Source organism: Mesoplodon mirus (genome assembly GCF_964341445.2).
Source record: "Mesoplodon mirus genome assembly, chromosome: 7".
Taxonomy (NCBI): domain Eukaryota; kingdom Metazoa; phylum Chordata; class Mammalia; order Artiodactyla; family Ziphiidae; genus Mesoplodon; species Mesoplodon mirus.
The window spans coordinates 1,090,075-1,143,808 of record NC_138983.1 but is presented as its reverse complement, the minus strand read 5'-3'; the positions used below and the strand labels follow the sequence as shown (position 1 = coordinate 1,143,808).

General features: G+C 54.1%; 1 protein-coding gene and 1 long non-coding RNA gene across 8 annotated transcripts; both read left to right on the top strand.

The window, feature by feature from the left end:
- The first annotated feature begins 8,264 nt into the window (after positions 1-8,264).
- Positions 8,265-18,919, top strand: LOC309807497. 3 transcript variants are annotated; one of them, XR_014294587.1, is made up of 3 exons: positions 8,265-8,540; positions 17,316-17,572; positions 18,447-18,919. It is a non-coding gene; the product is annotated as an uncharacterized lncRNA (long non-coding RNA). The 3 variants fall into 3 exon arrangements; XR_014294588.1 differs by having other exon boundaries at positions 18,349-18,919; XR_014294589.1 differs by having other exon boundaries at positions 17,183-17,572; positions 18,349-18,919.
- Positions 18,920-30,171: 11,252 nt separating this feature from the next.
- On the top strand, positions 30,172-49,562 carry TOLLIP (toll interacting protein). 5 transcript variants are annotated; one of them, XM_082627193.1, is made up of 7 exons: positions 30,172-30,328; positions 33,814-33,916; positions 39,176-39,325; positions 42,888-43,070; positions 43,787-43,939; positions 44,596-44,686; positions 47,497-49,562. In XM_082627193.1, exons 4-7 carry the CDS (start codon positions 42,912-42,914, stop codon positions 47,706-47,708), a joined length of 615 nt encoding a protein of 204 aa, XP_082483319.1. In that variant the 5' UTR covers positions 30,172-30,328; positions 33,814-33,916; positions 39,176-39,325; positions 42,888-42,911; the 3' UTR covers positions 47,709-49,562. The 5 variants fall into 5 exon arrangements, with proteins under 5 accessions (XP_082483319.1, XP_082483318.1, XP_082483322.1 ...); XM_082627196.1 differs by lacking the exon at positions 33,814-33,916 and adding an exon at positions 36,012-36,222 and having other exon boundaries at positions 30,222-30,328; XM_082627192.1 differs by lacking the exon at positions 33,814-33,916.
- Positions 49,563-53,734: the final 4,172 nt, after the last annotated feature.

Here is a 53,734-nt window from a genome sequence, read left to right as displayed (position 1 = left end):
GCCCACAAGGCCCATTGCAGGGAAGTCCAGCCCAGCCTGGAGAGCAGGAGGACCGTGGCAGAGGGGGCCGGCTTTCTCTGGAGCTGAGTCTGGAAAATTCCATGCTCAGGGCGTTGCCAAAAACAACAACAAACTCTGTGGCAACTGACAGATAAGGCCAACACCCCAGCTAGCCTGAGGTCCCCGTAGTGGTCAGGGCAAGCGGCAGACCACCCAGACAGACAGACATTTCACGTGGACATCTGGGGGATGAGAAAGCCAGGGAGGGCCTTGAAAGATGCCGTGTGTCCCTGGTGGCCTGGCAGATGGCACCCATGCTCAGTAGAGAGCAGAGAAGCCCTAGCAACCACTCACGACCAGACGAACGTGAATCCCTTTTCCGACGGGCCACTCGGTTCTCCCAACGCCATCACTGAAGATTGTGTCTTTACCCCGTGACTTGTGACCCACCCTTGTCATCCACGAACTTTCCACCCAGCCCGGCCCTTTCCGTGGTCCGAGTCCACTCCGGCACCAGCACCACGTGGCTCTAAACAGGTCACAGAGACTTTCAGGTGTCATCACGTCTGCTGGGTCCTCACAGTTTCTCTTTTTCAGGGCGCTCCTAGCTTTTCCTATACGTTTGCTTTTCCATAAGAACTGTATCACCAACTCATTTCACTCCATAAACGTGTCTTGGTATCTTGATTGGGGTTGCATTGAATTTATAAATTAACTTAGGAAGAAGTGACACTTTACAATGTTGGGTCACTCTGTCCAAGGGGACGAGGATGTCTTTCCACTTCTTCAAGCCGACTTGTGCCCCTTTCCATAGTGTTTTAAAATTTTCCCCATGGGTTTCAGTGCAGTGTTTTTCAAAACAGTGGTCCACTGTGTCTCCCTTTGAAGCAGCTGATGCCAATTCTGCAAGTTCTGACAATGATATTAAAACAAACAAACAAAAACTTACTATGGGGGCTTCCCTGGTGGCGCAGTGGTTGAGAGTCCGCCTGCCGATGCAGGGGACACGGGTTCATGCCCCGGTCCGGGAAGATCCCACATGCCGCGGAACGGCTGGGCCCGTGAGCCATGGCCCCTGAGCCTGCGCATCCGGAGCCTGTGCTCCGCAACAGGAGAGGCCACAACAGTGAGAGGCCCACGTACTGCAAAACAAAAAACAAAAAACAAAAAAAACTTACTATGGGGCTTCCCTGGTGGTGCAGTGGTTAAGAATGCAAGGGACACGGGTTCAATCCCAGGTCCGGGAAGATCCCACATGCCGTGGAGCAACTAAGCCCGTGTGCCACAACTACTGAGCCCGTGTGCTGCAACTACTGAAGTCCATGCGCCTAAAGCCCATGCTCCACAACAAGAGAAGCAATCACAAGGAGAAGCCTACGCACCACAGTGAAGAGCAGCCCCCTCTCGCTGCAACTAGAGAAAACCCGCGTGCAGCAGTGAAGACCCAACACAGCCAAAAATAAAAATAAATAGATAAATAAATAAAAATTTAAAAGTTAAAAAACAAAACAAAACACTTACTAGAGTGTTAGGCAGGGTTTCAGACAAGAGTCAGGACTCATATCCTTTCTCCAGATGGTCCTTACATGGCCTTTTGGGTGACAGCTGTGGAGTGCCCGTGGTTGTCCAGCCAGACCCACAGGAGAAACCGCCAAGTTTTCCTGTGTGTGGGTGGTGACCAAATGTCCACATGTCACAGTTGCCACCAGGGTGGCAGTGATTATAAGACAATATCCACTGCCACTCACAGATCTAGAGAACAAACTAGTTGTTACCAGTGGAGAGGTGGAAGCGGGGAGGGGCAATGTAGGGTTGGACGTTAAGAGGTACAAACTATTAGGTATACAATAAGCTACAAGGATATATTGTACAACACAGGGAATATAGCCAATATTTTATAATAGTTATAAATGGAGCATAACCTTTAAAAATTGTGAATCATTATATTGTACAATTGTAATTTATTGATATACAATATTATACATCAAATATACTTCAATAATAATAGAAAAAGACAACATCCACGGCAACACTGCACCTGACTTCAGAGATGTTAAATGGTGAAAAAAACATGCCTAGGAATTTACAAAATATAGTGCCTCAGGAGAACATGCCCACTGGAAACCTCATTGCCGTGGCTCACAGATTAAAGGAGGATATCCTGGGACTTCCCTGGTGGTCCAGTGGCTAACACTCCACACTCCCAATGCAGGGGCCCTGGAGTTCGATCCCTGGTCAAGGAACCAGATCCCTCATGCTGCAACTAAAAGATCCCGCACGCCACAACAAAGATCCCACGTGCTGCAACGAAGACCCAGCACAGCCAAATAAATAAATACATATTTTAAAATAAATTTATTTATTTATTTTATTTATTTATTTTTGGCTGTGTTGGGTCTTTGCTGCTGCACGCGGGCTTTCTCTAGTTTCAGTGAGCAGGGGCTACTCTTCATTGCGGTGCGCGGGCTTCTCACTGTGGTGGCTTCTCTTGTTGCGGAGCACGGGCTCTAGGCGTGCAGTCCTCGGTAGTTGTGGCTTGTGGGCTCTCGAGCACAGGCTCAGTAGTTGTGGCGCACGGGCTTAGTTGCTCCGCGGCACGTGGGATCCTCCCGGACCAGGGATCGAACCGTGTCCCCTGCATTGACAGGCGGATTCTTAACCACTGCGCCACCAGGGAAGTCCCTAAATATTTTTTTAAAGTAAATTAAAAAAAGGAGGAAGTCCTGCGATCATCTCAACAGAGACTGAGGATGGTTTTGAACAAATCCAATCTTCCCTCATTTGATTTAAAAAATGACTAGTAAACGAGGTGAGTCACAGAAAGCTGTCCCTCTGAGGCTGGATGCCTATATTCAGTGCTGGGGTCCTGACCACTGCTGTAAGAAAGAGAAATTAAAAGGAAAAATTAAATTATGTCATCACACATGATATAGTTGGGTATACAGAAAAATCCACAAGAGCCAGTGCTACCGGTTGAACTGTGTCCCCAAAATTCACATGTTGGAGTCCTAACTCCCAGACTTCAGAATGTGGCTGTGTTTGGAGCTGGGACCTTTACAGAAGTGATTAAGTGAAAATGCGGCCACTAGGATGGGCCCTAATCCCGTAGGACTGGTGTCCTTATAAGAAGAGGAGATCAGGACGCAGACACACACAGAGGGATGACCCTGTGAGGACACAGGGAGAAGGCGGCCGTCTACATGCCGAGGAGAGAGGCCTCGGGAGGACCCAGCCCTGCCCACACCTGGGTCTCAGATTCCAGCCTCCAGGACTGGAGACAGTGAATGTGTGTTGTTTAAGCCGCCCCATATGTGGCATGCTGTTATGGCAGCCCTAGCAAACTAATACAGCCTCGATTGATACAAAATCAACATACAGGGTATATAGTTTCTCTTTGGGGTGACGAAGACGTTCTGGGGCTGGATGATGGCGGTGGTTGCAGAACAATGGGAATGTGCTTAATGCCACTGAACTGTTCCCTTAGAAATGGTTAAAATGGTAACTTTTATGTTGTATTATTTTACCACAGTAAAAAAAATCAATACACAGAAATCAATTATTTATGTGCCTGCAACACACTGTTGAAAATAGAATTTGGAAGCTGACACTTATAATAAGCATCAAAAATATCAAATAACTATGAATCTAATAGAAGAAGTATAAGACCACTCTGGTGAAAGTCATGACATTTTGAGGGAATTTAAAGATTATCACTAAAAATTGAGAAATACGCTATACTGATGGATCTTGAGACTCAGTACTGTTCGGATGTCAGTTCTTCTCAAAGCAGTTATCAGTGTTTGACACCGGATTTTAATGGAGTGCTTTTAATATCTAAGAAATAAACAGGGCAGTTGCTGTAGGTTTCCAGCTTCATGAATGAGGGATGTGCTTTTGTGCTCCTGATTCGCTGAGGGTTTTCACCTTTGAGCTCCTAACGTACGGAATCGCACTGATGGACGTGGTAGCGTGGACACACCCTCGCAGGCCGGGAGGAGGCTTCCTTCGGGTCGAGGACCAGTTACTCTTTGGATCCCTCACTTGGTTTTTGCCGGTGTTTTATTTAGGCAAGTTCAGAACAGTACATACCTCCACGTGGACGTGCCTGAGAGATTCCAAACAATAACCAGGCATTTAACTCTGGGAAGGGGAGGGCCTGGGGCTTTGAACCATTGTCTGCGTTGTGTGTGATGCCCGTCTGTGGCTTGTGCAGCTGAAACAAATGTGAAATGGAAACCTGCAGGGTGTTTGCATCCACAGTCTCCTGTGATGCTGCCTGTGGTTTTCCTTCACGTTCTTTTTTCCTTTGTGTGTGTCTGTGTGTGAGACTGCATGTGATTGTCTGTGTCTGTGAGTATCACCAGGTATGTCTGTGTGTTTGATTGTGCGTGCTCGTGTATTTGTGTCTGTGTGTATTACCGTGTGTGTGTGTGTGTGTGTGTGTGTGACTGTGAGTGTGTGAACGCCTGTCGGCTGCAGGGGGACGCTGGTGCGGGCAGGCTGGTCCCAGGGCCAGGACCGCTGTCCATCTTTCACTGTTGGCCGCTCCCACATAAGGGGGCACTGCCCGCTGCTCGGACCTGCTCTGTGGGTCTCCCTGGTGTTGATGGCTGGCAGACGGCCACCACGTCACATACTCCTGGTCATCGTCTAGTTTCCTTAGAGAGTCAGTGCCCCGAGGGCAGTGGTCCCTGTCGGTCTGTCTGTCCCTGGCTCACAGGAGACGCCCCCAAATATCTGGGGAGAAATGAACGAGTCCATTTCATCCCATAGTTCCTCAGTTTCATTTAGACCTTCAGAGTGCTGGGTAGAAACTTTAACTTTTGACATCCCTTTAGTTTCTGTCATTATTTTACTTTTTTGTCTTTTATCTTTAATAAAATTCATTTTCCCCCAAAGTCCAGCTTTGCGTTTTCCTGGGCAGGTCTACTTGTCAATTTCCTGTTTTCTCAGTTTCCTTCTGCCTCACTGAGCCCTTTCCTGGGGGCATCTGCCCTGTGCTTTCTGGCTTCAGCATCCCCCCCACCCCCGTTCTCCAGGAAACGCCCGCGGTGCTGCTGTGAGGCCATTTCCAGGCAGCTTTATCCAGGAAGTTGTTTACAAAGGTCTCTTTAAAGGGTCCCGGGAAACGGGGCCCTGCGTCACTGGGGCACGGAGGGAGCTCATGGGTGCTCCCGGCCCCCGTGTGGCACTGAGCGAGTTCGCCTTCCCGTCCCCAGCCTCCTCTGCTTACTGTGACCACACGTTCGGCCTGCCCTCCGACCAGGTAACTCCACCCCCAGGGACCTACTTACCTATTTACCTTCACCTTCATCAGCTTCTGTGAGCGTGTCTGGTGTCTCGCTCACCCGAACAGTCCTAAAGGGTCTTGCTTCCTACATCCTGAAGGTGAGCATTTAGCTGCACGATTCACTACTGTTCCGTCTTTTTGGAGGATTATACCTTTAGTCCATATAAAACCTTCCTTTTTCTAGATTAAGTCTTTCCATCTTCATTCTATTTTAATTAATACTTGTTCAGACATAGAGTGGCACAACCGTTTTCTCTTCGTGTGCGTGGCTGCTTTAATCTCTGTCTTCCCCTCTATGTTCAAAGGTTCCTTTTCATTTAGCTTCTAACTGCATCTCTTATAAACAGCATACAGAATTGTCCACTAATCCCTCTCCCACCCCCTCAAATCTGGAAGATTCTTAGTAGGGACCTAAGCCCTTGACGCTTTTCCGTGATCATTAGCAGCTTTGCATTTACCTGGCCGTCTGGTCTTGTATTTCTTATTTACCACGGTTTTTACTGTTACCCCTCCTCCCAAGCCTTTCATCGTATCGACTGAATTTTCTTTGCTCCATTTTTTGTGTCGATGATGGTTTGGAAGTTCTCCATCCAATTTCTGTTCTCCTGGTGGCTACCTTTAACACCTATTTTTAAGTTATTTTACTTTTAAATTTTATTTTGTATTAGAGTTGATTTACAACATTGTGTTAGTTTCAGGTGTACAGCAAAGTGATTCAGTGATACATATACTCATTCTTTTTCAGGTTCTTTTCCCATATAGTTTATTACTGAATATTGAGTAGAGTTCCCAGTGCTATACAGTAGGTCCTTGTTGATTAGCTATAAAATCTTAACATAGGTTGGAAGATATTTTTCTGTTGATACCTGGAATCAGTCTCCTGTCGGGGGTTACAGAGGAGCTGCCAGTCCGGGGAGACATTTTACCGACATTGTTTAGGAGGGTCAGAGTGCAGTGATGACAACGCACACACGTTTGGTCAGCTTATCATGGTTCTTGGATTCCCTTATGCACCCGGGGTGGGGTGCCCATCACCCTCTTTAGGTGCAGTCAGTCAGCATCTCTGCCCTCCTCGGAAGCAAGAGGAGAAGCCGCTCTTATGCTGGGTTTGGAATGCCCACATAAAACCCACAGGTACACACGTGTGTGCACATGCATACAGATACACCACACATTCATAGGTACAACTATACACCCACAGCACAAATGTACACACCCGTACACACACACACACTCACACACGTGCACACATCGGCCCCAAGGCTGCAGGGCTCGGCCCCTTCTCCTCTGTGTCCCCGATGCCAGGAGCAGGGGACGCCCGATGACACCCAGTGAAAGCTCAGTGACAGGCACCGAAACTGCACGCGCAGAAGCAGCGCAGAACCCACGGTGAGGTGGTGGTTCCGTCCTTCCAGGGATGTTGTGTGAGTTTCCACAGATGCTCTGAAAAGGAAACAATTTCCTGCTGGTGGCCGAGCAGCTGGCAACAGTCCAGCCTTCCAGATGGCCGTCCACTGCTGGCCCAGATGCCCCAGAGGGCCGCAGGGCCAGTGGTCACGGAGGGAGTCTCAGTGCTGGGGACAGCTCCAGCCACGTGGACAATCGCCAGCCTGGGACGCACTGTGAAGATGGGGCCCAGGGACTGAGGGGGGTGGGTCGCAGGGGGACCAGAGCAGACGGAGGACGAGGACCTGTGCAGGGGAAAGGCTGGAGCCTGAGGCCGTGGGTGAGTTCCGGGGAAGGGAGCCGCCGGCTCGGGACACAAGAGACGCAGGAAGACCAACCACAGCAAGTGAAAGGAGAAGGAAAAGGTTCTCTGAGGAAGGAGAATGCTGGGAGGAGAGAGACACAGAGACGGGGAGACACAGAGACAGCGAGAAGAGACAGGGAGACATACAGAGACGGAGAGATAAAGAGAAGAGAGAGGGAGGAAGGAGAAAGGGGGGTTGACGCGGGGTGGGGGGCGCAGAGGGAGGCTTCCAGACCCAGAGCAGCGGGAAGAGGCCCGCGTGGTGAGGGGATGGGAGGACGCGCGAGGACCTGGACGCCCAATAAGCTGAACCGGCGGCAGTGTGGCTCCTCCTCACCCAGCTCTTTTTCATCCTCGTAACCGGCCTCCCCGCCTCCCCGCACAGGGGCCGCGTGTCCCCAGGGCCGCTGGCTCCGGTGCTGCTTCCGAGGGAGCCGCCAGGGGGCGGCGGAGACCCGGGAACAGAGGACGCAGGAGCTCAGAATCTCTCCCCCAAATTCTTTCTAACGACATTTCTCAAATGAAGATGAAATGGAATAAAAACCATGCCTGGAAGGGAGGCGAGCCCACCAGTGGGGACACGGAAGAAAACCTGCCTGTGAAGGGAAGCGGGGGGAATGACAGCAGCGGAGGGCAGGGCCCTGGGGGCCCCCGGAACTGCGGGCTCTGCGGGCGTCTCGGCTCCGGCTCAGGGGAGACAGACAAGCGCCAACACTGGGGCAGGTGCAGAGTTAGAGACAGCGAGGCGCTTACACCAAACCACGGAGCAACGGAGCCGTCCTGCTCACACGATCAGCTCGGGGTCTGTGTCATCATCATCGTCGTCGTCATCAATAAGGAGACCACCAACCTCCCTGGGCCTGGGGGTCTGGGCCCGGCACACCGAGGCCCCTGCAAGGAGCTGGCTTGGTGAGCGTGAGATAGAAGGGCCTAGTGGACCACCTGACTTGGAGCCTGCACTGGGCACAGCTCCGTCCAGCAGGGATCGCCCCGAGGAGCAGGGTCACGGTGTCGCGAGGCGGAACCCTGTCCCCCCCGCTTCCCCCCGACAGCAGGCCTCCGCGGGGCCGTCCTTCGCTGGAGGAAGAAACTTTCCATCTGGGTTTGATCTGCATTATGAACTCTCTACCGCCTCCTGCAGGCGACACCATCAGCAGAACCGGAGTCCAGGCCTGAGGCGTGGCCTTGGCGGATTTTCTCGCCAAGTCCTCCCACGTGGGCTCCGAGCCGGAGTTGGCGGAGGTGCGCGGCAGCCTCTGCGGCCCACGCGGGTGCCCCCCACGCGGAGCAGCGAGGGGCCGGCAGATAATTAGGAAGCGGTGGTTCTGGCTTTACTGCAGGTTATTTGACTGTAAGCTAATACACATTAACGTTTAAGGACGGCCGTGCTTCCGAGCTCCTGGGCATCATTGGTCACTTCCCCGGCCCGTGGACTGGCTGCTGCGGAGGCCGCGGAGTCACGAGTAGGGCGTGTGTTTCTGAGCTCCGTTCAGAGTGAAAGTAAGGACTGGCGGTTCCTGAAGAGATGCGCCTCCAAGCGCTCCCTGGGCGGGGCCGAGCTGGGGGGCGGAGTGGGGGCGGGGCGGGGCTAGGGTGGGGCTGGAGCTGGGGTGAGCTGGGGTGGGGGTTTGGATGGCGGGGGATGGTGCAGTGGCCTTGACCCACCGCTGGCCCCGGCCGGGCACAGGGAGCGGGGAGAGGGGAGGGAGGCCGGCCCCCCCAAGACCAGCCCCTCGCTGGGCTGATCTGTTCGCTTACAACCAGGCAGGGACCACCTGGGGAAAACTCGCCAGCAGGTTCGCTCCATCTTGAAGATGTATTAGGACACGTATTAAAAACAAAGACCCGGCTTTGTTACAATGGAGTTTCGTTCCCAGAGATTGTGTTGTATGGAACTTCCACTCCAAACATCTCTGAATTAGTTAGCACTTGGAAAATTGACACCCAATGTCTTGCAAGAGCTGCTAGTTATAGGAATTCTGGATTTTAGCAGATTCTCTTGAAAGCCCACGAGGTTGCTCTCCAATGTAGCTGTTTTCTCCGTTGACATCGCTACACAGGGTATCTGATTTTTGTGTTTCTTAGGGCACACCTCTTAGATACTCTCAGGGGCTCAAAGAGAGAGTTTGGGGCTTCAATTTAGTCTCATCACGTAGAATCCACCTCTTTACAAACAATTCATCTGTTCATCTATCCATCCATTCACTACTTGTGTGGACTTGGGAAAGGTGCTTATGTCCCTGAGCCACAGTTTCTCCATTTGTATTATGGGGCTGTGTGGCTCTTGCAAAGAGTGGGGGGATTGCAGAGTCCCTGCCGTAGGCCCTGCTTGGTGAACGTTGGTGTAAATGTTGGCTGCGTGATTATCAGCAACACCTCCTGTGCACCTAAGGGTGTGACTCAGAGATGACCAGCTTCAGCGCAGGACTGGCTGTGAGCCCACATCCCAGGGAGCAGTTAAAGCTGCCCAGGGGTGTGGCGACAGCCTGAACACAGGAGGCAACATGGGGCAGGGGTTTTGGGGGCTTTTTTTAAACATCTTTATTGGAGTGTAATTGCTTTAAAATGTGTTAGTTTCTGCTGTATAACAAAGTGAATCAGTTATACGTATACATATATCCCCATATCCCCTCCCTCTTGCGTCTCCCTCCCACCCTCCCTATCCCGCCCCTCTAGGCGGTCACAAAGCACCGAGCTGATCTCCCTGTGCTATGCGGCTGCTTCCCACTAGCTATCTGTTTTACATTTGGTAGTGTATATATGTCAGTGATGGGGCAGGGTCTTAATGTACACATAGGAGTTTTCCAGGTAGCAGGTGGTGGAGAGGGACTTGCAGGCAGAGGAATCAGCTCTATTTACAATAGCCCGGAGATGGAAACAACCTAAGTGTCCATCATGTGATGAACGGATAAAGAAGATGTGGCACATACATACAATTGAATATTACTCAGCCATAAAAAGAAACGAAACTGAGCTATTTGTAGTGAGGTGGATAGACCTAGAGTCTGTCATATAGAGTGAAGTAAGTCAGAAAGAGAAAGACAAATACCATATGCTAACACATATATATGCAATTTAAGAAAAAAAAATGTCATGAAGAACCAAGGGGTAAAACAGGAATAAAGACACAGACTACTTGAGAATGGACTTGAGGATATGGGGAGGGGGAAGGGTAAGCTGTGACAAAGCGAGAGAGAGGCATGGACATATATACACTACCAAACGTAAGGTAGATAGCTAGTGGGAAGCAGCTGCATAGCACAGGGAGATCAGCTCAGTGCTTTGTGACCGCCTGGAGGGGTGGGATAGGGAGGGTGGGAGGGAGGGAGACAAGAGAGGGAAGGGATATGGGAACAGATGTATATGTATAACTGATTCACTTTGTTATAAAGCAGAAACTAACACACCATTGTGAAGCAATTATACTCCAATAAAGTTGTAAAAAAAAAAAAAAAGGAATCACTCCTAGGGGCAGGTCCCTCACACCCCACAGAAGAATGAGCTCAAAGTGGATCATCAGGACGAATCTCACAGGAGTGGCCAGTCATCCTGACATCAAACCACCATCACTTCTGTGGAGGGCATCATAGTACAGCAGAGAGACACAAAGCACAAACACTTTAAAAACAACAAAGAGAGAACAGAGTAGAACAACGATTAGTCTAATGAGTTGCAATCCGGCTCATGATAAGGCACTAAGTCCAGAGGGGAGCCCGCTGAAGGTTTCTCGATGTCAGGGTCAGAGCATCTTTTGCAGTGTGAAATGTTGCTGACCATGTCATCAAGGGTTTAGGTAAACTTTCTGAGTGGCTCATACAACAGCAGGCGTGAAGATTGTCTGTACATGAGCTGTTATGGTGATTTCTCTGAAATTTATATCAAGTTTTCTGATGTTAGCTTGCATGACTTTGGGAAAAGGGCATTCGTAGTTCTAAACATTTCCAAGTCAAAGGGATGGGAGGAAAACTGGAAATGTTAGTTTGGAGTCATAGCCAGATATTAGAGGAAACTAGGAGAATTCAGGATCTAGTCCAGATTACGGGTAAATACCAAAAGCTCAAAGGCAATTTAACAGCACCAGAACCTGATATCCACAAAAGTATTACTGAAACATAACTTTTCTCTCTAAAATTACCCTCATTTCTACCAAAGTTAGCCAAATTAATTTTTTTGCAAAGTAAGTCTGATTTCAATAAACTCAACCCAATTATTTACATAAGGGGAACAAGAATAGCAATTGTTCATATTTTTATGATCATTTAAATTGGCTTTGCTGGAACTTTTCATAAAGAATCTCAGATTTAACTTTTTAAAAAATTTTTATTTATCTGTTTATTTTTGTCTGTGTTGGGTCTTCGCTGCTGCACTTGGGCTTTCTCTAGTTGTGGCGAGCAGGGGCTACTCTTCGTTGCGGTGCGCAGGCTTCTCATTGCGGTGGCTTCTCTTGTTGTGAAGCACGGGCTCTATGCACGCGGGCTCTAGAGCGCACGCTCGGTAGTTGTGGCGCATGGGCTTAATTGCTCCACGGCATGTTGGATCTTCTCGGCCGAGGGATTGAACCCATGTCCCCTGTGTTGGCAGGCGGATTCTTAACCACTGCGCCACCAGGGAAGCCCCTCAGACTGAACTTTTATTTATTTATTTATTTTTATTTTTGGCTGTGTTGGGTCTTTGTTGCTGGGTGCGGGCTTTTCTCTAGTTGCAGTGAGCAGGAGCTACTCTTTGTTGCGGTGCACGGGCTTCTCATTGCGGTGGCTTCTCTTGTTGCAGAGCATGGGGCTCTAGGCATGCGGGCCTCAGTAGTTGTGGCACGTGGGTGCAGTAGTTGTGGCTCGCAGGCTCTAGAATGCAGGCTCAGTAGTTGTGGCGCATGGGCTTAGTTGCTCTGCGGCATGTGGGATCTTCCTGGAGCAGAGCTCGAACCCGTGTCCCCTGCACTGGCAGGAAGATCCTTAACCACTGCGCAACCAGGGAAGCCCCCAGACTCAACTTTTAAAGTCCCCTCGAGGCCAGCAAAGCCAAGCAAGAACTTGACATCAGATTTCGCCTGCAATACCTACAGATTTGGTTACATTCCTTTTTTCTCCAGGTCCCCAAAATATCTTGAGGTTTATGCACCTGCCAGGAAGTGACTTTCCTTACTCACATGTTTAGGCTGCTGGGAACCCTGTAAGCAAGGTCCCAGGCTGTTTTCCCAATGGGCTTTTGGCTCCATAAAGTCAGGCTTAGTTCCTTAAAGCTTTCTGGTCTGAGACTATGCATGTCCCTCTCAAATATGACATTCCAGTCAAACCCTTGGTAAAAGAACCAATGTTTCCAATTATGTCCTGTTATAAGGAGAACAGAGTCTCATTGAAATTATGCAAATAATTATATTGCCATGGAAACAAGAATACCCACTCAGAGTTTCCAAATTCTGAGGGATCAGGTAGGGAGAAAAGATAGATATTTCATCTTTGTCTACAAAGGTATACTTTATCAAATTGCTGCAAGCCCTAGATAGCTTGAGAGGAAAGGTTTTCTTAAATCTGGAAAAGCAAAACATAAAATGACCTGCAATGTTTAAAACAAAAAGTCATAAAAGTGATAATCCTCCTCACCAGTTCATTCAGTTCCATGGAATTAATTCTTGATCTTGACCTTTTGTTAGTAGTTTTATGAAGCCATCAGTTTCTTCAGTAGAGTTCTGTAAATTCTTACCCAGTTGAATGATATGATCTAAAAGTTTATCAGAAACCTGTAGTCTAGAGAAAGTGTCAGAGCCCTTTCCATGAATCTCTCTGAAGAGGAAACATTAATAAAGACCAGAGTAAACCAATGTGTATAAATGAAAAAAGACTTAAAATGGCTGGTTAAAGACCTGATCACAATGCAATTGACAAGGAAATTAAGTTATTTCACTGACATATAGCATTTTAAGATAATAACTAGAATTATGACTGATGACATTATACCAGGATATACCAGATTTCCAGAAATTTCACATAGTTTCAGAAGCATACTTAACATATACCTACATGGACACAACATAAAGGAGGCTTAGTATTACTTCTTATTTGACAATGCTTCCCGTGTAATTTAATATATCAAATAAGCCTAATTCGTTTAACATCTCCTTTTATAAGGAGAGAGAACAAATCTTTGAGTTATTTCAGGGGCCCTCTGAAACATCTCATACCTCAAAGTTAGTTCTAAGTCAAAAAGACTTCATTTAGGGGCTTCCCTGGTGGCGCAGTGGTTGGGGATCTGCTTGCAGATGCAGGGGGCGCGGGTTCGTGCCCCAGTCTGGGAGGGTCCCATGTGCTGCGGAGCGGCTGGGCCCATGAGCCATGGCCGCTGGGCCTGCACGTCCGGAGCCTGTGCTCTGCAGCGGGAGAGGCCGCAGCGGTGAGAGGCCCACGTACCGCAAAAAAAAAAAAAAAAAAAAGTCTTCATTTAAAATTTGTTTCGGGGAATTTTGCAATAAATACCAAAAGTTTTTAAAAAAACACTTGGTCAAATAGGATCATAGGTAACTGTGAAGTAGTGCTTAGTTATCCATTTAACCAAAATAACAATTAAAGACTTCACAGGCAAATATAAAAGGTTATGTATATTGTAAAAAGCCTGAGCTATACAATATAAAATCTTTGTTTTTCTAGACAGATTACATTAAAGATAAAGAAAACCTTTGTCTACAATTTCTCATTAAGATCAGACCAATAATCTAAGAAAACTTTTCCTTTCAACAGAGAAAACAAAGTTTAATTTTTCACCAGCTTGCTTTTGATATTAAAAATCATTTACTTAATTGAATTCATTCCAATGTTAGCCAGTTCTGACCATATAGAAAATTCCTTTCTAAACGTTCGCTTTTTTGTTTCATTTCGTTTACAAACCTTCTATAACTTCTTATATCCATATTGTTTGTCCCCTGTTTTCTTTCCCATTTAGAAATTACCAGCTTTAGAACAAAGTCACTTTTTTTCCCTTAACAAGATGCATTTCCATTCCTTAGACTTTTTAAAACAAATTGCCTTGCATGTGAAGATGTTTTTCATATTAATTTTGGTAGTTTTAATTACATATATTAATTAGAATTTTAGCCCTTAGAAAACTTAAGTTCTAGTAAAAATTAAGAAGTAGGCAATTATGGACTGTCTTTTACATTAGCATTCTGTAGATTGGCAAATTTATAAATACTTTTTACAATTTCTAGAAACATGTACTTTCTCACAGATAATTACTCCGGGTGGCACCAAATATATTTACTAATAGCCCCAAATATCTTTAGTTTCTCTGTAAAAGGAAGCCTATGTTCAGTAATTAATGTTTCAGCATCTTATTTTGGGGGGAATGATCTAGATATTTAATAAATTTCTGTCATTTAACCTAACAAAACTCTAAAGTTTCCAGTTACCAAAAAGAATGGAGAAAATATTTTTAAGTATCATAAAACATAAAGAATTCACCTAACAACCCTTATCTCATTTACATTTAATTCACTTATGAAGAGATCATCATACCAACTTTTTTTTTCTTTTGGCTGACAAATTTTATAACAAAGATAACATGAACTTTTTGACTTTTAGTAAACCTAGGTATTGATACAATAAAAGTATTATACTTAATGTTGATGCTGAAGAAATGTCTATATTAATTAAACCAACAAACTTAAACTAGTTTTAATAACAAATATTAATTTAATACTGAAAATTTCCCAGATCACATGAACCTGAAATTCATTTGGTTTAGTTTCTATTATATTTCTAAAAATTTATATAAGCACTTAATTTTCTTTAAGTCAATTACATAGAGCCCTTTGACAAGTTAATTTTGGCAATACCCTCCAGAGGTAGAAACATACCATATCCGTAAGTACATACATAGACATTCACACAGTCACCCAGACAGACACAGACAGAGATCTCATAGTTTCCATTTTAAAACTTTTGTCATGAATCACGTACAATACAAAACTCACTAGTTTATAAATAACAGTTGGAATAAATTAAGTCTACTCACTCAGATGGCTAAAGTCTTTTATTATCTGTGGAGAACACTTTTAAGATTTGTATTTGCCCTTGACAAAAGGCAGGTCACCAGGGGGAACAATGGTGTGATTAGAGGAGGGGGCTGGGGGTTCAGTTCAATCACCAGTGGCCAGTGATTTAATCAATCAGGTAATGAAGGCTCCAAAGCACTGAAGAGGACCGGGCTGTGAACACACGGAGGTCTGGGAGACTGCACTCCTGGAGATGGCATGGGAGCTCCTGACCCTTTCCCCACACATTGCCCCAGGCATCTCTTCCACCCGAGTTACATCCTTTTATAATAAACTGATGATCTATTGAGTAAAATGTTTCTCTGAGTTCTGTGAGCCACTCTAGCAAATCAAACCCCAAGTGGGGATCTTAGGAACCTCCAACCTATACCCAGCCGGTCAGAAGCACAGGTGACAACCTGGATTTGGGATTGGCATCTTAAGGTGGAGATGTGAGACTGAGCCCTTTACCTGTGGGGTCTGATGCTAACTCTAGGCAGGTAGTGTCAGAATTGAATTAAATTTGTGAGACACCCAGGTAGTGTCTCACAGGAGAATCACTTGGGGGTGTGGAAAAAACCACACATTGGAATACCCAAGAGAAACAAAAATATGTCCACACAAAACTTGTAATATTCACAGCAAAGTTATTCATAACAGCAACAAATGGAAACAGCCCAAATGCCCAGCATCTGATGGATCAATAAACAAAATGCTGTATCCACACAATGGAATGTTGTTTGGCCATAAAGAAGCATGAAGCAGAGATGAAAGCAGGCTCTCAAACAGGTACTTGCACACCTGTGTTCACAGCAGCATCATTCACAACAGCCAAGAGGCAGCAACAACCCAGGTGTCCACAGATAGATGGACGGATGAGCAAAATGCGGTCTGTGTGTACCGTGAAATATTATTCGTCCTTAAAAAGGAAGGAGATTCTGACACAGGCTGCCACGTGGATGACACTTGGGGACACTATGCTCAGTGGGAAAAAAAAAAAAAACAGAGACAAAATGTCGCAGACCGTAGGGTTCCATTTATGTGAAATGTCCAGAATAGGCAAATCTAGGAAGCATAAAGGAGATTCGTGGTTGCCAGGGGCTGGGGGCAGGGGAGGGAGTGGTCTATGACCGCTAAGGGTGCAGGACCTCTTAGGGGTGGGGGATGTGCTCTAAAGTGGATGGTGGTGATGGATGCACCACTCTGTGGATCTGCTAAAAGCCGTTGAACTGTAGGCTCTAAATGGGTGGGTTATATCTCAACAAAGCTGGTGGAAGGGGGGAGGGGGAGGGAAGGGAAGCAAACCCCGGCTGGAGGGCTTGGTGGGCGGAGCCCCGGAGGCTGGGATGACCCGGTGCAGGGTGATGTGGGCGGGAGCGGGGGACGTGGGAGGAGGGGAAGACTGGGGTCTGGTGAGACCAAGAGCCACGACGACAGATACTGAAGAAAGGCTGCTAACTGACCACCAGAATCTCTCCTTCCCTCTTCCTTTAATTAACTAGTTAGGAAAGACCTTCCCCAGGGACTCTGTTCTCTATATAAAGAGAGTGGCCATGTGCTGATGAAGGAGTGGGTTCTGACCAGCCCTGAAGGGAGAAGTGTTCTGGCCACTACTTTTTCCTGGCGGGACTGACCAGCGGTGGCCAGGCACACCCCCACCGCACTGCACTGGGAGGGCAACGCCCTGGGTTGGCAGGGCCGTAGAAAGACCCACCAGGGCTGTGAGAGACATACCCGTTCCTCTGGGTTTGGTGTCTGTCACAGCAGAAAATCTTTATTGTGCATGTTTTAAAGGTCATATTTGTAATTTCTTACCCCGCTGGCCTTCTCTTTGACCCCAGCCTGAATTCTGCTCTCCTGTGGCTAATACCTAGAAGCAAGAAGTGTGCCCTGGTGTGGTTTACGGGTAGGCATGTGAAAAATGGCTTCTTTTGTGAAACCTCACTTTCTGCAAGCTGTAAGCTGGGTGCCCCCTTGTGTCCTTACTCAGCTCTCGCCCACCTGGGCATCCATTAAGGACATGTGCCTCCTGGATGCCAGCCTGAGGACTCCCCTGAGCGCGGTCTGGGCTTCGACCTGTTCCTGGAATGATGTAGGTCATTTTTTTTTTTTTCCGTAGAGAAGATGCAGGTGCTGGCACACTGACCATGAAGGTGGTGAGGGACCCTCTCTGTACCTCTGGATCCCGGAGGGGTCCTGCATCCTGGGAGCAGGATAAGACCCCCTGAAGAGCGGTGTCACTCTCTCCACAGACCTTGCCCCCAGCAGCTTCAGCTGGGCTTCCAGAGTCGCCTGCCAGACGGAGTTTGTGTTGCACTGAACAATAAAACATCCTGAGTATAAAGCACCATAGTGCTGCTTCCTGGATGGAGAAGAGAAGCCGGTGTTCCACGCCAGAATGTGACTTCCTGGTGATACACACAGTCCAAGAAGCAGCGGCCAGACTCTTGGGGACCAGAGCCACAGCGGACCACGCTCTCCAGATTCCAGGTGGAAAGACGCGGCAGAGGTGGGTCATTTCACTGGGCCGTGTCAGTGCCCAAGCAACCAGGACACAAAAATAACCTGTGATCAGGAATAATGTGGAGTGTGAGTTTCCTGGAGCGGCCCTAACAAAGGCCCACAGATCAGGGGGCTTAAACAGCAGACACTCACTGTCCCCAGTCCTGGAGGCTAGAATCCAAGATCCAGTCATGGGCAGGGCTGGTCCTCCTGAGGCCTCTCTCCTCGGCGTGTAGACGGCCATCTCCTCCCTGTGTCCTCACGGGGTCGTCCCTCTGTGTGTGTCTGTGTCCTGATCTCCTCCTCTTCCCAGTCCTATGGGATTAAGGCCACCCCTAATGGCCTCATTTTACCTTCATCACTCCTTTAAAGACCCCATCTCCAAACAGAGTCACATTCTGAGTTCCTGGGGTTAGGACTCCAGCGTATGAACTTGCAGGGACACATTCAGGGGTTAGGGATAGGGTTAGAGCCTAACATCAGGCCATGACTTAAGACATTTTGTACAAAAGCAGTGAAGCCCCATGGAATCCCGAGCGCCAAAACGTGCAAGTCTGTGTTGGCCGGAGGGCCTCTGGGCCCTGTGCTGGCCCTGGCGGGGACACCTCACGGACACCCCGTGAGCAGTGGCCGTGCACTGAGATGCTGCAGCTTCAGGTGGCGCACTGCATCACCTGGGCTGGGTGTGTGGGGAGGCTGGACCTGCGCCTGAAAAGAGCGTCTTTGGCCAAAGCCCCCTTAGCAGACAGCAGATTGCCACTTCTCTCTTGGAATCACTTCCAGGGGGTGACGTCGGGTCCGTCCTGCCCCGGGTGTGGCATCTCCTGTCCTGGCCAGCCTTCTCCAGGTCGCTGGTCACCACCTCCTGTCCCCTCTCACAGCAGCTCTGTTCCTGACGATCAGAGAGGCAGGACACAAGACAAGAGCCATTCTTCCCTGGAATGCGTCACCGTCCTGTGGAAGGACCCACTGGAATCTTGATTTTATGCCCAGGAAACCTCTCCCGCGCTGACCCCCCACCAGCTGCGAGACCCTCCAGCACGAAGCACGGGTCACCTGGGTGCCCCTGAAACAGCGCCCGGGGGAATGTTAAAGTGCCTCCGTCCCTTCTGTGGAGCCAGAGAGCCGGCAGGTGATTGAATGCGATCAAAGAGTGGATCTTCACCCATGCCCGACTGGCACCCACGCATGGCAGCGGCGGGACCCTGGCCCCCTCCCTTGGGCTCTGAGGCTTCTTCGACGCAAAACCTACCCACAACACCAGGGCGCAGAGTGGGGCTGTGTCTGAGTGAGAGGTCCCCACTGCTGTGTTTCTTGCTTTCTCTTCTTCTTTTCCCCTCTGTAATAAAATACACGTAAGATTTAACATTTTTAAGGGTACATTGTCATTAAGAGCACTCACATTGTGTTACCATCACACCATCATCTCCAGAGCTTCCCATCTTCCCAAACGGACACTCTGCCCCCATAACACTCACTCCCCTCCCCTCCCCCAGCCCTGGGCACCCACCGTCTACCTCCTGTCTCTATGGATGTGATGACTCTGGAGACCTCATGGGAGTGGAATCACACAGGATTTGTCCTTTTGTGTCTGGCTAATTTCTCTGAGCATAACGTCCCCAGGGCTCATCCATGGTGTAGCCCGTGTCAGGATCTCCTTCCTTGTCAAGGCCAAGTAATGTACATTGTGTGGATGGACCACATCTTGTTTACCCCTGTTTTGCTCTTAAACAGCCTCTTACAAATCCCAAAGGTGAACCCAGGGCTGTGAGGTGTCAGTTAGGTGGAGTGGCAGCTGCTCCTTGGCTCAGGAATTTTGCCCCGGGATGACTCATGCGCTGAGTACCCGCCATACCTGATTTAGCAGAGATTTGTGTGAGCTCTTGGACTTGGAATCAGTGCTGCAATGGGGCAGGACCTTTGGGGGTGGCGGGACGGGGGGAGCATAGTTGCACCCCGGGATGTGAACGCCGAGGGGGGGGAATCCTCCTTGGAGCAGGTGTCCGTGTACTTGCTGGCTGCTGGGGCCGCTCCTGGGGTCGCCCTCCCCGTGGCCCAGGCTCTCCCAGGTCAACAGGGACACAGAGATGACCGTCTGCTCCCTGGGCTCTGCTCTGTGCTTCCTTCCTGGGAGCCCAGTGTCTTAAGTCCTGTGAAAGGTGTCCCTCAGTGTCAGCCTCTCAGGGCCCCGAGCTGACGTCTCCCCACCGCTGGGATTTGGCCTGAGCAGCATCTGTCTCCAGACCTTGTAGGCATGGGCACCCCTACCCTAGGCATCCCCCCCGACACGAACCCAGTGTCAACCCCACTCGGGACACCCTGCCCTCCTGCACCAGCCCTCCTGTGTCCCAGCCAAGGTCACAGGGCTCAGGGAGCACAGAACAGTGCGTGTGTGAGGTGAGGGAGCACCCATAGGTAAACCTGCAGGTCAACAGGGGCAGAGGTCAGGGCTCACGTGACCCAGGGGGGCTGAGGGGCTCCCTGTCCATCAAGACTGAACAGGAGTGTACTTAACACGGCAGTGTGACTTTTCCAAGGGAAAAATGTGTGTGTGTGTGTGTGTGTGCACGCACGTGTGTATGTGTGTTTGGGGTGGGAGGGAGTAGGTCAGACTTGGAAGGAGGACTCGAGGCAAACGTGCTGGCCTCGGTGTCAGAAGTCCTGACCCGAGGACTTGGGATGGGCAGGGCCAGGGTCTCCCACCCCTGGGAGGCGTTATTGGTGGCCCCAAACATAGTCCACATCTGAACCCCCAGAACCTGAGGTGACCTTTTTTGGGAAAAGGGTCTTTGCAGCTGTGATCAAGCTAAAGATCTCGAGATGAGGTCATCCTGGCTCACCAGGGTGGCCCTAAATCCAATGACAGGTGCCCTGATGAGAGACGAGACAGAGTGAGGAGGAGGCCCGTGAAGACCAGGCCGAGGTCGGGGTGACGCGGCCATAAGCCCAGAGATGCGTGGGGCGCCCAGCAGCGGGCAGAGGCGGAGCGTGACACTGGGACACCTCGATTCAGACTTGGGCCTGCAGGACGGGGAGAGGATGAACCCCTGGCCATATTCCAAGTCAAAAGACCCCAAACGCACCCCTAAGAGTGCCGACCGGCCAGAACAAAGATGATCTGACGGACACTGGATGGTCCACGTGTACGTCTGCTCACAGAGGGAGGGTGAGGCCCCGCATCCTGGGTCCTCTGGTCACGTGGTGGGGTGCTGGTTTTCCCCATCAGTTTCATGATAACACAGAGCTCACATTTCCTGACCCTGAGCCAGGGTCCCCAAGACGCTCTGCAAAAATGACCGCATTTGACCTTTGTGGAGAAAATCCCATGGGGTAGGTGTTCTCTCATTTTCACAGGTGAAAAATCAAGGTCTAAAGATTGGCACCGGGTCATGCAGCCCGTGGTACAGAGCCCAGGTCAGAGCCCACCTGTCTCCCCTTTTCAGTGACGTGGCAGAAAAACACAGAAGCTGGCATGACCAACTCCCGGTGACCGGGGCTGCCATCTCTGTAGATCTTTGTGTCTTTGTAAGAGATTAAACAGCCTGCCCAGCCCCAAGCTCCCTTCCCTGCTGGTGTGGGCACAGTGGTCCCCGCGGTGGGTCTGCTCTGTAGCACCTCCAGGCCGCAGGTGCAGCGTGGAGCCGCTCAGCCTTCTCTCGCCCGAGGCAGAGTGTGTGGCACACACACTTCCCTGTGCACATGTCTTTGTGAAACGTGTGTTTTTTTGCGCTTCTTTAGGCCACGTGTGGAGGTCCAGCTCACGTACAATGACGGCACGTATTTAAACTGTGCTGGTTGATAAGTTCTGGCTTTTGCAAATGACCCCAAAAGCATCACACAATCAAGATATTGACGTATCACCCACCCCCGGAAGCTTCCTGTGCCTTTGTCGTGCCCCTCCTGTCTGTCTGTCTGTCTGTCTCCACCCTCTCTCTGCCAGCTCCTCCCCACTCATCCGCTTGTGTCCTCACAGAGGAGTTTGCATTTTCCAGAATTTTACGTATTTATTTTTGGCCGCGATGCTGCAGGATCTTAGTTCCCAGACCAGGAGTGGAACTCCTGAGAGCGCCCAGCCCTAACCACTGGACTGCCAGGGAACTCCCCAGACTTCTACATATATGGACCCATACACACCGGCAAAATCATTTTGTGATTCATCTTTGCTGCCCTGTGTGCCAACAGCCCCTGCCCTCAGGTCACCCAGAAGTACCCCGCTGGGTGGACCTGCCAAGGTTTCTCTCTCCACACTTCGGTGCACATTTGGGTTTTCTCCAGTTTGGGACCATTACAATTAAAGCTGCTGGGAGAATTCTCCATGTGACACATGCTTTCGCTCTCTTAGGGAAAGAGCCTGGGGTGGAGTCACATCGTGGGCGTAAGTTTAACCTTGGCGGAAACTCAACAACAAGCAAAGAAACCTTTTAAGAAGCTGCCCGACTGTCCCCCCACCCCACCCCGTAGTTGCACTTAGTTCTTCCACGTTCTCTGGGCATAGGCAGTCTTTTTCGTTTTAGAATTTAGCCATTTAATAGTGTGTAGCGGCACCTCACTGTGATTTTAATTTGCATTTCCCTAATGCCTAATACGTTGAACACCTTTTCACATGCTTATCTGCCCCTATATACCTTCTTTCATAAATTATTCAGATCTTTTGCCAATTTTTAATGGTGTTGTTTATTTTCTTGTTACTAAGTTTAAAGTTCTTGACATGTTCTGCATACAAACCCTTTACTAGATGTATGATTTGCAAATATTTTCTCTTGGTCTATGGCTTGTCTTTTTATTTCTTTAACCATTATTTCTAATGGTCTTTAGAAGAGCAAAAGTTACTAAGTTTACTAAGTTTACTTAAGTTTACTAAGAAGCACAGTTTACCATTTTTTTCTCTTATGGATTGGGCTTTTGCTGTTGTATCCAAGAAATCTTTACCTAACTCAAGATTACAAAGATTTTTCTCCTATTTTCCCCAGGAAGATTTATATTCTTACATTTTACCCATGGACCTATGATTCATTCTTAGTTAATTTTCTATAAGATGTGAGATACCAATCAAAGTTAATTTTTTTGCATGCAGATATCCAATTGTATATGGATACCCAGCACTATCTGGGAAAAGACTACCCTCTCTTCTGACACGCTGGAAGCTTGGAAGTTGCCGTTCTGTGCTAACAAAAGTAAAAAGCGGAACAAACAAAAATCAAAAACTCTTCTTTGATCCATAGAGGAGCGAGGTCACAGGGCAAACTACTGTCCCCCAAATTGGAGAGACAGACAGGCGCACACAGGGAGTCGGGGTTTACCAGTGCAGCTGTCTGCATGGGAACCAGCACTGGGGTAGGAAGTCTGGACTGGAATTGATAAATGGTTGAAGGCTCGGTGTGGACAAACCTGAGGGATGAAAACTCCAGGGGCACTTGGTCAGAGGGTCCCCTGACCCTCTGAGGGAAGAGGGCACTCGGGCAGAGGTCAGAGGGCACTCAGAGGGTCCAGGAGATTCACCTCCAGGAGCACCACCAGGTCCTCACAGTAGACACTGGAGAAAAATTCCTGGTGCTTCCATCAGGGGGAGGGAAAAGGATCCATTCTGAAATGGATGGAGAAAGACACACTACGCTAACCTGAAGCAACGGAAAGCAGGGGTTGCTGTATTAATTTCAGGCAGAGCAGACTTCAGAGCTGGGAAATTTATCAGGGAAAATGATAAAGCATCAATTCTCCAAGAATACATAATACTCCTTAATGTGTATGCACCGAACAACAGAGCATCAAAATACACGAGGCAAAAACTGATGGACAGGCTTCCCTGGTGGCACAGTGGTTAAGAATCTGCCTGCCAATTCAGGGGACATGGGTTCGAGCCCTGGTCCGGGAAGCAACTAAGCCACGTTGCAACACACATGCTGCTCAGCAACTAAGCCTGTGAGCCACAACTACTGAGCCTGTGTGCCACAACTACTGAAGCCCGCGTGCCTAGAGCCCATGCTCCACAATAAGAGAAGCCACCGCAATGAGAAGCCTGCGCACCGCTACAAAGAGTAGCCCCCGCTCGCCACAACTAGAGAAAGCCCGCATGTAGCAACAAAGACCCAACTCAGCCAAAAATAAAATAACTAAAATAAAAATATATAAATATTTAAAAAAAACAAAAACTGATGGACCTGCAAGGCGAAACAGATGAACCCACTGTTACAGTTGGAGACTTCACACCCCTCTACCAGAAATGGACAGATCCAGCAGGCAGAAGACAACTGAGGACATAGCGGAACTCAACAACACCAGCAATCAACTGGATTTATCTCTGAGTATTTAATTTTGGGGATGCTTTTGTAAATGGTATTGTTTTTAATCTCAGTTTATGAATGTTCAGTTTGTACTGCTAGTATATAGGAACACAGTAGATTTTTGTTTACTTCCTTTAACGCTGCAAACTTGCTAAACGCACTAACGAGTTCTAGTAGCTGTTTTGTAGACTTTGTAGGATTTTTCAGGTACACGATCATTCTGTCTGTAAGTAAAGATGGTTTACCTTGTTATTTTTCAAGTGGGACGCCTTGGTTTTGTTTTTCTTGCCTGATTGCCCTGCTACTACCTCCATTCCATGCTGAATAGACGTGGTGAGCGCAGACATCCTTGTTTTGTTCCTGTCTCAGGAGAAGGATTCAGTCTTTCACCACTAAGTATGATATGTCAGCTGCATGTTTTTTTGTAGATTCCTTCTATCAGATGGAGGGAGTTCCCTTCCGTTCACATGTGCAGAAAGTTAACATATGGAGTGGAGTTTGGAGTTTGTCAAATGCTTTTTCTGCCTTTATTTGGACAACCATCTGCTTTTTGTTTTTTGCTTTTGTTTTCAGTTTATTAATGTGGTAGATTGCATCGCATAATGATTTTCAAAAGTTAAACCACCCTTGCACTCCTGAGTTAAATGCCACGTTGTCATGATAAATCATCCTTCCTATACGTTGATGAATTCAGTTTGCTAAAAATTTTGTTAAGAATTTTGCATCTAGGTTCAAGAGGGATATTGGTTTGCGCTTTTCTTTTTTGTAATGTCTTTGCTTGGTCTTGGTACTAGCATAATGCTGGACTCGAATGAGTTGGAAAGTATTTTCTCCTCTCTTCTTCTCTAGAAGAGAATTTGTATAGAATTGATGTTATTTTTTCTCAAATTTTGGTAGAACTCAGCAGCGAAGCCATTTGAGTCTGGAGTTTTCTTGGTGGAAAGGTTTTTAATTTAATAGAGAACTGTTCTTCATGAGGGAGCTTTGGTCATTTGTGTCTTTCAAGGACTTTGTCTATTTCTCTGTATTTCATTTAACCTAAGTGAAGTTGTTCATAACATTCCCTTACTATTCTTCTAATGTTTGTAGAATCTGTAGTGATGCCAACTTTATCATTCCTCGTATCGGTAATTCATATTTTTTAACTATTTTTTTCCTGATCAGTCTGTTTAGTGGTTTATTGATCTTCTTTAAAAAATGAGCTTTTGTTTTTACCAATTTTCTCTGTGGTCTTTCTGTTTTCTATGTCATTGATTTCTTCAATGACTTTTTTTTTTTTTTTTTGGCTGTGGCCCTTGGCATATGGGATCTTAGTTCTGTGACCAGGGATAGAACCCGCACCCCCTGCAGTGGAAGCACAGAGTCTTAACCACTGGACTGCCAGGGAAGTCCCTCTTCAATGACTTATTTCCTCCTTATTTTCTGCTTACTTAGAATTTAATTTGCCTTTCTTTTTCTAGTGTCTAAAGGTGAATGCTGATGTCAGTGATTTTCTAACGTAGGCATGGATTTCCCCTATGTAATGCTTTAGCTGAATCCCACAAAATGTAATATATATTTATCTTCATCCAGTTGAAAATGCTGTCTAGCTTTCCTTTTGGTTTCTTTGATACATGGGTTATTTAGCTGTTTGTTGTTTAGTTTCCAAATATTTTGTGCCTTTTCCAGACATCTTTTAAGTATTGATTTCTCGTTTAATTCTGTTTCCGTCAGAGACTATACTTTGCATGACTTGAATCCTTTTAGACTCTTTTCTGGCCCAGAACACAGTCTATCTTGGTAAGTGTTCAGTGAACCCTTAAAGTTGTGTCTTATGCTGCGGCTGGATGGAGTTTTCTGCACATGTCAGTCAGATCAAGCTGCCGATGGTGCTGTCCTGGTCTGTCACCCCTGTACGAGGCTTCTCTTTGTTCCACTGAATGCGGAGGGGAGGGCGTTGAAATCTCCAACGACAGCTGTGCGTTTGTCTCTCTCCCCGCAGTTCTATCCGGGTTTGTTCCAAGAATTCTGAAGCTCTACAACTAGATGTATAAACTTTTAGGATTTTTATGTCCTCTTGATAAGCGTATCCCTTTACCATCTAAAACGACCCACTTCATCCCCGGCAATTTCAAGGCAAAGCCTTTTGCGTACTCTACTCAGTGCCCTGTTGGTTATGTGGCCTTTTACCCCGACTAGTGGGAACAGGAACTATTCCTGCCCCGTTTGGCTAACGGTATTATTTCTGTAGCTCTTTCAGGTGGCGCTCTCTCCTGCCTCAGCAGTTTCATCCCATGTGTGCTCTGGTCTGTATTCAGCTGAAGTCTCCAGGGGGAGTCTCTGCAGATAGCAGTCCCTTCTCTGTGCAGGAACTCCCCCCGGCGAATGCCAGCCTCCCCGGCCTCCTCAGGCTCCCGGCCAAGTCCCCTCAGCTCAGGGAGACCACTGCTCTGCCCCTTGGTCACCCTCCCTGCCCTGCAGCCGGCAAGCTCTCTCCGGGCAGTGAGCAGAGGCCGTCCTACAGCTGAGCTCACTTGTTCCCCGTCCCGCAGGGACCACTGACCTTCATTGCCTGATGTCCGGTGTCTTGAAAACCTGCTGCTTAATTATCTTGTGTGGATTTTAAAAATTCATACAAGCTGTTCTACAAAAAAATACTTTATTGTTTCTCCCTGTCGCATTGCACCCATAGTGTGTATGTATCACATTCTACTGATTCATTCCCCTAAAGATGGGCAATTAGGTTGCCAACTCTGCTACACAAACAACAAACAGCCTTGAATGCGTCTCTTGTGGGTCAGAGTGAGAATGTTCCGGAACATATGCTCAGGAGAGAGCTCCTGGGGTGTGTCTAGTCCACTAAGCCCAGCTGCGTTACTCCTCAGAGAGCCTCTGCCAGCCTCACAGGAGCCGCCCTTGCCTGGGTTCTCACCTGCCCTTGGTCTCCCTCCCCTCCTAGTTGTTATTTTTCTGATGGATGTAATGTGGTGTCTCATTACTGTTTTATTTCTCTTACTCTTAGTGAGTCTGAAAACCCCTTCCCATACCTGTCGAGCCTTTGGGCTTCTCCTTTTTGAACAGCCAGTTTACAATATCTGTCCATTTACCATCTGGTCTCCTGTTTCCTTGTGATTTATGGGAGGTGTTTCTATATTCTGGACATTCATTACTCGTTGGTGTTAGACACTGAAACATTTTTGTCCTTCACTTGGCCATTATCCCTTCTGTCAGGCAGATGACAAACGCATGTGCCTCATGGGACCGTATTGTAAATTAAATGAGATAATACACACCGAGCACTTAGATCAATACCTGACATCTATGAAACATGCAAAGGTGTTATTTATCATCATTGTTACTCAAGAATCCCACCCAAAGACATACAAAAAAACTATCAGGGGCTCTTGGTACATTGGGATGTTCCATGAATACTGGGACCTGTGGGTGCCATTGTGAGTTGAAACCTGGACCCAGAAAGGCCACGGAGAGCTCACCTCCCATGACAACATGGAAATGGACTGGGGAACAATGAGGATTACACAGGTAGATGACATCGCCCAGGTGACACACAGGGTCAGGGTCCTGAGTGTTGGTGTGGGGTCTCTGAGCAAATGTAAGCAGTTAGGGGGAGGAGCTGGTGTTTAAGTTAGAATTCCCTTCACAGTCTACATTTTCTACAGGAATTCACTTGGCTGGACCCCTGGCCTCCAGCTTTGTCCCTCTTGCAATTCTCCTGCCAAGGATGTCTTCTCTGGCCACCTCTATGGCCATACCACTCCACTCGGTAAAGCTCCATGAGGATGGCTCACTATTACACCTTGCTTTGGTCCTAACCCCCACTCTAGGGTTGAAACCTCCTTTTCTGGCCCACCTAACTCTCACTTTTTCTGCCCATCAGCTCCCTCTGCCTTTCTCAGGGATATGTGGTCAGCACCCTGGGGGCCAGGTGGTCCTGGTCTGCTGAACAACTTGTCCTCATGTTTGACTTACCAAGTGTCTCTCCTTTCATCCTACGTGTTCTCTCCCAAGACTTCAACTGCTGCTCAACCCTTCCCAGATGGAGCAGAGGAGGTGCCACCTTTTTTTGATTTAATCCTTTACGAACCTGACATAGGTGTTGAATTCATCAAATAGTCACTGGATCAGTTCCACCAGGAATTGCTTTTTTGTTCAGCATAAGGTAGGGGTCCAATTTCGAGTTTTTTCCTAAGTAGAGCCAATTGTTTTAGTACAGAGTATTAGAAGATATTTCCTTTCCCAACTGCTCAGCAGTGCCAACACCCTCATAAATCAAGTTTTCAGATTTTGTTCCATTGGTGAACCTGTCTATCCCCATATCCATACCATAGGCTCAATTACTGTAGTTTTTGAGTACATTTGGACACCTCCTAGGACAGTTTCCTCCTTCTCCTCTTTCTTCTCCTAGAATGTTTTGGCTATTAGTCAGCCATTGTTCTTCCATATAAATTCTAGAATCAGCTTGTTCAATTTCTTTTAAAAAAACCTGTTGGGATTTTAATGAGAATTTCTTTTGTAGAGCAATTTGGGGGAGAATGGACATATTTCTGATACTGAGCCTTCCTATCCATGAATATGGTATACAGTTCTCAACTTATTCAGGTCTTCCTTACGGTCTTTTAATAAAATTTTATAATTTTTCCTTAACACTTTAAAAAAAGTTATATTTTTTTGTCTCTTCTTTTTTTTTTGCCCTTTTCAATGGTATGTTATAAAACTGTATCCTCTGGTTATTGCTGATATTTAGACGCACATGTAGAAGAGTCTCTGTTTGGCCTCCCAGATCCTCTCCACCTTTCTCTGCCTTTCTTTGTGCCCCAGGAAGTGTTTGTCTACAGAAGGCATCACCTGGTTAGGTTAATGGTAGACACCTGTAGAGATTAGAGATGAGAGAGGTCAGGGTGTTTATTTCCCCAGGTCCCTCCCTGCAAGCCTGTGGTTGGCAGTGGCTTCGCTCCTCTGCTGAGGAAGCCTCTTTCCCTGATTACTGCTTCCTCCTTTCGTCCTTTCAAGGCCAGGAGTGGTGGCCACTTCCTGAGGCTAAAAGAAGTCCCTCATGCTTTGCTTATTCACTGAACTCTGCCCCTCCTTTGTAAACTGCAGGGATTTGCTGACATCCCTCCGGCGATCTTTCTGTGCACGCCATCTGTTTCTCACCAGGACCATGACGGATACCATAATTGCCACCAGAAGTGGCCCCAGAAAACAGACTCAAAGTGGGATGCTAGCATTGGGTTGCACATATATTTGATGAGCATGTGGCTAAAATCCTTGCCCCGGGAAATCGAGTACCAGGAGCCTGTGTCATCCAGGGGCAACCCAATTCTTCCAGTTATTACCAATGGTGGCATGGGATGTGGTGCAAGTGGAGGGCAAACAGATGTGTGGCCAAGCGGATTAGATATTTAGTCGCTATGGCAAATGCGGGGTTACAAAGACTATGCAGTGGGCTGACAACTTCTGAGGGCTCTGGGAAGTACACACAGGAAAAGGACAGTTCACACCTTGGGTGTGTCAGTGCCCTCCAGGCAGGCCACCAGGAACACACCTGTAACTCAACAAGCTGGGATTCTTACTGGTTGCAGCTAAGGAGACCACACACCTGGGGGATGCACCCGGGGACTTTAGAAGGTATTAGAAAGGACTCCTTATAGAATTGGGGCTTTTATAGGTGATTCTGGGAAGGGTTTAAGGAAGCGGGGTTTTGCTGTGGATTGGATGCTGTCTGGAAGCTTATTAATAACTCCCATCTAGGTGAAGCTGTACTGGGAAGTGGCAGCAGTGTCCCAGCTCGGGTGGCGGAGGAGGTCCACCCGTGACTGGAGTGGTCAGCAGCCCTGTCTGATCGTGGTGCCTGGGAAACTGCTTGTGTCAGTAGCAGAACACCAGGCCTAGGGGAAGCCAAGCCTCTCCACCTCCTCCTCGGACGGACAACAGCAAAGCTCCGTGGTCTCTAGAGGAAGCTCGGCCAGCAGCCTCGGGGCAGGCCCTGCTGAGGGGCCGGCGGGGAGCAAGGGGCGGAGTGGTCAGCGCGCGGCCTCACCGCGGACACACACGGAGGGCGGCCGCCGCACCGAGTCACTCCGGTCACTCGGCGAGGCGCGGCGGGGCCACAGAACCACTCCGGTCGCGGGGCCAACCGGAAGCACCAGCACCTACAGTCCGCGGCCCGGCCCCACGGCCCGCCCCGCAACAGACCGACGCGCATGCGCACACTGCCGGCTCGGGAGCCATTTCACGGGGCCGAGGGGCGGGGAGCGACTGCGCAGGCGCCCGCGCCGGAACGGGCGGGGCGGTGTTACGCCTGCGCAGTTGGCAGTGCGGGGGCGGGGCCGGCCGTCAGCTGACTGTGGCGGCGGCGGCCTTGCGGGGTAGTATATAGATCGCGGTTCCGCGCGGAGCGTCGGCGGCGCGTCACCTCTCGGAGGGCGAGACCTGAGGCCGGCCAGACCATGGCGACCACCGTCAGCACGCAGCGCGGGCCGGTAGGCTCCGTCTGGGGGCGGGCTCCGCGGCCTCCGGGCACAGGGGAGGGCCCGACGCCGGGCTCCGGGCAAGCGGAAGGGAGTCCCGGGACGGGGGCGGCCCCGCACCGGGTGGGTCCCCGGGTTGGGGGAGGCCCCGCACCCAGTGGGTCCTCAGAAGGAGGAGGCACCCAGAGAAGCACCCTGGACCCTGGACAGGCTCTTGGATGGTGGAGGCTCCCAGGCCTGGCTGTGTTCCTCGGTTTCTTAAGTGACAAATGAGGGGGTTGGGAGCCGCGAGCTGGGAGTGCCCTTCCGCCCAGCCCTCGCGTCCTGTCTTCTAGCTCAGCTTATGGTGTCACTGCGGGCGAGCGAGTCCAGACGGGCGCGGGCCGGCTCCTGGGGACTCGCCTCCAGCCGGGCGTTCAGACTGGGTTGGGGCGCGTCCTCAAGAGTAGTGTGAGGTTTTTATCACAGCGGCTTGAAACGTACAGTAGACGGACATCTGGGTCCTTCTGAGTCGGGACGAGGTTCTGTGGACACTTTGATGTGCCTTCTCTCAGAATGCCGCTGCTGAGGGTGAGCCCCCGGCCGCCGGGGCTCCTCGCCCTCGAGTCGGGGTTGACAAGTCTTGTTTGTGTTTCTCCCGACTGGAGAGGAATCCACAGAACGTTTTTCCGAGTTTGAGGAAGACCAGGTCTTGTTAGAAGCCCCCTGGACACAGATGCTCGTTCTGAGCGTTTGAATGGGACCTGATGGGAGTTCCTCGCCGACTTGGGTGTGGAAACGCCCCCGAGTCCGTCGAGTATTTCTAGCCTCGGACGCTCAGCGTTTCCACGTCTTCACCCTCACGGCGTACAGTGAGTTACAGCGGGCCGAGTGTCCGTCAGCACGTTCTCATTTCTATGCACGTGGTTCATCAGAGCAGCACAAGGAGCACAGTAGTGTCTCCCCCGGGAGGGGGGCGGTGGCGCAATGGGCAGGCGGCCCGGCCCGGTCCTGGCCTGTCACGTGTCCTCAGCCTGCTGGGAACTCAGATCCCTTGTCGGGAACCACAGGCAAACACACACAGCCGGCTCGGGGCCAGGCGAAGGGAGCGCTTGGTGAAGGTGGGCCCCTCCTCTCACCAAGGGGGACGTTGGCCATGTGCTGTGACAGGGCTGGGACAGGGCCGGGGCGGTGGACGGTGTCCGGACTTGGGGCCTGTGCTGTCGGGGTCTCGATGACCCGGCTGTCTGGCCCTGTGCGGTGCTTCCCGGCGTGTTCTCTTGTCGAGTGGTCGTGGGCCTTCTGTCCGTGTGTCGTGGGCCCCATGCGTAGACCAGCAGGTGTTTGAGGGCTGCCCTCCATGACCTGTGCTCACGCAGTAAGGTTCGGTCTGGGCCAGAGCTGCTGGGGGCTCAGGGGTCTTGGGCGCCCTGGAGCCTGTGCGGCTTGCTCAGCTGGCGTGGGTGCTCTCGGTATCTTGGGTGGCACCGTATGGTGACGCCTGCCATCAGGGTCTCACAGAGCATCCACTCTCAGACCTCGAGGTCTGAATTCTAGTTGGGGTGAACGGTGGCCTGCCTGGGCCTGGGCCGGGGTCGGGGTGAGTAAGGGTCTTGGGGCAAGGGTCTCTGACTGGAGACCTGATGGGGGAGCAGGAGCTGTGGGGTGGTGGGAGGGGAGAGCATGGAAAGCAGAGTGGGACAGGATCTGGGAGATGGCGGGCTGCTGCTTCAAGGCCAGGAAGGGTCCTGAGCAGGGGTGTCTGTGCCAGAGGGCGGGGGCTGGCCAGTGTAGGTACATCTGGCCTTGAGTTTGATCTGGTTGCTACAGTGTACTGTCTACTGGTTTTTCTTTTCCCCGCTAATGTTTTTGCCTGGTACACATCCCCTCGTTTACACATCTCCCCGCTGGCCCACCCTCTCTGGGTTAACTGTACTCGTAAAGGCTTTTTTGCCAGTTATCAGGCTTGGAGAGCCCTTCCTTTAGTGGTTTTCGGGGTCTGGTGGAGACCTCTTCCTTTGCCAGGTGTACAGACTTGGCGTTGAAGGAGCTCCCACGTGCTGTCGTGTGTGTGGTGCGGTGGAGGCCCCGCGGGACGGCGTGGTTTGTGGCAGAAGCTGCGAGTCCCGCTGGGGCATCCGGCAGGTGCTCCCCATGCCGGGTCCTGGCTGGGCGGCTCTCCCGAGTGTCCGCCCTCGGCCGGGGGGCCCCAGCCCTACCCACACAGGACGGGGTTCAGCCTCGGCCCAGGGTCACTCAGCAGGGCTCCCAGGGCCTGGATTCACGCTCGCTTGGGCTGACTCTGAAGTCTGACCGTCTCTTCCCGCTCGTGGTGAAGGAGGGACAGGCAGAGTCCTCGGGCACGTGGAGCAGAAGGGGGGGTCCCACGGGTCTGGGGAGGTTCCCTTTGTCCCTGAGAAGGGGAGCCTGAGGGGCTAGGAACTTGCTTACATTCCAGGAGACGTGGTGTTTGCGCCTGCGGGTTAGTCTTTCCCTGAATGGCCACTGAGGGATGCCCAGCCCTGTGATGTCTGCCCACTTTCAGCAGCGCTGGTGTTTCTGTTCTGACAGCCCTTCTCCATCCCGTGATTTTGTCTGGTCCACGAACTATTAAAAAGTACCCGATGGACACCCACAGGAGTACCCGTGTGGGGGCCCCTGCCTTCTGAGGTAGAACTCGGGTCAGGGGAGGTTTGCGGGACCCGCTGCTGTTGCCCACAGTGCTGCCGGCCAGCTCGACGGGACGGCGGCCAAGGCTTGGTCACAGGCCAAGATGTGTGGTATGTCCCATTGAGTCCAGGCCAAAGGGGGCCAGTAGGGACCACTTGTCCTACTTTTGGAGATGCAGGTTGATCAGTGTGGCCCTTCCTTCCTATCGCATCTTCTCCCTCGTCAGGCCTGAGGGTGAGCTGTCTGGTGATGCCTGGGTGGGCGGGGATGTCCAGGTCCTCATCAGCCTTGCACAAATGATAATTGACTTCACTGGGGATGGCAGAGGGTGATAGTTGAATTTTTTTTTTCTTTCGGCTGTGTTGGGTCTTTGTTGCTGTGCGTGGGCTTTCTCTAGTTGTGGCAAGTGGGGGCTACTCTTCGTTGTGGTGTGTGGGCTTCTCATTGCGGTGGCTTCTCTTGTTGTGGAGCATGGGCTCTAGGCGTGCGGGCTTCATTAGTTGTGGCACGCAGGCTCTGTAGTTGTGGCTCGCGGGCTCTAGAGCCCAGGCTCAGTAGTTGTGGCGCACGGGCTTAGTTGCTCCGCGGCATATGGGATCTTCCCGGACCAGGGCTCGAACCTGTGTCCCCTGCATTGGCAGGTGGATTCTTAACCACTGCGCCACCAGGGAAGCCCCTGATGTTTGAATTTCGTCACTTGTTCTGCATTTATTAGCTGGACCTGTTTGTATAGATGAAGGCTGTCTGGTTGTCCTTAAATACAGTCTGTGTGGGAAAGGCAAGACAGCTGCTTAGTTCTTTCTCTTTCATTTCCAATGATCAGAGGAAGGAGTTGTTTTTCTTTTTAGGCCTGCGCTTGACCTTCTCTTTTTCGGGTACAGTTGTGGACCCGCACTGTTGGAGTCTGGACCATCGCCCGTGTCCCCGTGAGCGCTGCTCTGGATTCTCAGGGTGAGTTAGGAGCACATCCTGGTTTAGGATGGCCCTGTCTTCCTGTGAGTTGGACCTTTTTGCGTGTGGTGACCCCTCTGGCCATGCACAGGCCTTTCTTGTTTGGTCTGATGCCACGTGGCAACGCCAGCTTTCTTTTAGGGAGTGCTTGCCTGATGGGGTTTTCATCGTTGGGCCACATCTTTCTGACCATGTGTGTCAGGTTGGTCTGTTGTCAGCAACATGGAACTGGAGTGTTAAAAAGTCAAATCTGAAGTTTGTCTTCTTTGTTTTTTAGCTGGAATGTGTTAGATAGTTTTATGTGTATAGTTATATACACACACTTTTTGTTCCTAACACTTTCTTTTGTGCTTTTATTTGTCTGTTTTTGTTTCTTTTTCTCTCCTTGCCTTCTTTTGGATTGATCAAATATAGTTTTTTAAGTTCCATTTTTTGATTTCTGCTTGTTTGGAAAACACATGTTGTCATTCTGTTCTCTTGGGGTCACCCTGGAAATGTTAATGTATGGACTTCACACTGCAAGGTTAACCCTCGTAACCGCCCTCCTCCTGATGGGTTGCTGCCTCGGGTGGCCTCTGCCCATCCTCCCAGGGGCAGTGTTACCTTGATAAGCTGGCGCTTGCTCACAGGCACTGAGACATGTGCTGCTTCCTCTAGTTCCTGAAAGGTGTGTTTGCTGTCTGGGATTCTGGGCTCACAGTCTCCTTCTCTTGGGACGTGAACGTCCCTGTGTGGCATCTGCCATTGAGCTGCTGGTGGCAGATTCGCCTGTGCTCCAGCCCTGTGCCTCTTCCCGCATCTGAGAGCACCCCCAGCCCCTCTTCCCGTTCCCCCGCTCTGCTGTCTGTCGGTGTCTGTGGCATCCGTCTGGGCATTGTGGCCAGCAGCTCTGTGCCCGTGCCCTCCCGTGTACACGGCCTGGGGACTGCCCGGCCCCTGCGTTACTTGTTGTTTCCCAGACACCTGGCCGACTCCTCGGGCTCCCCGCGTGCAGTCCTGCCTGCGTTCCTCCTGTTCCGCCCACCTCCCTCTGGTGATTCTGCTTCTCCACCAGCTGGACAGGAGCTGGGTGGGAGGATGGCGGTGCGGGGCTGGGGGCCCAGGAGGGGCAGCTGCCTCAGCCGACAGTGAGAAGGTCCTGCAGGGCGGGGAGCCGCCTGTGCTTTGCGAGGGGCGGGGGGACCAAGTTGGGGGGGTGCTCGGGCGGGGGCCCCGCAGCGGCTTGTCTGGCGGGTTCATGGTGGGCACGGCCGCGGCAGTGGGCACAGGTGCGATGGCCTCTCCCTGCCCAGGGTCGCGTTCTTCACACGGGTTTCCTTCCACGGCTCCTCCTCCTTTCTGTGCATCTTGCTCCCTCGGGGGTCTTGGGGGGTGTCAGCGCCCACCCCACTCATCCCCAGGCTTACCATCCTGAGCGGCTCCCTGTCTCCCAAGAACATGGCACACGGACCCGCCCTTTCCTTCCCTGGGACCCTCTCTGGCTTCCCCGTCCCCTTGGGCGGCCTCGGGTCTCCTGCCCACTCAGCCGCTCCTGTGGTTCTGCCTCCCAAGCAGGTCCAGAATCGGATTCCTTCTCAGCCTCTGCTTCACCCACACCAACCGCACCCCTTTGACTGGTCCCGCCCGCCCCCACGCCACCCCCAACCCCCACTGTCACACGCTGGGGCCGGGCGCCAGGCAGAGCCAGATGTGCATGCGCGCAGCACCTCACCTGCCCCAGCTGCTCACCTGCCCCGGCACCTCACCTGCTCCCTTCCTCATCTCTGAGTCAGAGCCCATCAGTGGCCTTGGTGCAACACTCCTGTCCGCCGCTGCACCCTCCTGCTCTCCCTCGCTTCCTCTGCTCCTGCCACCTCCCTGCCTCAAGCTGCCTGGCAGGCTCCTGGCCAGGCCTGTGCACAGGGCCCTCCCGGGCTCTGCATGCCCGACGCCTTCATGCCATTCAGGCCTCTGCTGAGGTGGCATCTTCTCCCGAAGCTGCCTCAGCCGTCTACACCGTCTTACCTCACCGGCTGCTCACCTGCCCCGGGGTGCTCACCCTGTGTTTATTTACAGCGCTGCGACTTTCAGCAGTTATTTGTCTTCTTTTGTTAAGCTACGAGCACCACGGGAGCAGTGATTTCCCCCCAGCATTTGGCGTGAAAATCCGCACATACGGTGAAGTTGAAAGACTTGCAGTGCGATGCTCGGCCCCGGCGCCCCTTGGCCCATTACTGGCTGTTTCATCTTACTCAGATGTGGACAGGGTGATCCATCTTGCTCGCACCCGGACCCCGGGCTGGTGTGAGAGGCTTCGGAATCCCTGGGTGAGGCCCCGTGGAAGCCGCTGGCTGTCCTGTCAGCATTGTGGTCTGGTCCTCATTTGGGCCAGTGGCGTTGTCTCTTTCGCTGACCCTCCGGCGTCCTCGTGCTCAGTTAACGCCGTGTCTCGGTCCCCTCGTCCGGAGCTTGTGTACACTGTGTCCGGCAGGGCTGGGACAGCCAGACGTTTTGTCTTGAATGGCCTACCCAGGTTTGGGTCATTTAGAAAGTTGGGGGAGGCCTGAGGGATAGGAATACGGGAGGAGAGCGGACACAGAGGTTTTTACAGTGAAACCTGGAAGAGGATTGTGGGGGGAGGGGACGGGGGGAGGGACGAAGTGGCACCCTCTGGGGGGCCCCCCACGGCGCTGGTGGTACCACCCTTCCCTCCCTGTTGCTTCTGGGCTTTTTCCTCTTTTCCCGCTTCTTGAAACCAGGTCATCGGCAGGAGGTGCTGGAGACGTGAGGAAGGAGCAGGGTGTGTGTGTATGTGGGGGGCGGTGACTCGTGCGGAGACCCGTCCCCGTGGCTGCAGGTGTCGGCTGGCAGTTGGAGTTTTCCTCGTAACTTTCTTTGGGAAGATGCTGAATTGATGGAAGAATGTCAGTGACCCGTCCCGTGACTGGCAGGTGTCTCTTAGGCCTCAGCGGGCATGTCCTGGGGCCTCTCTGTCGGGGTGGGATGCGCTGGGATGAGCGTGCAGCCTGCTGCTTGCCGCAGGCCTCTGAGGCTGCTGTGCAATGGGGCCTATTGGCTGGTGGGGCAGCCGTCAGCTGCCCCGGGTGCTGAGCCCCATCACCCTGGGCCTCGACCCTGCTGTTGTCTCTGGCGGGCGGGCCTAGGGCAGGTGTCCCCAAGGTGCCTTCAGCGGGTGGCCCTGCAGACCTGGAGGCTCCGGGTTCAGTGTTGGCTCCTCCTCCCTGGGCTGTGGTCCCCCCTCCCCCGCCCCTCACAGGCTCTGACCACGTGGGATTGGTTTGTTGTGCTGTGTCCCCCTCCCTTGAGGCCTCAGCGTGGCCCGCTGTCCCCACGTGGCCCCTGCGTGGACTGTGCTGAACCCCAAAAGCAAGACGAGTACAATAAAGAGGGAACATAACCTCTAGGAGTTTCATTTCATTCTAGTTTCATAACCTCTAGGAGACAGACGGGATCAGTAAAGGAACGGAGACGCCTTTCCTGACCTGTCACTCTCGCCACTGAATGTCCCCACGCGGCCTGCTCCCTGTGGGGTCCTTGGCGCTGAGGTGGGCAGTCACTCCTCAGACCAGCAGGCGGGGGTGTGGTCTGTGCACCAGCGACCCCTGGGAGAGTCATTTCTGTAAGATGAGCACCGGGCAAGCGGGGCTGTGGGCAGACGGCAAGGGGCCCGAGGAGCTCTGGATGGGGTGCGTCTGGGGGGTCACGGGGGCCTGGCCTTGGCGCTGGCAGGAATTGACGATTGGCGTGTCCCCGGCATCTCAGCCCTCCTGAGGGCTGTGGCCCGCGGGGTGTCACCACCCGCCTTCCTTCGAGGGCCCGTCCTGGAACCCACTCAGGTGCACTTCACGTCCAGGAAACGCGGCCTGTGATGCCCTGTGGTGGGGGTGGAAGGCACCGCGCTCCTCTCCTGGCAGTGCGGGGGCCTCTGGGGGGCAGCCTCCGGGGGCACCCTCCCCTGCCCTGGGCTGGGTCCTTGATGCAGCGGAGGTGTGAGACGCAGAGCTGGCTCCCAGACAGAGGGTCTGGCGGGGCAGTGGGGGGGCGGTGGGCACGACTTGCTTTTAGAGAGAAGCAGTGGGAGCGCTAGGCCTCCGGGTGCAGTCGGCGTGCGGGCTGCTGGGAGCCGGCGAGCGCCCTTGTGTGTGCTTCCATCAGCCTCGGTGGGAGCGCATGATCTCCAGGCCCAGACTCTGCCAGGGACCTTCGATAGGAAAGGTGCTGGGGGCGCTCGCTGGGGGAGGTGCTCTCCCAGGGGTGCTGTGAGCTGGGCGGGTGGGGTGCTTTCTGGGCCCCTGCCTGGTGCCGTCTGGTCCGTGCAGGAGAGACCTCCATGTCATGTGGCGTCAGGACGTCAAGTGGTCCCTGGCGGCCGCTATAAGCGCAGTTGCCAGAACTCGCTGTGACACGCTGGGGTCTTTCTTTCCGTGTTCCCTGAAACCGCCCAGTTCTTCAGGGCTCCCGGCTGGGGTCTGCGACGTCCCCTGGGCGGCTGAGGGGGCCTGTGGCTCCGGTTTCCCCCCCAGCAGCCAGACCTCCGTTGTGGGTCCTGTGGCTGCTCCCTCCCATTCACCTGGGCTCTGCTCGCACTGTGGCCCCTCCAGGCCCGCACTCCCCCGCCCGGGAGCGAGCAGCGGTGCAGCTGTCCAGGGCTCTGAACACCGGGGGGGTCAGGCCGTCTGGCTGCGGGCCGTCTCTCCGCGCGTGGTCTCCTGCGGTTTTCTTGGGAGTCGTCACTCTTGGAGCCCCCAGGCTCTACCGGGCTCCACACTTAGGTGTGTCCCTGGAGGCCGGCGCCTCCCAATCACTTCTCCTGTCCAGGGCCAGGTCTCCGGGCTTCTGGTGGTTAAGCTGTTGGGTTCTTGGTCTCTGGGGCGTTTTTGCATGTGAGCTGTTTCTCATGGAGACGTTTGAAGGGTATCAGCACAGAGGCCTTTCCAGGTCACTGGGCACCCAAGCTTCAGGTTTCACCCCGTGAACAGCGCTCACGGTGGACAGGCCTTGCTTGCGGCGGTCCTGGTCCTGGGGAAAGGATCATGGACACGCGGACCAGAGCGTGTGAGGTCCCCCGGCCCAGTGAGGACGCGAGGCCTGCTTACAGGGCGGAGATGCACTCGGGCCTCCTCAGAGCCCCCCGTTTGCTGAGCGTCCTGCTCCTGAGAGCGCAGGCCCTGCGAGGGGCCCGCAGGGTGGGGATCCTGCCACGCGGACCCTCGTCCTGTGGGGGGTGGCGCCCAGCTCTGACCGCCGTGCTCTCCGCAGGTGTACATCGGAGAGCTGCCTCAGGACTTCCTGCGCATCGCGCCCACGCAGCAGCAGCAGCAGATCCAGCTGGACGCACAGGCTGCGCAGCGGCTGCAGTGCGGAGGGGCACTGGGCACTGTGGGCCGCCTCAGCATCACCGTGGTGCAGGTGGGTGTGGCCGCCTGCGGGGGGGAGGGGCCGGAGCGGGCGGGGCTGGGCCTTCGCCGTCACGGCATGCTTCCACGTGGACGGGTGGGGCCTCCTCTGATCCCGTTTCCTCCGGAAACATACCTGGTGGAGAAAGATGGACGGGAAGATACTGACGACCCCCGGGTTTTGCCAGGAAGACTTAGAGGAGGGGCCCCGCCCCGCCGGTGCTGCGGAAGGGGCAGCGCAGCTGCTGCCGGGTCATCCCGGCCCCTGGAGAACCAGATGTGCTGTCAGGATGGAAAGGGCGTTGCCACGTTGCTCTGACGGGCTGCGTGAGGGCGCGGGAGGCAGAGACGTCTGTCCATCCGTCCATTTGTCCGCAGCAGACACCAGGGCCGCGCCTGGTGGGTCGTTGTGCCCAGTAAGCTTCGGGGTGACCTTCCTCAGGCACTCGTGTGCCTGCAGCGCAGCCCAGTTGATGTCTCAGGGGAGCCACTGGGAAGCGGGCAGGCCAGGCCTCCGTGTCCCCTCCGTGGTGCCGGGGGTGCGGGAGGAGAGCACGGTGGCAGCCGGGCCTCTGCAGAGGGCAGCAGCTGTGAGCAGAGCGTGGCCTTGGGGCCAGTCGGGGTCCAGGTGAAGGACGGCGCCTCCCGCACTCACGGGCAGCTGGCCTTGCTCAGACCACGAGCATCGGATTATTCAGGTGGAAAAGCCTTAGCGGCTAGACACAGACAAAACAGCTGCCTTGAAGCTATTGAAAATCAAGCCCGTTTCAGACTTTGCTGCTACATGTTTTCCAGAAAATACCAGGGCAGCTTCTAGGAGTTTTGGGGGGAAGTCTGCCGTCCTGAGAGCCGCTCTAGTGAACTCACAGTGAAGACGACGGCATGTGAGGGCTGAGGCCCTCTCCCAGGCGCTTTCGGGAAGACGTTACCCGTGTGATCCACGTTCGGTCTTGCAGTCATAGGAGCAGCAGGAAGTCAGCGGCTGAGGAGGGCAGGGGCAGGATGGCAGTAAAAGCCTGCGTCGCCCCGAGGGATGGAGTACGGTGCACCGATGGCGAGCTCCGAGGGCAGGTGTGGAGCGGCCCAGTTATCGTGGAAAGTACAGCTTGAACAGGAATTGCCGCCCTGTGCCGGGGCTGCTTCAGGGCCAGGCCCTCCTGGTGCTGCCAGCTGGGGGTCCTGCGGCCTTGGGGCTCGGCTCTGAGTGGGCACCCTGTCCTGAGCTGGAGTTCAGGGCTCCCTCGGGGTCTGTGTCGGGAAGATGTGGGCGAGGCTGGAAGGCCCTGCGCTTGGTGCTCCTGGGGGAGAACCAGCCGACTTCGGGGAGCACCCACATAGGGGCGGGAGGGTGTGTGACCCCAAGGCCTGTTGCCAGCGCCCAGGGGATGGAGGAGCCTCAGCCAAAATGGGGGAAATTACAGGAGGAACAGGCCGGGAAGGAAACTCGCGGTTCCGTGTCGGACACGTTAAGTCGAGGATGTTTTAAAGGTGGGGGGCCAAGGCTGGGAGGCTGTGGACTTCAGGGGAGAGGTCCAGCAGTGATACAAGGCAGGCGTCCTGAGGGGCTCAGGCTGGTCCTGCATGGAGGGGTGTGGCTCTGGGACGTGCGGTCATGGGCAGCCCCGGCCAGAGCTCTGGGGAAGTCAGCATGAGAGTGGGGGATGCGGGGGCAAGGAGGCTCGCAGACAGAAGAGGGGCTTGTGCGGAGCCTTCCATAGGGGAGAAGAGAGAGGGTGTCAGTGCAGGCAGCAGGGCTTTGGGGAATTTTTTGCTGTTTTTTTAAAAATTGACCTTACTGAATATGGTTTACGTATGTTAAAATGCACTGATTTGAAGTAGCCTGTGTTTCAATGACCTCTGACCAGCCTGTCCACCCCTGTAATGAAGAGAGCTTCCCCAGCAACACAGATAGTTCCCTCTGCCTGTCGGTGGGCCTGCCCTTGACTGCAGTGCTGACCAAACTCAGCCCCCGGGGCACTTCCCAGAGTCTGTCTATTGCCCAGCAGGGACGGGGGTCCCAGCCCCGAGCCTCTGTGAAGCACAGGCTTCTGTGTGAGCGTTGAGTTCCCATTTCGGAGTGGACTCCCAACTCCCGAGCTGGGTGGAGTCTGCTTTGGAGAAGCTGCCAGGCTGGTCCCTGCACAGCCGCACCGTGGCTTCTCGCAGCTGCCTGCAGGGCTCCTGCGCTCTGGGGGTGGGCGGCTTGGCCCGGCCGGGCTGGGTCTGAGCCCGTCCAGCAGCTCCTGTGGCCTCATGGGCTTCTGGTTTGCGTGTCTCTGATGACCAGTGGCGGGGCGCATCTTCTCACGTGCTTATTGGCGTTGAGCTTTCTTCTTCAGGTCTTTTGCCTGTTTTTTAATCGTGCCGTGTTCTCATTGCTGAGGTTTGTGAGTCCTTTACATACTGGACACGGGTTTGTGATCAGACTTGATGCCGCAGACGGGGCTGGTCTGTCTTCCTCCTCACAGTCCTCAGGGAGCCGCCAGCTGTCCTTCCTGGGTCATGCTTTTGCTGACCTTGCCTAAAAGATGACAGAGACTTCTTCTGGTTTTTCTTGCGCAAGTTTTATAGTTTGAGGTTTTACATTTAAGCCCATAATCCACTTGAGTCAGTACTTCCTGACCGACAGCCTGATGAGCTCATCGGTGTTCACCTTTTCTCCTACAGACGCATCCCGGCCATCCCGAGCAGCCCGTCTGGCTTGAGGTGGGCCTGTGACCTATGTGAGATGTGGGTGGGCTCCGCTGGGATGCCCAGGATGAGTCGCCTGCACCCCTGGCCCCAACGCAGCACTGGGCAGGGATGGTCACTGCCGAGAGGCTCTTGCGCGGGAGGGGAGGCTGGGGAGCCAGCACGGTCACTGTCCGAGGGTGCAGGGAAGGCCTTGGCTGGGCCCTGCTTCTCCGGGGTGGCCCCCGTCCCCCTGCTTCTCTTCTCGGTGGCTCTTGGCTCTGTCCCGGGACGGCCTGCCCTTTTCACCCTCCTCCTCTGGGTGGGGATCCAGCCCCTGCCTAGCAGCAGCCGGTGTGTCCTGAGTGTCAGGCACGGCGCCGGGTGCCTTATCGCAGAAACACTGGACCCAGCCTGGACTTTCTCCTCCCTCCTGGGTCCCAGAGCATGGTCGTCCCGGGGATTGGTTCTGGGACCCCACAGATACCACAATCCAAGGATGCTCAAGTCCCTTATATAAAACGGTGCAGTTTTGCACGTACCCTACATACATCCTCCCGTGTACTGAGAGTCAACGTTTGATTACTTGTAACACCTAACACACGGTAGATGCTGTGTGCATGCAGTTGTAATACAGTGTAAAGCTATAAAAATCGTTGCTGGTGTGGCCAATTCAAGTTTTGCTTTTTGGAACTTTCTGGAATGTTTTTTTCCTAATATTTTCGATCTGTGGTTGCTTAAATCCACAGATACGGAGGGCTGACGGTTCAGTTACAGCCGTGTTCTGGTGCGTCGGCACCCAGAAAACTCTGGAAGCCGTGAGTGGAAGGGGCGGCCCACTTAGCTGAGCTGCGGCTTCCACTGTGACAGCCGCTGCCCCGTCTCATACGTTGGCTTTATTTCAGGCCAAGTTGGCAAAGAACTACGGCATGACCCGCATGGATCCGTACTGCCGACTGCGCCTGGGCTATGCAGTGTACGAGACGCCCACAGCCCACAATGGCGCCAAGAACCCGCGATGGAATAAGGTCATCCAGTGCACGGTGCCCCCGGGCGTGGACTCCTTCTACCTGGAGATCTTTGACGAGGTGGGGGCCGCGCGGGGGCCACTCAGCCGCTCCAGAACTTCAGGTTTCTTGTGGCTTTGTGACAGGCGTCCTGGTGTCCCCAGCATAGTGAAAAGCACGTTTCCCCTGCAGAGTCTTTAGAACTTGCATTCAGACACGTCACCACCCTGTGTCCAGCGTGTGGGCGTCACCCGACCAGGCAGGTCAGGCAGCAGCTATCTGTACGCAGCTTGGGTGTGATGTGGTCAGGGCCCGTGGCTGGGTGGCGTGAGTGGCAGGAGCCTCCCGAGTGTCCCTGGGCCATCGGGTGCCCTGGGCTCTAACTCAGCCTGGCCCTCCGAGGGCCTGTCTGGGTGTGTCCCACCGCTCCTGAGGCCGGGTCGGCTGCCCCCTCACCTGTGGTCGGCTGACGGGGCTGGGGGGGTTGGGGTGGGCAGCGGGGCTGGGAAGTGGCCACAGTCCCCAGGGTTCTGCCTTCCTCCCTTCCTCCTGGGTCCTCCCTCACACCCGGCCCCATTGCCTCTGGGGCCCTGGGGTGGAGGGGAGGAGGGGAGCGTGTGGTTCGTGGGGGAGCGCACGTCTGCAGGCGCCCGGTGGAGCCTCCCTCCCCCTGCACCCACAGGAGGTGGAGAGAGCGGGGCGGCCCCGGGCCATGCACACCCTGCCGGGAGGGCTGGGGGAGTGGGGCGGCCTCCCGGGCAGCCCTGGGGTCACCGCCATCTCCTGTTGCCCCCCAGCGAGCCTTCTCCATGGACGACCGCATTGCCTGGACGCACGTGACAATCCCCGAGGCGCTGAGGCAGGGCAAGGTCGTGGATGAATGGTACAGCCTGAGCGGGCGGCAGGGCGACGACAAGGAGGGCATGATCAACCTGGTCCTGTCCTACACGGTGAGGCCGGCCGGCGGGCCCGTGGCCACTGGGGTGCCGTTCCCGGGCTTACTGGCATCCCCGCCCTTACTCCCAGGTGTTTCTGGCATGTGGACGCCGGGAGGGGGTGCAGGGACCCCGGGTGGGACCGACTGCCCAGCCTCACAGCCGCCGCCTCTGGCACCTTGTCTCACCCCCTTTCTAGTGCTGGACTGATTCACAGCAGGTCCCAACATCAGTGAGTTTACTCGTGAACGTGCCATCGTGCCTCTGTAACAGACGTTTCTACGTAGATGGAAAGCCATCGTTGTACTTTAGTAACTAAAGAATTATAAACAGAGGGAGGCTGTTTGACCCTGGAATTTAAGCTTAGGTTTCCTTTCTTGAGCGGGGTTCTCTGTTGGTCACGTCTCAGCCGTGGTTCAGCAGGTCTGATGACACCTTCTACCCGAGTCCTCCAGCAGGGGAGCCTTTGGGGTGTCGGTGTGGGCAGGGACTTGATGATGCTGGATGGGGTGCAGGGCCTGGCTGGACCCGCCTCGATCCTGGGTCCAGTGACTGGGCTCCAGGCCCTGTGCTGTCCCTCCCAGGACGGTTTTGGCGAGGCTGGGCGTGATGAGGTTCGGATGTGTGCTGTGTTCTTCTCTGACCCCCTGATTGTCTTTGGTGTGTTTCAGTCGCTGCCGGCTGCCATGATGATGCCACCTCAGCCCGTGGTCCTGATGCCCACTGTGTACCAGCAGGGCGTCGGCTACGTGCCCATCACAGGTGTGTGCTGCTCCTCCTCCCCGGGCGCGTGCCCTTGGGTGTTCGAGCAGGGGGGAGGCATGTGGGGACTCGGGGTGTGGGCTAGAGGCTGGACCTGGTCTTCAAGGGATGCCCGGAGAGGAGAGCCTCCCAAAACCAGGGGTCCGCTGTTATGTTGGAATGTTACATGCACTGTGTAGGAAATAGGGTTTGTTTTTTCTCTGTCGGCACGAAGAAGGTGAGTTGAAATTTATGGAGATGTTGAAATGTGATTTCTAAGCATTTTGAATCACCGCAGCACGAGATCACTTCCTGTTGGGTGGATAGACCCCGGGCTCCAGCGTTACTGTTTCTCTCCCATCTTTTTACCTTTATGAGGTACTTACCTTACACGGTGGTAACTTTTCTGAATGAGTGGTTCGCACAGCACAGCAAAGTCAAGTTGGACTGTGGCTCTTCCGCCTTTGGATTTTTGAGCCTTCATGTCAGCCTGTGATCGGCTCCCACCCTGGGCCGTGACGGGTCCTGGGCTCAGCTCACCCCCCCCCGCGTGAGCCACCATAAAACCGGGCGGTGCATGGGCAGCGGGAGGCTCGGGGCACCGGAGAGACCAAGTGACGCCGAGGATGCCTTGTGCACGGTGGTGGCCACGTCCCCGAAATCCTCTGAACTCCGTGCAGAGCGAGGTGAAGACTGTGAGGCCCCGAGTTAACTGCCCTAGGACCGCCCGCCTCCCACGTTAAAACCCAAGACCCTCCGGGTGGAAGGGGCCTAAGGAGAGCCAGGGTGTCTCCTAAAGTTTGTCTCGACTGTTCCCAGAAGTGTCAGAAATGCAGGCAGTGGGAGTGTGGCCTGGATGCGAACCAGGCAAGGGCGGATGGCGGGGGCTCGCGGAGTGAAGCTGTCAACCATCCCCAGTCCCGGGTTCCCTTTCCCTCCTCCCCGTTTCTGAAAGGCGGTGGGCGAGCACCTTCCTGGGCTCATGGAACGACCTGGGGGCCCTGGCCTCACCGGGTTTGAGTGCCCACCTGGGACCCAAGCGACCTCTCGCCTCTCAGGACGGCCAGGACTAAAGGCCGGTGGGCAGCGGGTGTGGGCACGTGCTCGGCCCGGCTGGCCGAGGAGGGACTCGGAAGGGCTGGGCTCTGCTGCTGCCTTGGGAGCACGTCCCGTCCCCTCCGTCCCTGGAGGCGGCCGTATGTGTCCAGCGCAGCCTCGGTCGCACACCTGCAGCTGATGCCACCTCCTCTCAACACTTGTCGGCCCTTCTGCCAGTTTTGGTTTGGACAGCGTTGAGCTGCCTTTAAGATCTTCTGACTTCAGACAGGAAAGGAAATCATGTCCTAAACTTCTCAGTCCAGCGCTCCTATCCTGATTGGGCAGATTGTTGGTGCTTTTGAGTTTATAAGAACTAATGGTTTTATTTTATTTTATTTTTAAAATTTATTTATTTATTTTTGGCTGCATTGGGTCTGCGTTGCTGCACACGGGCCTTCTCTAGTCGCAGCGAGTGGGGGCTACTCTTGGTTGTGGTGCGCGGTCTTCTCATTGCGGTGGCTTCTGTTGTTGTGGAGCATGGGCTCTAGGTGCACGGGCTTCAGTAGTTGTGGCCCCCGGGCTCAGTAGTTGTGGTGCACAGGCTTAGCTGCCCCGCGGCATGTGGGATCTTAGTTCTCGACCAGGGCCTGAATCCGCATCTCCTGCATTGGCAAGCGGATTCTTTTTTTTTTTTTTTTTTTTTAATTAATTTATGGCTGAGTTGGGTCTTTGTTGCTGTGTGCAGGCTTGTGGTTCGCGGGCTCTAGAGCGCAGGCTCAGTAGTTGTGGCACACAGACTTCGTTGCTCTGCAGCATGTGGGATCTTCCCGGACCAGGGCTCGAACCCGGGTCCCCTGCATTGGCAGGCGGATTCTTAACCACTGCGCCACCAGGGAAGTCCCAGAACTAATGATTTTAAATCCCTTTCTACTTTTCAGAGAGGTGTTTGACTAGGCTCTGTACTCTGTTAGGTGTGAAGTCTCTGTTAACACTCTCCTTCCTTACGTTTGTCTGGGTTCCCCCACGAGACCGTCTCAGGACAAGGAGTCAAAGCTTTGACTTGGGGTCCGGTGGCACCAGGTGCTCGGACTGAACCTTCCAGCAGTTGAGATGCCGTGAGGTTCTCAGTTGTCACCTGTGTCTAACAAGGGAGTGAGGGGACGTGGCTGGTGTGAGGGAGTGATACCAGGAGCCCCACGTGTAGCTGGCGGGGCTGGGCATCCGGGGCCAGCCCGGGGCCCCACGGCCTCTGCTCAAGCACACACACCCCGGCGCGGCAGTGCTCGTGAGCGCCTCGCCTCGTGGGTTGTCTGCTGCCACGGGGAAGGCTGGGCACGCGCTGGGCACGCGCTGGGCGAGTTTTCTTTCCACATCAGTGTCTGATTGTGATGTGAGTGCCAAGCTGGGAAAGTCTGTTCTGGAACGTATGACAGAGGAAACGGCGTGAAAGTCTCAGGTGTTAGGGCAAAGGAGCGTAGACTGTGTGTGCTGTTTCGTTCTCAGGTGGAGGGGACTGTTTTGTGGCCTTTGATGGATGAGAATTGACCCCTGTGGTGTAAATGCACACGTTCTTAGGCTTGTTTTTGCCCCTGCCACCCCCGCTGTGAAGTGGGCTCATGTGAGATGCCGGTGACCGAGTGGCGGGGGGCCGCTCGCCCCTGGTTTCTCACAAGCGTCTGGCCAGTTTCTGAGGTCTTGTCTTGGGAGACAAGACCTGGGGGGCCACCCCCCGGGGCGCTACCACCCGCACGTCGGGGGTGCTGCTTTCCCTGAACCCCGTCTCCTGCTCGCAGGGATGCCCGCCGTGTGCAGCCCCGGCATGGTGCCCGTGGCCCTGCCCCCAGCCGTGAGCGCCCAGCCCCGCTGCAGCGAGGAGGACCTGAAGGCCATCCAGGACATGTTTCCCAACATGGACCGGGAGGTGATCCGCTCTGTGCTGGAGGCCCAGCGGGGCAGCAAGGATGCGGCCATCAACTCCCTGCTGCAGATGGGCGAGGAGTCCTAGATGTGCCCCGCTGCCAGCCCGCCTGCCTGCCTGCCTGCCCGCCCAGCTCCCAGGAGCACCGTCCCCAGCAGATCCCCGTGACCGCGCCCTGCGTAGCCCCTTCCTCGGACGTCTGTGTAGCCCAGTCCACACCCTTGTTCAGGATGCATGTGGTTTTCAGTTCCTGCAGCCGTTCTCGACGTGGTCGGGGCGGGTGGGGGCCTCTCCCGCATTGGTCGGAGGGCCGTGTCCCGTGTGCGCGCCCGCCTTCCCGCCATCCCGGGAGGCTCTCCTGGGAACAGCTGCCCCCACCAGGGCCTTCGTGCCGAGCCTTCTCTGGTTTGATTGGTGGCCTGCGGTGACGCGACCTGATCGGGTAGGCCCATTAACGCAAGGCACACAGAACCCACTGACCGCGGGTTTGGGGTCCCTTAGAAGTTTCAGCTGAAAACTTATCTCCTCCCCTTGGTGGTGTTCGTGGGCTGCTTACCACCGTCCAGCCTCGGCAGCGGAGCCCAGCCTGAGTGCAGAGCAGCCGGGTCTGGGCGTGGTGTCGGGAGCCCTGGCCTGAGCCCATGGCCCTGCGTCTCTCCCGTCTCGCCCGCCTCTGTGTGATGCTGTCCCGAAGGGTCGCCGCTCCCCCCCGGGACGCCCTCTGGCAACAGAACTAAAACTGGGGCTGTAAGAAACAGATCCAGTCTTTGTATTTGCTTATTAAAGGGCATTTAGGAACTCCTGGCTTACTACCGATGTTAATTTAGGGAAACTAGGTCGGGCCCAGTCCTGTGGATCAGTTTGGGTGACAGAGAGGGCAGCCTGGTGACCGTCAGTGCTCGCAGGTCTTCCCAAGAGGCAGGAGGCGCCCTGCCGTGTGGATGGCGCCCTGGCCCCGGCTCCGGCCGCAGACAGAGAGGACGGGGACAGGCTGGGTGATGCCCTGTGGAAATCAGAAATCTGATTGGTGTCTCCGAAGTGACGCACTGTGCTGTGATCACTGCGGTCCGTGGTCCGCCGCGGTCACCGCTCTGTCTTTGGAGTCGTTGCCCACCTTTGGACACAGAGGTGGATCCCAGCTATGTGGACACCCGTGGAAGGTCAGCCCGAGGAAGGTAGGAGGACTCAGGCTCCAGTCCTTCCCTCCATGTAGGTTAAGTGTGGTGCCGCTTTCTGTCTCCCCCGGGCGTGCCTGGTGGCCGCGGGTCGGGGAGACCTGCGTTGGTTGGTGGGTTCGGACCACTTGTGCCTTGGCCGCAGGCTCTTCTCAGATGCTTGAGAGCGATGGTTCCTCGGCTGCAGCCCTCGACTGTTGGGCGGTGACCTGACCACACTCAGCACAGCTCCACACAGGCCGGGCCCCCAGCCCCAGGTGACCCCACGCTGCCCCAGCCGCCCCGCCCGAGCCTCCGTTCATGGGAGTCTTAGCTTCAGGGCGGCTCCAGACCTGCCAGCTCTCACGGTCCTTTTTCATGGCTGCTGCTGCTTTACTAGGTCAGAGGAAGGTCGTGCCTTGTGAGGCCTTTGTTCAGGCAGACGCTCTTCCTGCCTCAGCTTCGCCTTCCTGTCCGCGCTCGCCATCCAGGCGGCCCCGGGTGGGGGGTGGCTGTCTGGCTCGGGCGCCCGTGGCTGCTGGGCCCGGGGCCGGGGCACCGTGCAGCTGGCTGCTGCTCTGTGCTGGTGAGGAGAGAGGCGTTTCCAGCAGGTCTGCCCTCCCTCCCGTTCCAGGCACCCTGCCGGGTGTTGGCAGAAACGGTCCTCAGAGCTTGGCGTTTCTGATCATTCTGTTGGGGTCCAGGGTCCAGATTCCTCCTTGATTGTAAGATACGTTTTTACTTTTCAGCCTTCTAATTTAATAAATGGTCTGTGTAAAATAGAGAAGTCAAGTTCTCCAAGGAGAGTTTACTATTTTTGTTCTGTTTTAACTCGGCTCGTAACAAGCAGATGGACAGCAGTCACAATAAACTCACCAGCAAACTAGTTACAGGGCTCGGAAGTGAAGGCAGAGAGGGCACAGGCTGGATTCTGCCTGGGAGCCTGAACTATTCCCGTGCGGCGTGGGTTTGGTTTCCTGGTTGGGCTGTGGAGGACAGGCCCCAGACGCTGTGCTCCTCTCCTGGTTCCCGAAGCACTGGCCTCTCGTTCCTTTGTTGTCCTGTTTGTAATTCTTCTCCAGGCCGTCCCGACCCGGGAGTAGGAACCGAACATGGGCCACAATGTGTCTCCCCTTCTAAGAGGGCCCACGACGCCCGCCTCAGAGCCAGACCCCGAGTGCAGGGTCCGGCTCGGGTGCTGGGCCCCGCGGCCCTGGAGCGCACAGGGGTGGGGCTGGCCCAGCCCCGAGTCAGCAGGCACTGGCCCCGCTGAGGATGTTGCGCAGCCGGTTGGGGGCAGGGAGGGAGGGGACCCACTGCCTTCGGGTACGCCCCCCCCACCCCCGTTATTCCCCTGACAGTTTTCTCAGGCACCCTCCTGCCCCGGGTCAGTGTCACAGTGAGAGCTTGTGCCCAAGGCTGAGAGGAGTTGTGTGCGGGTGGGGCCCGGGCACCAGGGACACGACGCAGAGCGTAGGGTACGCTCAGCGCTCGTGTGTCCCGGGTGCTCGGCCCTGCGTGTGGGGCGTGAGCTGCCGGGAGGCGCAGCCTTGGCTGGTTGCAGTGCTGGCTGAGGAGGGGACTCGGCTCACAGAGGGAGGGGGGAGCCCCTCCCCACTGCGGGCCCATGTCTACACCACTTGGAACCCGGGGAGCTCCAGGTGAGAAAGCCGCTTGGTGGAAGCAACAGCGGTTGTTTCTGGAGGAGCCAGTGTCAGTCCCGGGGCGCCAGCTCAGACGCAGGCGAGCGGGACCCCGCCCATCCCAGCCGCCAGCCTGCCCTGGAGCAGCACGTGAGGACCTGCAGTGTCGTGGAAACAGGATAAAATGCAAAGACCAAGAGAGTTAAAAATACCCACACAGAAATGGAGAAGAACAGATAGAACTGTTGGAAATGCAGATACAGTCATTGCAGTTGACCCCTTGGTGGGCAGGCTTTTGGCAGATTGGACGTTGCTTAGGGATGGTGGTCCAGTGAGGGCTGAGGAAACCCACTGCGCGCGGGGCCCAGAGGAGGTGGGGGGACGGTTGGTGCCTCCGGTAGGGAATCCTGTGAACCCCAGGGAACACGAGGTAGATGTGCATCGAGTGTGTGAAACACGCCTGAAACTGCCGAGCTGGGTGTGGGCGGGGGTGTTACTTTGGGGTTGGCTGGTGGGGCTGGGGACGGGACGAGGACGTTACCCAGGTACGCGGCCTCCCCACGTCTCAGGGGCCCGCCACCCCTCGCGTGGACGTCCATCCGCAGCCGAGTGCGGGCTGGGTGTGCAGGCGCTGGGCAGTGGGTACCGGGCCGTGGTGGTGGTGGTGACACTTCCGTCTTTCACGTCGGAGGTCAGAGATGGCCCTCCTCGCGGCCAGCCCATCCCAGTTACACGTTCCAGGGCTGGGGAAATGACCAGTGGGTAGCTGAGCGGCCCCATAAGCCCCAGTTTTAAAGGAGCCTTGGCGTTGCTTTGGGCCCCTGCGGTCAGTGGTGGCCCCTCTGCCCTGGGGCTGAATGCCGTGAGCCCCTCTGGGAGGGGGTAGGGACCACCGTCCTGTGCACTTGCCCTGGTGCCTTGGGGCTCTCCCGAGGGAGCCCAGCCTCTCCTCCAGCCGATGGTTCTGGTCTGAGGACCGAGCAGGTCTGGACCCTGGGGGAGGGGCCGTGGCCCCCATGAGGAGGCCGACAGCTGTCTGTGCTGTCACTTGGTTCTGTTCTGAGTCCATGGGCTGTCAGCGGCCCGTCCACCTTGCCCCCATCACCCTGCTGCTGGGGAGCCAGCCCCGTAATGGCATCTGCTGTCTTCAGCCGCACTGCAGGGGTCAGCCGCGCTGGTTCTCGGCTGTGCAGGCGCCCTCTCACCTGTGCAGGTGCCCTCAGCTGTGCAGTGTCCCCGGAGCCCTGCTTAGCCTCCACATCCCTTCCTCAGCCACTGCGAGGGCCCTTCTGGGCTCTCCACCCAACGCTGACTGCAGCCGGTTCCGAATTTCCAGGAGCCCGCCCGGCAGCGTGGCGAGTCTGCTCCTAGGACACTTGCTCCTGGGTCACAGCCAGCCCCCCAGATGCTTTCCCAGTGCCTGCAGCTGCAGTGTCACCCCCCACCCCGGGGCCCACGCTGTCCCAGCCTCCATGCTGACCCCCCCGCTCAGTCATGGGCAGCGAGGAGTGGGCTGGCCCCGCAGCCATGGGGGCTCCGAGGATGGCCATCGCAGGTCCAGGCTCCCTTCCTCTCGGGGCTTCCTGGGGTGGCAGATGCTGCTGCCCTTACGTTGAGTCCCAGTCCCAGTGCTCAGGGCCCCCCCTCAGGCTGCAGGATGATGGCTTGTCCTCAGCCGGCCCAGGAGGCCCCTCACTTCCCACCAGGAAGTCTGGAGACTCTAATGGGTGGGCCAAGCACCCTGGCAGCGGCTCTGGTCCTTCGTCTGGGTTCCCACGTCTCCTGAGTGCTAGGGAGACGGCACAAGGCCCAGATCCTCACCCACGTCCCGGCCAGCCCTGCAAAGGGAAGACTCCAGGACCCAGGAGCTCAGAGAGGCCTCCTGCCGAGCCTCCCGTCCCCCTGCAAGGCTCCTGACCTCCACCTGCTCCCCATGGCTAGCGGGGCAGCTTCCCAGCCTCTCTGGCAACTCCCCGCCCTCCCCATACCCAGCCCCTCTCGATTGGGTCATCCAGACGCACCCGTTCTCTTTCCTCTGCTTGGCGTCCATCCTGCTGGGATGCTGGGCGGTCAAGCACGGGCTTCTGCCCGCACAGCAGGGCTCGGTCAGCACTTGTTGGACAAACAAATGCAGGAGGGATTCTGAGCTCGGCCAGTCCCCCTCCCCGCCATGGCCCCAAGGGTGGCAGGACCTCCCTGGACTGGGCTTCCGGGTTCACGGGGCCCCCAGAGCGCACAGAGTCTGGGCCTTCAGGGCCGTCTTCCCTGTGCTGACAAGGAGAGCGATTTATTATCGTTTCTCTTCCATTTTTATTTTCAGAAGTAATGTTCAGAGCATCCCTTGGAACTGTTGGTTTCTGAAAAGCAACCTTTGTGGAAGCAAAGGTTGCAGCCCAGTTTGACGTTTGACTTGTTCTGGAGGCAAAGCCCTGCGTCCAGGGCCGTAGTCCCCTAGCGCTCAGCGAAGCTGTGTCCCCATGACCCCAAGGGCGGAGGGCCGGAGACAAACCAGCGCGGCGAAGCAGAGCGCGGTGCTGCTTGGGATGAGCATGTCAGTGGTGGTTTTGCTTGAAAGTTTTCTGTGCTAACGAGTCAGTCTAGTGAGAAGCACGCGGTTCCCTGAGTGCAGGCGTCACTGTGAAGCGCATTAAACCCAGTGATAACAAAACGTTCATTCAGTAATTTGTAACGTTGTCACTAAGGTAATTATCTTCGGTGTCTATTAACTGTTAGGTACTGCCCAGATTAAAGCAATAAACCTCATTTAGGACAAAATGGAAAAGTGAAAAATTACAGAAATTGCAGTGCAAGGGTTATTAACTCCGTGTGGAAGAGCGGTTTTCTTTCTGACATACAGCTGGCCCGCTGTTCTTCCTGGGGACACCCGGGCAGGATGGACAGAGCGTGTGGCCTTCACACCAGCGCAGGGAGACGCGTCCGGCGCTGGCCGAGGGGCGTCCTGGAGGAGGGCCCGGCTGGGGCCTTGGTCTGGGAGGGGCTCTGCTGAGCTGGAGCTGTGGACGGACCGCTCGGCGGCCAGGCTGAGCCCTGGGCTTGTGGGCGGGAGCTCTGCCCCCCCGCAGAGCTCCGTGACCCCTGCTTCCACAGCTCTGCTCTCAGGCCCCAGACACGCTGGGAAACCAACGTGGCTTGGGTTCAGCGAGGGAGCAGATTGGAGGGCGAGCGAGGACGTGACCGCAGGGTACCCGGACAGCAGGAAGATCCGTGCCAGGCGCCCTCCACACCCCTCCTAGGATGGAGCTAGGATGAGTTGTCTCGTAAAGAGCACTGGCGGAGTTCTGGAAACGTCTGTGAC

Excerpts from the sequence above, each read along its gene's own strand:
- TOLLIP (XM_082627192.1), top strand. The coding sequence starts at position 30,296 with ATGGCGACCACCGTCAGCACGCAGCGCGGGCCG. Across the intron at positions 43,071-43,786 it reads ACCTGGAGATCTTTGACGAG|CGAGCCTTCTCCATGGACGA; the intron begins GTGGGGGCCGCG and ends GTTGCCCCCCAG. Across the intron at positions 44,687-47,496 it reads CGGCTACGTGCCCATCACAG|GGATGCCCGCCGTGTGCAGC; the intron begins GTGTGTGCTGCT and ends TCCTGCTCGCAG.